The sequence below is a fragment of the Lactuca saligna genome, chromosome 9, assembly GCF_052625555.1.
Source record: "Lactuca saligna cultivar CGN05327 chromosome 9, ASM5262555v1, whole genome shotgun sequence".
Classification (NCBI taxonomy): Eukaryota; Viridiplantae; Streptophyta; class Magnoliopsida; order Asterales; family Asteraceae; genus Lactuca; species Lactuca saligna.
The window spans coordinates 176,491,294-176,561,071 of NC_136425.1; the positions used below are offsets into that span (position 1 = coordinate 176,491,294).

At 34.5% G+C, this 69,778-nt stretch overlaps 2 protein-coding genes and 1 non-coding gene across 4 annotated transcripts; 2 read left to right on the forward strand and 1 right to left on the reverse strand.

Moving 5' to 3' along the window:
- Positions 1 to 4,679: 4,679 nt before the first annotated feature.
- TRNAA-CGC (transfer RNA alanine (anticodon CGC)) lies at positions 4,680 to 4,752 on the forward strand. Its single transcript has one exon. It is a non-coding gene; the product is annotated as a tRNA-Ala (tRNA).
- A 4,256-nt stretch (positions 4,753 to 9,008) lies between these two features.
- On the forward strand, positions 9,009 to 12,630 carry LOC145016964 (protein FAR1-RELATED SEQUENCE 6-like). The gene is made up of 7 exons (XM_078975103.1): positions 9,009 to 9,165; positions 9,248 to 9,322; positions 9,434 to 9,487; positions 9,607 to 10,405; positions 10,484 to 10,742; positions 11,733 to 11,924; positions 12,025 to 12,630. The coding sequence occupies exons 1-7, from the start codon at positions 9,009 to 9,011 to the stop codon at positions 12,628 to 12,630; spliced, it is 2,142 nt and encodes a 713-aa protein (XP_078831229.1).
- Positions 12,631 to 19,730: 7,100 nt separating this feature from the next.
- LOC145013986 (uncharacterized) lies at positions 19,731 to 34,229 on the reverse strand. 2 transcript variants are annotated; one of them, XM_078972331.1, is made up of 16 exons: positions 33,865 to 34,229; positions 28,732 to 33,409; positions 28,453 to 28,641; positions 28,202 to 28,316; positions 27,149 to 28,133; positions 25,890 to 26,337; positions 25,745 to 25,798; positions 22,610 to 25,304; positions 22,412 to 22,525; positions 22,139 to 22,269; positions 21,926 to 22,018; positions 21,570 to 21,839; positions 20,927 to 21,497; positions 20,551 to 20,626; positions 20,134 to 20,458; positions 19,731 to 20,006 (listed from the first exon to the last, which is right to left on the reverse strand). In XM_078972331.1, exons 1-15 carry the CDS (start codon positions 34,122 to 34,124, stop codon positions 20,359 to 20,361), a joined length of 10,779 nt encoding a protein of 3,592 aa, XP_078828457.1. In that variant the 5' UTR covers positions 34,125 to 34,229; the 3' UTR covers positions 19,731 to 20,006; positions 20,134 to 20,358. The 2 variants fall into 2 exon arrangements, with proteins under 2 accessions (XP_078828457.1, XP_078828458.1); XM_078972332.1 differs by having other exon boundaries at positions 19,731 to 20,026.
- Between the last annotated feature and the right edge of the window lie 35,549 nt (positions 34,230 to 69,778).

A 69,778-nucleotide genomic window follows, 5' to 3' on the forward strand; every position in this document is an offset into this window, starting at 1 on the left:
GGAATCACAACACACCTAAGACAAATGATGACTTTTGAGAGGATATCTTAACACCAAATCGGCTCAATGATTCTCCAAGAATACTAGTGTGTCATTTTGGATGCTAAGGGATTCTTATATAGTATGGCAAGATTATGGTTACACCATGTTAACATTAATGGTCATGACATTTCATATTCCCTAGGCTTCATGAGTTTAAACACCCATGGATCACCCATGGGTTGTAACATTGGTTTAGTCCAACTTAAAGAATCATGAATTATTGGCCCACCATAAGAATGAATGATTTATCAATCAACTCCTTATATTTAATTAGTCTCTTTTGATCACAAAATTAATTCCAAATTAATTTTGATCAATATTAATTAAATAATATGATTTCATATTAATATATTAGAACTTATAATGTATTAATAAATCATAAATAACCTCTTCTCAAAAGTTCATCCTTTCAAATTGTCCTAGTGATATGCAACCTAAATGGATCATGCTACTTTCGGGTCAAGTACATATCAATTATAGTTATGAGCTTAGACAGATAATCCAACAGTTCCATCATTCTGAAATATTTCATTGGGTTCCAGACCACGTTCTTCGTGTTCTGGATTTACAGTACCATTCTTGAATCCCTACAAAACCAACGTCCAGACTAAAATTACCGATCTGAAACACACTACAAGATACTTGCATGACATTCATACACGTACAACAAGAAAAACATTTAAAAAAAGGATAATTTGGATTCGATCATAGTATTCTGGAGTCGTTCCTTGTATTCTGAACCATTCCAAATTACGTAAATCCGTTTATAAAATCAAATGCGAAGTAACTTAAAGAGTAGAATTTACTTGACGAATCCATGCTAAAAATTAGGTCCGAAATGCGGATAGATCGTGCTTCAGATTTGAAAACTATGGAACACGTACTCCAAATTTTTGTATACAAGACTCGTATATATATCATTGGACTACAATATTAGGTTCGGACCGGTTTTTCAGGTCCGAAATAACCCATTTCCATACCAAATGGTTACCTTTAAAAAAAAATGATTATTATTATTGAAACACGGTTAAAGTGATTAGATTACTCAATTTTCCTAAAACATAATTTGATGTCAAAATCAAAATTTTATGACAATGCAGTGATTTTCTTGCTATTTGTCCAATTAAAAAATGTTGTTAATAATAGTGAATTTTGAAAAAGAAGGCATTTTAGTTTCTATTAACTGGTCAGCGAGAGAGGTAAATAACCCTTTAAAATATTTGTCCTTGAAACAGATTTTTTGAAAATTTAATTGTGATTATGCAAAAGGCAAAAGGCCATTGTGAACTTCAAAATGATTTTGAATTCAATAGTATATTTAGAATTTTTTTTGTTAAGTTTTTTTTTTTTTTTTTTTTTTCTGATTTTTATACCAATTTTATGAATTTAATATAGATTTTGAGCTGCTTTCTTCAAATTTGATGAATCGAACACCTAAATCATGAAGGTATGTGCGAAACGATCCATCAAATAGAAACGAGATTCACATTAACAAGTTTTATACTAACATATAACACAATAAACACAAACATATAATACCATCAATATACAATTATACATTACCAAGGAGGTAGACACTAGAAAGTAATTAAGTTTCGCTAGCAAGGTGCGAAACGATCCATCAGCCAAAACACCGTCTCTTCTGATAACGAATCCTCCGTCGCCGGCGACTTCAACAACACTGAAGCAGGTTTTCCCGCCTCAACCAGAGTAAATCCTGATTCCTCTTGTTCTTCGATTCGATCATCAGATTCATTTTGAGATGTTTTAGATCTGATGAAGAAACTATGCTGCGGCTGCTGCTGCTGTTGATGATTTTTCTTCAACCGGATCTTATCGGTAAGCTTCGTCAACTCTCCCATCCATAGATTCACCGCCGTCGACATTTTTGCTTTTTCTGTCGTTTTTTTTTTCAAAAATATCTTGATTTTCTTACACGTAAGGTATGATGGATGAATAGAAAAAGGGAATCTATTTATAAAAAGATTTATGGAGAAGAGAAGATATTTCATCGGAGGGAAGGACCCTACGATCATGCCACCCGACGGTCTAGGAAGCGTGTTAGACAGGGACGGCGGAGGTGGTGGCCCATCCGCCCATGGTTACGTAGGCGGCTGTAAAATAATGAATAATTTGCAATGCTGACTCTTAAGCTAATCCTTATTTCTCCATGATTATCGCATGAATTATTTGTTTTCCTATTTTTATTTGATCTTGAAAAATTGACGATTTAGATAGGCAATCATAGTTGATAAAATGTTGTAATGTTTTTGCCTATAAAAATTTGGTGTCATATAGGTTTTACGTAAGCTTTTTACCATTTTTGTCAATATTTGCGATTTGCCTATAAATATAAATATGGTGTTGTGTCATTGTTGTCTAACAATAAAAAGAAAAATGTTAAATGAAAATATCAGTTAAATATACACCGTTCAAAATTACCGCCAGCAGCAAAAACTCTAAAAGGATGGCAATTACCGGCTGCAATACATGCCATGTGACGTTACCGGCGGCAAATCAATTGCCACACCATGCAGCCTCATGATCATAAAATTGTACAAGACAAAATTCTAAAGCAAGATATATATCAAGATCTTTTGGTTTTATTTTACTTTTTTAGTTTTTTTATTTATAAGTAATTTTTAAGTCTTTAAATCTTTAAAAAAATGGTTATTTTGGTTCAAAAATCTTATGCAAAACCTAAAAATTTATCTTTTCAGCCTAAAATTCTTGATCTATAAAGTTTTACAACTCCATCCATTTATTTTGAACTAGTTTATAATCCGTGAGAACCACGGTTATAAAATTAATTAAATTTTCATATTAAAAAATCAAAATTATTAATCATTTATTTTGTATGATTTATTATTTTAAGAGATATTTTTTTAATTATATAAAATTATAATCGTTGATTTAAATAAATACGTAAAATTATATCACCTTATAATATGTATTAATTTTATTTTATATTTTAATCTAATGTTATTAGTTTAATATAATTAGAGTGTAAAAAATTTAAAATGACAAATCAATTATTAATTTAATGTAATTAAAGTAAGAAATTTTAAATTTGAAATTTATAATTAATAGGTTAAGAGGTTGAATGATAGGTAATATATAACATTAATGAAAAGGTCTAAAGGTTTGATATTTATCACTAGAAAAATAAACATATTCATTTATTAGACTAGGTTGGTTATTTTATGATTGCGTGCCTCTGTATGTCCATCGTCACAATGATTGTTCTTTTGTTTTTCTCTTTATGTTTTAGATGGTTTCTTTTAAATTATTTTGGTTTGCATCTACAACTATGATATTGTTTAAGGCGTTAAAGTTATTCAACTATCCATGTCTTTACTGTTGAACGACAAGATCTTTTTAGTACACACTAACAAGATACTACAAAAACAAAGGATTAAAAGTTCATACAAGAGTATTTAAGCCACTAATGACTTTAATCACCATCAAGTTATAATGAGTATGTCCAACTAAGACATTGTGAGTAAATTACTAAATTTGGAGTTTAGTTCATTTTGGTGTGATATTTCTATCCCGATTTTATCTTATGATCACTATCATGCAAAACATAAAATATCATAAGCAAGATTTCAATCATAACAATCTTTTTGCAAACCACTCAAGTTTTCACTGATTAATTCAGTCTGAAGTTTCATTCATAGGACTTTGAGAATACAAGATTAGTTTGATTCATAGGATTTCGAGAATACAAGATTGAGGTCTTATCAAACTTCTCAAACCATATCTGATATGTGTATATTAATAATTTTGGGTTATGTTTTGTTATTATCGAATATAATATAGAATAAAATTATATTTAGTATTTTAGAGATGCATGAGGGTGTCACATTTTATTGAAGAGATTAATTCAAACTTTAATGGAGCCTCAGTCGATGTTTAAGAAACGGAATTAGACTCTTGGCAACAACGCTAAGCATCAAAGTGCAGCCTCACCTCCGGTGTTTACATTGCTTAACTATTCTAGATTTTGAATCTCATATTGACAATAATGTTAAGCACCAATACGATTCATTGCGACCTTTCGCATTGATTCGCATCCAGTCGCATGCAATCTGGATCCCTTTCGCACTCAAAATCTTATTCGCAACCAGTATCCTTTTCACAATCAGGACCAGACCCAGCTTGGAACTTAGACCAACTTCGGAATACGAACTCATCTCGGACCATAACTCAGATTCGTATCACCTACTATCCAAGTGAGATTTTGATTTACATTTGATCATGTATCCTATTTGTGGTTTAAAAATGGAGAACGTGTAGCATGTTATCTTTAGATGTGTCATTCACTCATTGTGGTATCTAGATGAAACATCTCTTTGTATTAGATCAACATTCTTTAGGTATGTTCAATAACACACAAATCTTTAAAAAAATATGTCCTTGTTTTTTTATAAAGTTTTCAACTATTTGGATTATCAATAAGTTTTATTGTTAAAGTCTCTTAACTTACATTTTCAACAACACCAAACACCACCATTGTTTCTTAAAAACACAGAATTGAGAATTTGAGATTCGTTTGTTTCGTGGACCAATTACCAAAGCCAGTAATTTGGAAACTTGGAGTTAATTTCTTAGTATTTATTTACGTAAACAAAAACGGGGGTGTAGCTCATATGGTAGAGCGCTCGCTTCGCATGCGAGAGGCACGGGGTTCGATTCCCCGCACCTCCATTTTTATCCGTAATTTTTCACTTTCTAGCACCAAATATATGACTCGTAATCCATAACGAGTTTATTTTTTCCTTAAATTTCCTATTGGTTTGATGATTAAATTAAAAATTTTAACAAAAGTGATTATATTTTTAAGGCCATTGACTCATTATTTTAAAAAATAATAATACAACAATTCGTCGTCATACTAAAAGTTGGTCAAAATGTACAAGTGACAAAGAAGATGGTACTACAAAGTGCAAAGAATACGTGTAAATGGTGAAAGGAAAGACCCATCGGTTAGCTTTTTGTGGTCCACTTGGGCTCGAACCACGAACCTAAACCTAAGCCTTGTTGTGGTCCACTTGGCTCGAAACGAACCTAAACCTAACCCTTGGTGTCATTATTCGTCCACTTGTCTACTGTATGCCTTAGTTTTTGTTTTTGGGTTTAATGATAATAATAATAAAAAAACGTGTTCAGTTCCAATAATTCTTTTTATTAAATTTATATTTCAAAATCATATTCGTTATATATTTATTTTCAATTTTCAATGCATAAACTATCAAAGATTAAAAGGCTAATATTGTTTTAATATATTGGTCACAAACTTATACTCTTAAGGTCTCGGACGTATCAAGTGTACATTTTATATATATATATATATATATATATATATATATATATATATATATATATATATATATATATATATATATATATATATATATATATATATTCTTATTTCATTTAATAGTATATACTTTCGATTAAAATTAAATATGTTTTGAAATAACTGATAATATTTTTAAGGATATTGTTAAAAAAAATTCATTATGTTGTCTTAGGGGGTGTTCCGAGTTACTTTTAAAATGACTTTTGGCTTCTATCTTTTCTAAAAAGTTAAAAAAAAAATAAATAAAATGTATTTGGGTAATAGAAAAATGCTTTTGAAAATGACTTTTGCATAGAGGAAAATAAGGGTTTTCTAGTCACAAAATCCTTTTGTGATTTACATGTAAAAGTTGATACAAAAGTCATTTTGTTAATCTAAACACTTTTTAAAGAACTTCTTTCACAAAAAGTTATTTTATTAAAAGTCCTATAAAAAAATTTATGATTTTGAAAAACAATCACAAACACCCCCTTAATTTATGGGAAAGTCTCAACTATTATTTTTGAACATACATGTTTTGATTATCTAATCTTACATGATAATCTATCATTTTCGATTAAAAAACAAAATATGAATTTTCCGTTAACTTAAGTAAAATATTAGATAATCAATATTTTTATGTTTAAAAAATAACACCTTGTTTCTGAGTTTTATAGAAATAATAAAAAATAAAGGGGGGAAATAAGTAGAAAAAAAAAAAAAACAAAGGAGAAAAAAAATGAAAAAAGAAATCATTATTTCTTTTCAAATCATTCCAAATTAGAAAGAAACATTTCATTTTCTTTCATGTCTTTTCATTAAAAAAATCTAATTTTCATTTTCATCCATTTTTTCCACTCCGCTTGTTGAAATACGAACAATGTAAAAGTTGAAATTTTTTTATAAACTATAACAAAATAATAAAACTTTGATATGTGTATAAAAAAATATATAATACAGTCCCATTTCCATTTTTTATATTTAAAAAGGAGTGAGATATTTCTTAAAAGGGAATATAATATAAATATATTGAGAGAGATGTCGATTCTAATTTAAATCAAAGAAAAGTATGTATGATTGTTTGGAGTGAAAAAACAAAATTAGGGTGGAAGATCTTCTATTCTAGTGTCCAAATTCGTCCAATTGTGGGTCGGAAAAATTTAAGATTTATGGGCCTACGTGGAGATAACATTTTATATAAAACTCAAAGTATGAGAACAAATGTATTTACGGTGTCTTCGAGATAGGAGAATGTTTGGAAGTGTCTAGCTTTTAACTATTTGAAAGTTTCTAGTTTCTAACGTTTGGCAAAACGTTCCATTTTGAATAGAAAATAACATTTGGCACTACAAGCTTTTAACGTTTACTTTAAACAAAACACTCTAAATCTAAAAGTTACCACACGTATCGTTTAACAAAACGTTACCCACTACCTGCTAGTTTTGCCGAACACGCTCTTAGAACCGCAAGTATTGTCCAAAAAAATAGAACCGCAAGCATTAAATAAATAAAATCATTAATTTTATCACACCGTTGTCAGTTTATTTGACATTTGTTTTTTATATGGCATGTTGATTTGTCTTAATTTGGTGACATTTATCAAAATAAATAAATAAAATGTAATAATTTTTATACAATTGGATATCATCATTAAAATAATGCCAAAACAAATCATCAATGTAATTTTAAATGGAAAACAATATACACTATAACAATCAATACACTACATATAGTGTAGGGAAGATCATAACAAAAAGATACATTGATGATGATTTGTCTTGTTGAAATTTTCATTATTATTATAATGAGACCAAATTGCACAAATGTTACTATATTTTGTATATCACAAAAGTAACTATATTTTTGTTTTTTTCGATTTTGAAATTTGGAGTATGATGTCATCAAATAGTGACACGTTAGTATGTCATGTCAACTGACAACCGAATGACCGGTAATTGGTCTAAGAGTGAAACAAATTGGAAAAATCAATGTTGTTTGAAACCGAAAAACAAATTATCAAAAAAAATAATAAATAAATAAATAAAATAAAAAAATAATTAAAAAAAAAACATAATGACTTTTATGTAATTTACCCATTGATTTAAAATATAATCTGATTAATTTAACTGATTCAACCAAGTTCGTGGATTAATTTTTTAAGAACGATAGGAGTTGTATAAAAAGGGAGAAAAAAAATGAACTCGTAAAAAGCTAATGGGTTAATACAAAACCACACATAAATCAATAAATCCACACAGTATTAAAATATGAATAAGTATTTGCTTAAAAAATATATATATATATATATAGAGAGAGAGAGAGAGTTAGGTTCAAATGTTTTCAATAACTATTGTGTGCCTAAATGCACCAATCACAATTTAGCAAATTATTAATTAATTTTTTTAATCCATAAGGGTAATTATGTAATCTTTCATTTTAATTCCTTTTTTAATCTGGGTCTTATCCCTTTATATTAGACAATTTTCTTTGATTGATTTATTTATCTTTAATGTAATTTTCTCTATATAATTGAATTTAACGTCCGATCAAAAACACAGATCACAATTCTCGCATACATACTCTGCCGATCAATTTGTGTTACTCATTCGATGGATGTTCATTCTGGAAATCAAAACCGGGTATTGATACATATTTACAAGCTTCTTTCAACGTTAATATTGATTTTGTTTCAAATTTCTCCCACACACCCTTTTCTTCAATTTGATAATATTCCAGGCAAACGATGATCAAAATCCCGGGAAGGATTTGGGTAATGTCAATGATTCCAAGAATCCGGTGAATAAAGTTGTGAAGAAAATAAGAAGATGTAAAACATGCTTTGGAGTTGGTCATGATAGCAGAAATTGTCCTTCTGGATTGAAGAAATCATAGAACTACAAGAACTTCATCAAATTGGACGTTTTTAGATATTATTTAGTTGGATTTCAGTAAAATAAAAGTAGTTTTTGAGGAATTATATGGTATTATCAAGTTTCAGTTCAGTGTAATAAAGTTGTCGTTTGATGAATTCTATGTGCTTTTCTTTAAGTATTATGGTTAAAATTAATAAGTTGTTCTTGTTCTATGATATATTTATGTGTTATATGATCATACAGGTTATCTTTCTAACAGAATATCATAGTAGAGTCGAGTTAACAAGAGTTGTTTATGCGTGCATTGATTCGAGTTAACAAAAATTGATATGTTTTATAAGTCATACTTCCGATAGCATTCTGATAGAATTATTTCATTCCGATAACATGCAGAGTTTTGTAAGGCATATTTATATATCATTCTAATCGAATACTTTCGTTAATAAAATATTCTGCAACTTTTCTTTAAAAAAATACATAATTTTATTGTTAAGTAGTTAATATAATGTAATGTTGGAATTTTTTATATTTGGAATGTGAATATAGTACCGTTTTCATGTTTTCCCTTTATCATGTTTTTAAAAAAAAATCAAATCGGAATCATTTATTTTTATCAATGATCCCTAATATCAAGGCTTTTAATTTGCATAGAATCCGTTTTAATCCCTATCTGGTTTGTATGACATTTTTAAATATTTTGATTTTTTAACTAACAAAGCATAGACAAACACTCTCGGATTTTCGTAGCAATGGGCGATCAAGAAGCAGATGTCAATAATCATATGTACGAGGAACATTATTTGGCTAGTGATGATGAAAATGGAATTGAAGATTTCGATTTTCCTGATAATGATACACTATATAATGACGGATTTCAAACAGGAGAAAGCAGTAATCCTAATTTAGGTTAGTTTTTTGATTTTTTGTTTAATTTTTCATTCTGTTTTCAGATTCTATATTGTTAATACTTCCATTGTTGAACATACAGAGGAGGCAAATAATGATGAAGACGAAAATCACTTTGTTGATGAAGATATAGAGGTTAATATTGATTATAGTGAAGGTAATAAATTCAATTCATGATACTGAAGTTGCTACAGAAAAAAGTTAATATCGATTTCATTGAAGGTACTAATTTCTTTCAGAATGATTATGTATTTTCTATTTTAAACAGGACAACCACATGTTACTCATGAAGATACAGAGTTTAATATTGATTTCATTGAAGGTACCAATTTGAATTCAGAATTTTCTATTTTTTATTTTTTACAGAAAAAATAAAATTGTGTCAGAATAAAAGTTATATAATTCTTTCATAATAATTTTGTATTTGCTATGTTTAAGCAGGACAACCACATGTTACTCATGATTATGTTTCTCCTGGTGGCACCTTGTATTGGACTCCGATTGTTTTAGACGACATCAAACCAAAAGTTTCATCAAAATTTAATTCATATGGTGAAGCAGAAACAATGTATAGAAAATATGCATTAGAATCTGGTTTTGATGTCAGGCTTGGAAGAGTCCAAAAAATGAAAAATGGGATTATTACAAATAGACATCTTGTGTGCAATCGGGAAGGTAATCCGAATAGTAGTAAACTAGATACTCTAGATATTCGGCATAAGAAGACTCAAAGAAGGAAAGATCTATTTAGGAGGAATTGTAAAGCGAAAGTTGTTTTAGAAATAATTCCCGGTACTCTTACATATGTCGTGAGTGATTTTGTAGAGCGACATAATCATGAGTTGTTTAGCAAAGGGAATATGCACTTATCTCATTCAAAAAGAAAACTTGATTATTCCCAAGAAATTTTCATTCATAATTTGTCAAAACAGAACATTGGTCCTGTAAAAGCACATAGACTGTATAGTGCTCTTCAGGTTGGTCCTTCGGTTCGAGGTGGATTGGTTACTGATTTCAAGAATGCTAGGAGGGATCTTAATTGTTACATAGGTGGGAGGGACGCGAAATTCCTTGTTGACAAGATGAATGATAGGAAGAAAAATGTCCCATCATTTACTTTTGAGTATAAAGTGTCGAACAACAGATTGAATTCTTTATTCTGGGCTGACGAAACAGCAAAGTATAATTACAATTCATTCGGAGACGTTATATCAATCGATGTCACATTCAGCATGAATAAGTATTTATAACCTTTAATATTTTTCAATAAGAATTTCATTATTTCCATTTATGTAAACTAATATTTTTTTTTAAATAGGTATGATATGGTTTTTGTACCGTTTACTGGCATTGACAATCACAAAAAATGTGTAACATTTGGTGCTGGTCTTTTAAGTAAAGAAGATGGAGTTTCTTATGAATGGTTGCTTAGAGCTTTTTTGAAAGCTTTTAGAAAACAACCTCAATTGGTTTTATCTGATCAAGATCCAGCTTTGAAAAAAGCTATAGATAAGGTTTTCCCATTGGCACATCATAGGTTATGTATGTGGTATATAACGAAGAAGTTGCCAAATAAGGTATACATAAAAAGAATACTATTCTTATTTTTTTGGTATGATTATACTATCCTTTTCTCATATTCTGTCAGAATGTTTTGTTTTAAACAAAAACATTCAATTGCATTAACTCGTAACTTTTCTTATCATTCTACAATTTCTTTTAAAATTCTGCATTCGTTATCTCATATTCTAACATAATCAATTCATGTTAACAAACCCATTGTCTTTAACTCTTACTTTTTGTTATGATTATACAATTATATCATATTCTGGAAGAATGTTTTGTTTTAACCAGAATTAATTGCATTAACTCTTAATTTTTCTTATCATTCTACAATTTCTTTTAAAATTCTGCATTCGTTATCTCATATTCTCACAGAATCAATTCATTTTAACAAACCCATTGTCTTTAACTCTTACTTTTTGTTATGATTATACAATTATATCATATTCTGGAAGAATCAATTGGTTTAACTCTTACGTTTGTTCTGATTCTACAATTAATTTTCCACATTATAACTTCATGATATCATATTCTAACAGAATGAATTTATACAGATTTTATCAATTGAGGACGCAACAACCAATCAAAAATTTCGAAAGTGTTTTCACTCTATAATTTGGAATTCTAAGCTGGAACCACATGAATTCGAAAATGTGTGGCGTCAGATGTTGGAAGAGTTTAAAATTACTGATAACACTTGGATGAATACAATGTATGGATTGCGAAAATGTTGGATCCCCGCATTTTTCAAGCACATTCCAATGTCTGGTCTTATGCGGACTACATCGCTGTCTGAAAGTCAGAATTGGTCATTTCAAACAACGACACTAACCGGTTCTTATCTTGTTATGTTTATGATGACATTTGAATCAGTTATGGAACGACAACGACATAACCAAATTCTCAATGATTTTAATACTGCCACCACTTTTCCTAAATTCATTACCCGTACTCCGTATGAACCTCATGCTTCAAATGTATATACACGAAATATTTTTTATCAGGTTCAGAAGGAGATATCAAGATCTGAAGATAATTGTTTCCAAAAGAATGTGATATCTTCCAACGGTGTTGACACGATTATTGTTATAGAGAAAAGAAAGAACATAACTATTAGGCAAACAAATGATGTCGATGTTGATGACAAAGATGAGGAATACAATTACGATTGTCTTATAAGGGATACTGAATACATGGTATGTTTTTTTTTCACATTAATTGTCATTTTATCATTTACATTTAAACACTAAAAATTTACAACTTAATTATTTTCATTAATCATCTTATATTTTCCAGGTCACACACTCAACTAAAGATGGTTCATTCAAATGTACTTGTATGCATTTTGAACATTTAGGTATCTTATGCAGACACATATTCTGTGTGTTTAAGTTTTATGGCATCGAACAAATTCCTAAAAAGTACATTTTGAAACGTTGGCGTAGGGATGTCATTCCAACAGAATTACTGAAAAGATGCTTCAATAATTCTTTCGACGATTCTACTTCCGACATGACTGCTATTGATATTTTTTCATCTGTTGACCGTTGTGTGTCTTTTTTGAGCCACGATGCAGCAAAGTTAAAGTTATACCTTGACGAACAGAATAACTTGAAAAAAAAATTCGTAGACAACTGTTCAAATAATGATCTACCGACCAGAGCAGATCATTTCAAGCAGCTTTTAGGTGTGGTTGTTCCTGATATAGAATCTGATGTTAATGACATTCAGAATCCTACAGATATTCGTAACAAAGGCTGCGGTAGTCGTGGAAAAAGATTAAAATCTACAAAAGAGATGATTGAGAAGAAAATCTCGAAACCAAAGAGAAAATGTGCTATATGTGAACAGATGGTTCATCATGACAAAAGGAATTGTCCTCTAAAGAACACCAAGAAATAATTTCCTTGTTTTTTTTTAGTTTATTAGAATGACATTTGATTTAATTCTGTCGATTCACACTTATTGTTATCTTTTATGTCGTTCAATAAAGTATTCACTTTTATTACTATTGACATCGACATTGTCAATCAACATAACAATATTCATATTATCTTATTACTTTAAAATAGTCTTAAAACGTAATACAAAAATTCATTCCATTGACTGTATAAATTCATTATTTTCAAAACTTCTAATACAAAATTTCCATCGATTGTATAATTTACAGCAACATATACAAATTCTTTCAATCATTTTAAGTTTGATTTTAATGTTAACAAAAATGTTTTATTATTCACTGTAATATACAAACGATACATGCAATTTGTATACAAGAATTCATTATATTTATATCCTATTTCATAATATCTACATAACGTATTCTACCAGAATCATAACAAATACTACCTTGCATCATCATCATATAATTTGTAAAAAAAAAAAATTTCTATTCACAATATTCACAAAACATTATTAACCACAACATTGAATTATATTAACAAAATTATTAGAAACAAAAAAAACATCAACACATGCACTAGTAATATTAAGTTGCATTATATGAAAACTACATTACTAACAAGAACCTTAGATTTTCACAATGCACAACATCATCATCCCAGAATTTAAACAACGCATCAACACACCCATTATACGAAAATTACCATTCCATTATAACATATATCGAATACTACTGATAACATTACTTCATAACGTCTGATAGACAATCTACTTTTTCAAACATCTAACATAAGGCAGAGTCATGTTTCAACATTCAAAAAAACAAGTTCAGCTCATGACATATCAAAGGTTATCTGTCAACTTATTAAATACCACGCCAAATTCTTACCTACGACCCTTTGTTTTTCTTTTTTTCTTCTTGTTTTCATCTGACTCTCTTAGAAGCATATCTTGTTCCAAAATATCAAGCTTACGAAACGCTTCAATATCTTTAACTATCATACTCTTGAACTTATTGAAATCAGATGTCAACAATCTTGCCATGTATTTTGTCCTTAGCTTAATTGTAGCACTCACATCAGCAGGCATTTTACCTGTAAGACCACACTCCCAACGCCCTTCATATTCCCCCATGTACGTTTCCATATGCCTCATGAGGTATATTCCACATTCTGTTCCAGCTTTTTCGACTAGCCAAGATATGTTCATCACACGTGCTGCTTTAAAAGTTAACGTTTTTGCCATTGGATGATGTTGTGATGTCAAGTAGTTGCAAAACAGTTTTTTCTGGCATTAATTACAACAAATACATAAAAAATAATCTTATAATATTCCTTAGAATGGAAAACTATTAATCAGAAATTTATTGATTATCTTACCACCAGGTTTGGTATCATGCCATACTTTCTTTCCAAAGTTCCTGTTCTCTTCACATGATCTACTATGTAGTACAAACTTGATCTCAGATCAAAGATGAGTAAGTAATACTTTCCATCATCAACTATTGGGAAGAAAACCTTGTACACATTAAAAGAAGAGGTTACGTTAATATTAATTGATGCCACAAATATTATATTTATAAAATAATCTTACAAGTGCAACGTCTCTAAAACTTGGCTTCACGTCAAATTTCTTAGTGTAGATTCGCAATAAAGTAGCAAAAAGCCTACATTTCATATCTTCCGACTTTAGCTCATTCAATATATCTTCTGTCTGAAAAACCCCAACTCAACATCAATATTAATTCTACAGAAATAAATTTGATTTAAAATTTTTTTTTACAACATAAATTCATACCACAATAGTTGTATCGAAAAAAAATCTTGAAAGCGATGACTCATCCTTGTAGTTTTCCATTTTATTTAAAAACGCAGCCCAACAATCAATTATTTTAGAATGCAAAAACATTCCATGATTAAATTGATATGCAAAACCCTGGTGCAGCAAATGACCTGTTCCAATGTCCCAAATCTCATCCCTGTGAAAAAAAATATGTATAACATCAATTTTAAAACATTCATTTTAAAATTATAGATAAATATAATAGGTGACACATATATAAACATATATATAAATACATACCCATCATCTCTTGTAGATGCAAAAACTGAATTGCATATACATGTTTCATCCTTAGACAGTTTTTCCCCAACCTTAACAATTCTTTCAATATAGGGCGAATTAAATACTTTTGCTTTTTTAGGAATGCGTTTTTCCCTTTTGTCATTATCATCATATCCTCCAGCATTATCAACAGCTTCTCTTATATTTCTTCCTACCAGATTATCCCTACTGATTACTGACATTTGCTTTTTCTTTTTATACACTTGTAACTCAGTTTCCTCCAACAACTTGATCATTTCGTCATTCACCCCTGGAAGTCGATGAAACTGAGTCATTGTTAAAGAAGTCGTATCAACAGGTGTGGTATAATTGTCGTCCTTTTCAGTATTTACTTCATTAAGTATCAATCCTCTAACAGGTGAACTATTTCCTTCACCGCCATCACCTACATCATTCATATTTACCTCATTAAAGCAGGCAGGCTCATGCACTTTTTGGTTACCTACCCCTTTAAATACTCCCTTAAAAAGTTCGTTCATTTTCTCCATCCACTCATTCAGCACCACACTATGAGGGAATTTTAACAACCCATCCTTCAACGCAACCTCCATAGTACTTTTCTCTGTTACAATAACCCCATAACTATGCTCTATAACAGTTGCGTATGCCTGATACACATATAATTAATAAATGATAACATTACAAAAATGTGTACTATATATTCTATTAGAATATATCATTAACTATTACTTTCATAATATTTACTTCATAATCTACCATAATATTACCTCTTCATCTCCAAAATCCCTCTTAAAGCTTAGCATTTGCTGTTCTTCAGCTCCTGTTTCATCGACCATATCGACATCATCATGCTCATCCCGAAACTGCCTCCCGAACCCTCCCAAACTGATTTCTAATTTTTGAACCTCTAACAATTTAGCACCATTTATATGCCCAATAAAAGGAAGCCTTTTGTCTATCTTGATAGAATACTTCATGTTATACACGTACACCAACTGAAAAAAAAAACATTAACTTAATCAATACATCAATAATAAATCGATACGAAATATATACATTCATATAAAAATATTTCAAACTTACAATCAGAAGTGTAATAGGACCACTGTAGTAGCTTGATTTGTCATCCCTTTTCCATAGTTTTTTTCTAGAGCCCAAACAATCAAGCATATATTTACACCAATTTAACTTTGAGAAGTCTTCTACCAACACCAACTTCCTTACCACTTTTATTTGATTTGTTCCCATCAACATTGACTCTATGAAGTTGTTAACAAATAGGGTCAAAAAATTCAGCCTAAACATCAAATTATCCTTCGTTGTAGCCTGAATCCTTCTTAAATACTCCTCACCATTGAACTTATCACCACTATATTGTCCCCTCCATTCCTCTAGAATTTGATTTCCCTTATCACACAATGGTAACTCATTGATGTCTTCTCCACCAAATGGCAACCCCATCATATCATGCACTGTTTGTTCTGTTATCTCAATAACAGAGTTTTGTAGGACAAGTCTTTTACTATCTGCGTCATAAACATCTAAAAGATAGTAGCTAAGTTGTCCCGGATAACTTGTAATATTCACTTGCAGAATTGATCCAAAACCCATCCTCAAGATTGCTTGTTTCTGTTCCGGCGACATTCCCATAACAGCTGCAGTGATGTTATCACATTTCATTCTGGTTGGAAGGTATCTTAAACCAGGTGGGTATTCCTTATTTGTTTTTCTAACATTATCTTCTTTTTCTTCTTTGACGTTTTCAGCAATTCCCTTATTTTTAAAATGTTTTACAATTGGAACTCTATCAAATTGCCTCTTCGACCTTATCTCTCTTTCCAAAATTAGTGCATTTAAAGGTTTAGGAGTTGTCTTTTGTTCAACTGCTTTATCAAGTTTTTCCTTTGACCTTCTTTCTCGGTTCAAATGTTCTTCTTCATGAATTTGATCGGCTACAACAAACAATAGATAGCATAAATTTTCATTACAGAGTTAACTAATAAAACAAGTAGGCTAACTCTACAAGAATAAAATACATTTAATTTAGAATTCTATCAGATTCATACAATCAAATTTCACACTCATATATAATATCACATTCTATTTAGGAGTGTTTAATAGTCAAACAAGTCGACTTATGCTAGCAGAATATCAACCATTTTCAGTTTCATATACACAGAACATTCTTTTAGAATATGAAACATCTAAGCTTATTTCACATACAAACACTTAGATATAGAAATTTAGATTACAATTCAGCCAGAATATGAAACATGTAACCTTATTCTACATACAGTAACTATCAATTCTTCAGTATCATTCATTAATCATCTACATACTATGTTTCCATTAGAATTAAAATTATATATAAAATGCTATTTAACTGCTTCAGTATAGAAATTTATCTTACAAATATACTTATTCTATCAGAATATCAACAATGTTCAAGTTCTTCTACACATTACATTCTAATAGAACGTGTTTTTTTGCATACTTATTCCACATACAAAAACTATGAATTTTTCACTTAAACATGCTAATTAACTATTTAAATTTAAAAAATTAGATTACAACTCTACCAGATTATTAACAATATTTAGGTTGACATACACAAAACATTCTATTAGAATATACTTATTCTATCAGAATATCAACCATGTTCAAGTTCTTCTACACATTACATTCTAATAGAACGTATTTTTTTTCATACTTATTCCACATACAACAACTATGAATTTTTCACTTAAACATGCTAATTAACTATTTAAATTTAAAAAATTAGATTACAACTCTACCAGATTATTAACAATATTTAGGATGACATACACAAAACACTTATTCTATCAGAATATCAACCATGTTCAAGTTCTTCTACACATTACATTCTAATAGAATGTGTTTTTTTGCATACTTATTCCACATACAACAACTATGAATTTTCACTTAAACATGCTAATTAACTATTTAAATTTAAAAAATTAGATTACAACTCTACCAGATTATTAACAATATTTAGGATGACATACACAAAACATTTATTCTATCAGAATATCAACAATGTTCAAGTTCTTCTACACATTCTAATAGAACGTGTTTTTTTGCATACTTATTCCACATACAACAACTATGAATTTTTCACTTAAACATGCTAATTAACTATTTAAATTTAAAAAATTAGATTACAACTCTACCAGATTATTAACAATTATTTAGGTTGACATACACAAAACATTCTATTAGAATATAAAAAATGAAACCTTATTCAACATACAATGACTACTATATAACAACTTAAAGTTCAGAACATTTTCAAGTTTCTTAATAAAATACGAAATTTAAACACATTTTTCTTCCAAATATTACAAATCTACCAGAATATCAACATTATTCTGGTTCATATACAGAACATTCTATCAGAATATCACCATGTAACATTATTCAACATACAATAACTACGATTTTTTCAGTTTTTATGTACTAAATCATATACAAATTGTGATTCCATTAGAATTTAAAACCTGTTTAAAAGCTAATTAACAACTTAAATATAACAATTTACTTTACAATTTTAACCAGTAAAACAAGCATACTTATTCTACTAGAATAACAACCACGTCCACGATCATATAAACCGAACATTCTTGAAGAATACCATACACAGTAACCATTCTTAATAAAATATGAAAAAATGACACATTTTTTCTTCCAAACCACAAATCATACATGCATATAAAAGATTTTCAAAAACACTTCCTAAATTCTACTACATTTTTCGAACTAAATAAACATTAAATAACACAATAAAATTATTACCTTCAGTTTCAGCAACGTAATCATCATTGTCGTCTTCAAGATTCAACGCCGTTTCTACTGTGTTCTTGAACTTTGACTTAAATGAACTGGATCGTGTACTCCTCATTGTTGCAGAATACCGCTAATATAACCCCCAAATGTCGATTTCGTTTTCTAGGGTTAAATGTCGATATTTATAGGGAAAACCTACAAACGATCTTCCGATTTTTGAAGACTGATTACAATAAATCGGAATGTTTTTCAACCTCCTAAGGATTTGGGTTCTTGATTATGAGAGTAAGCGAGATATTTGGGATTATCGGTTGATCATTCCATATTATCCACCGTTTCCTAATTAAATGACGGGGCAAAATACCATTCTACCCTTGTTTGACCGGTCAATTGATTAAACCTCATTTATTTGATTTTTTTATATTTAATTTAAAAAGAAAACCACTTTCTTAAATTACCATAAATGATTGGCCTACATTCATTTACATGGGCACACAATACTTATCAAAAACAAAATAACCTAACCCTATATATATATATATATATATATATATATATATATATATATATATATATATATATATATATATATACACACACACTGATTCACATGTAAATATTACTTGAATACTAAAGGTGAAGAGTTAGTACTAAATATCGCATGTATCGGTAACGAATTTGAACATATAGGATGATTCTTGAAACTCTAAAATTACGAAATTTAGGATTCGGTACAGATGCTAATACCCGAAAATTGGTACCCTTCCCAGTACCGATAATGTTAGTTCAATTCGGTACTCGTATCATTTTCATCCATTTTGGTATGTGAGATCCTCAAGTCCGGTTCCGTCTTATGTTCATCCTTAGTGAATACATAGATTCACATAATCAGATATGAAAGCATATGTATGGATAAACATATACTGATTCACATGTGAATATTATTTGTTTTGAAAATTATACTTTGGAAAAAATAAATATACATACAAGATTGGCATGTTGGGTTGCCATAGATGGCCGACACTAACAAATAAACCACGAAGATAATATATTTGTTGTTATATATTTTTAATGACTTCAACATTTTTTTTCATGTGAATGGGTTATATATACAGTTACATCTCTCTTTATTTCTTAATGGAAAGTCGATCAAACTGTAACATCGGTTCATCTTCACCATCTAACTATTGAAAAGATTACAGAGATCGATATTTGTAAATTAAAGACATGGACCGGATATATTTGATCACCTTGATATCATTTTAAAAAATGAGAAACAGTATGTTTTATGTCATGAATGCATGTGGAAATTAGAAATTGCATCTCTTTGAAGCATGCAGAAAGGTAGTTACCACATAACACAAGAAACTTGCCAACATGTACATGCAATTATAAATAAGTTGTGGGCCCCATGTTTACCAATCTTTCGCTTTCCGAGAAACCTAGAGACAGTTTGTCAAAAAGATTCTCGTCTCAAACCTCCAAAACTGCAAAACCATAACCATAACTGCCAACATGATGAAAGAATTAAAGAGCAAGATTTAATTAGAATAAAAAAGCTGATAAAGATTTTACAAAAGGGGCAAAATATTTTTCTGTAATTCTTGATTGTACCTCAAATGTGCCCGAGGGCAAGGGCAAAGGCAAGGAAGGTGATGTCCAGCCCTGAACCTGAGATCTTACTTATGAAGGTGATTCTCAAATCTCAATCAGAATGTATCGTATTTGGACGAATTTGCCCCTGTTTGAAATGGCAGGTTTTTCATGGACTATAGTTGCCCTAGTTTTGGAATCCAGGACTAGGGCACATAAGACATTGTTTGAATAGTGTTGTAGCTTTCAAATCCATGGTGTCCAACCTTCGTACATATTGCAGAGGTTATCCACATTTGTTGCTTGCCTAACCAAATAATCAACTTGCTCTGCAATACTTATATCTCTGCACCCATGAAATTTTAAATTCTTTTTATATTTATTTGTGATAAATAAATTTCAGGTAGAAGTACAACACATATATACATATGTATGTACCTGTTATCAGTGATATCTCGACCTTCTATTTTCATTTCTACTCGCCTTAAAACTGACACGGCATATGCATTTTTACCTACTCAAACATCAAAAACCAATAACCAGATGAGTTTCAAGTCTCAACAGATTACATGCAAAGTAATGGAATGAATGATTACATTCAACGATCATGTTTGGTTCGCCTGCAGGAATGAATGATTTTTCTTTAAATTTTATGTCTTATGTAAATGTTTTAGTTTTCATTCAACTGAAATAATGAAGTCATAAACCATTCATTTCCTTAGCCAATTCCATTATACCAAACACTAACTAAAAGAATTAAACTTGACAAGATTTGAGGAGGAATGGGAGCTTTTTTATTTTTTTTTAAAATTACCTTTTACCCTGCTGGCTTGGCCTGTAACATGTACATTTTGCATAGGTGATTTATGGGTTTCCTCTTGATCCAATAAAGATTCTTGATGTTGGGCACCAATTTTTATATTTTCAACTCCTACATTCATTTCAGAGAGACTTGATACAGAAGTACCAGAACGCACTGATGCCACATCTTTCAAATCATCATCTTTTTCTCTAGATTCTGATTCCACAGAATCAGAACCAGATACATTGTTGTTTTGTTTGGAATCATGTCCATCTGGATGCGGTTCGGTTAGTTCTGAACCAGTGAAACTATTGGAAGTGGATATAGGACCAGAGACAGAGTCTGCTGAGCTGGCATCATAAATAGTGTCTGGTGGAGATATCCACCCTTTATCTTGCAAACTGAATCCAGTGGTTTGAGGCAAGTCTTCATCACATTCTGTATCGGATCTTGACAAAGTGTCGTTATCTTTGTTGGTGGTGGTGTTGTTGTATTCAGTGTCATCAGCTACAAGATCTGGCCTTGATGATAAGTTTAAGTCTTGTGACCTTATTTCTTGGCTTTCACCTAATCCTTCAAGAGCCTAGTACAGACATAGTCATATAAAAAATGTACAAGTATTTGGCATGAAAAAAGATTTATGACAGAGACATACCTTGTGAAGATTTCCAGCATGGATATTTGCAGTTCGTGCCAATCTTGTAAGCATGGAATGGAGTCCTTTGACTGAAAATGTAAGTGATGGAACCAAAGGTTTAATCACATGACATGCATCCTTAATTTTTGCATGGTAAGAATGGTAAATGGCCTGTCCATGAATAGGAGATATTTCCATTTTTGTCTCTCTCTCTTTGTTCATAGCTTCAGTCATTGCATCAACATCTTTAGTCAACACTGATTCCAGTGGAAGTACAATGCTATTTGCCTATCAAAAACACAAATCTCAGGAAAACTCAAAGTAAATGGATATCTTGTCTCAAGAGAGAGAGAGAGAGAGAGAGTTAAAAAAACCTTTGAAAGGTCTCCCATAAGAGAAGAGTGTAATGCAGAAGCCTCTTTTCCCAGAGTGTGAACATCGTGTAGACCTTCTGTTATTGCCAAAACCTACAACAAAGAAAATAAAGATTCAATTTATGAAATGATGTTTCCTATATACAAAGAGCATACTAAGATGTAATGTAACCCTGTTCTACTTATATCTTAACAATATGTAATGTATCACACCTCTTCAAGCATGGAACCACACTCAGAAGTGAGAGCAGTGTGACCCCTGGTAATGGATCCAAAAGCAGACAATGCAATGCTGGCTTCATAAGCACAGTCTCTCATAGCAACAAAAGTCTCCTGTAAATCACCTGATGCAAACAACAACCAAAATCAGCATGACATTTGTAAGTAAAACGGTCTTCTGTTTGGTTGGATGGAATGGATTGAGACATTACATTCCATAATGATGTCTCTAGGAAAGGATTGATTTCATATGCAATAAGAACATACCAGATGAAGACTTTGCTTTAGCAGAAGCAACACGCAGTTCATTGCTTGCCACAAGCAAACCATTTGAAGCAGCTTCCATATCACTCTGTGCTAACTCCCACTCATGCTCTGTACCTGATCAACTCACAAGTCACAACCACCAACACTTTATCAGACTTACAAATTATCAACCATAGTACTCAATAAATTAAACCTTACGTGTGAAGGAATGATATGTGGCATCCAAATTTGTTAACGCATTAAAGTAAGCTTGTTGCCATGCCCTCCCACTGCCATCTGCCCCTAGTACCCCATCTCTAGATGCTTCAAAATCCAATATTGACATACAGATTTTGATAATGTCTGATGCCTTTTCTCGAGCACCCCATAACAGTTGTCGCCTCTTTGCTAAATGATCATGAAACTCAGGTGGAATACCAGAGGAGGTCCTTCCAGAGTTTGAGTTTGAGTTTGACCCGGTCAAACCTGAATTAGGACCACCACAAGCCCACCCCATGGCTCTCTCAAGCTGCCCTTCTGCTGTAATTGAAGTCTGTTCACAAGCTTGTAGGCAGTCTAGTGATCGAACTACTTTACCTACTGAAGACCGTATAGTTTCCAATAATCTAGGTCTGCTTAGGTTTAGAATAACTGGAAGCGTGTTGTCCTCACTTGAAAGAAACTTGTGACATATGAGTCTGCAGTTATGTAATGGACTCAAGGTGACATCATGCATCCATTCCAGCTGGACAATATCTAGACACGTTTTATATAAACCATCTTTAAGTTCTTTCACTTGTCTTTTCATGAGTGATGCAGCTGACATTCCTGCTCTTACTGTTTCGTGTGCGTTGCAGTATTCTTCAAGCATTTGTTTCACTCTTTCAACACCACCCGTATCTCGTATCTCTTCAAATTCGTTTTGAGTCATAGTTGGTTGCTTTAAAAGTTCGATTTCTGAATTCAGCATGGTCAACAAAAGAGGGGCGATTTTGTCCTTTAGATATTGACCGATATGTTCTTGGAGTTGGATTGATAACTTTTTCTTGACAGCATTTAGAATCTGGTCAAATCCCAAATTTTGATCCCGGGATGAAGCTGCTACACGTATGCAAGAATCAAGAAAGGAATCCATAACAGCCACTTTCCACATAAAAAACAAATGGTTTTCCAGTATACCCGAGAATTTCCAAATAAACCCTGGTACTGCACTACCATAGGTAATCATATCAGTAACTTGGGTGATCATTCCATTTGAAGAATCTGATGAATATGATGATAATGTCTTATCAACTGATTCCAATTCAAAGAACGGCTGGACTAATGCTAAAAGGAGAGCTTTGCTTCTTGAATATTGTGGTTCCTTTTCTTGTTCTTGACTAATTAAAGACTGAAAATGATTTTCAGCAGAGATTAAACCGTTTCGAATACTTGCTTCCCTTTTCATTAAAGAAGAAGTTCGAATGTCTTTCTGATTCCATGTTTGATGTAGTTCTTCAAGCTGTGCTCTACAAGCTTCTTCTTGAGATGCCAACTCTTCAGCTTCCTCCCATGAAAGATGATCTCTACCTTTAACAGCAGCCTCTTCAAGAGCCAACTGTTGTTCAGTAATGAAACCCACTTTCACAAAATAGCTCTGTTCTAACTCCATTAAAGACCCTCTCTCTATTTGAACCTCAATTAATTGTTCCAATGCTGTATCGATCGAACCCCTGATTTGTGAAAGAGATCCAAATGCATCCATGATTTCTGAATCGTATGAAATCACAGATCTTACGATGTTTGGTAGAACATTTTCAATCATTTGAGCAACCAAGTTTTTACATGAAAGTAAATTGGTTTTGAAAATTGAAGCCCAGTTTGTCTCAAAAGAATCTTCTTCTCTATTGAAAGTAGACTGCTTTATTTCATTCACCCAACCTGCTACAAGAACACATTTCTCTATCTTCTCTTCAAACTCGCATAAAAGGGTTGCCAGATCAGCTCTTGTCCCACTTGAATGATTCAATACCTCAAGTAACCTAACCTTAACCTCATTATAAACAGAACTTACAGCTAACCCAACCATGGTTAAAATTTCCTCATTCTTGTTGAAATCACTTTGTAAAAACTTTGTGAAAGCAGCCATGAGACGATCTTTAGCTCGTGACTCGGTTTCTGAACCAATCGAATTCACCAATTCTTGATACTCTTTTTCAACTCTCTCAATCTCATCCGCATACTTTTCCACTTGAACACAAAGATCATTATGAAGGCTCTTCACTGTGTCAAAACCATCTTCACGAACATTTGCAACAAGTTCAGCACCTTGTCTTCTGGTAATGGACAGAACATCTGATGAAATTGTACTGACAGAAAGTTTCAGAATTTGTGCCCAACTGTTGACTGGACTGGTTGTAAGGTAATTTAATGGAAGAATTCTTTGTAAAGCTAAAGAATATGTTTGGAGAGATGTAACAGAAGATGTAATCCCATGATCTAAATCAGAAATTAACTGAGAAACTTCTCTGTCTATATCATGGCATTGGACTTGTGTAGGCTCTGGGACAACAGTAAATGGAACCCCTGCTACTAGGACAGCAGATGTAAGAGATAAAGATTTTTCGTTTCCAATTAAATTTATGTGGGATTTTATCTCTGGGATTGAACTGCTTCTTAGAGCTTCAATGATTCTTCCATGTTGTTCGATCCAGGCAGCTGCCTCTAAGGCTTTTTCAGCTACAGAAGCTTTAGTTTGAGAAAATTCACGACCCTGTAACTCGTACAATGTGCGTGTTTTTTCAAGATTATTAGTTGCTTCAGCAACAATGGTTTTAGCTGATGTTTCGTGGATAATAAGGTTAGATCTTTCTTGTTCTGTGCGATTGTAGATGGAAGATACAATCTCATATTGGCTTAGGATGTCTGCAAAACGCTGTTACAACATTCTTGAAGTCAGATAAAGATCCGGATAAAAACAAGAATGCCCCCTCTGGTTTTGTCACTTTTGCTAGGTTCAGTGCATAAAAGAATCTTTATCCTTATTAGAGGATTTCGTTTTATATTTGGTCACTCCCCTTAACACCGTTTTTGATCAGCCAAGTCCTTGTAAAATGGCTATTTTGCCCCGACTCATCAAATAGGGGCAAAATTGTAATTTGGCAGTGAGTTAACAGACCTAAACTAACGGTGTTAAGCCGAGGGACCAACATGGAATGAAACTAGCGAATAAGGACCGTTTTAGAAAGAAAAAAAAAAAAAAAAATACTTTTTGCTCCGAACCTAGCAGAAGTGACAATCAACAGGGACCATTCTTGACGTTTACTCTAAAAACAATCATAAGTTGCAAAAGGAATTGTAACGCCTTAAACCTACCTGAAGAGCAGATTCCACAGCTGGTAGTGTAGCCAATAAGAGATCATGATGTTCCTGAAAATTTTGAAAAAAAAAAATGATTAAAAATAGTACACTAAAACTAAAAGAACACGTTCATCTGAAGAAGAAGAAAATGTGTGAGTACCTGCAAAGGTACACGAATTTCTTGCACACGAGAAGCAAAGAGACTCAAACTAACTGCAAGTTCCATTCCTTTTCTTTCTTCACCAACAATGGCAGCATCATCATGAAAATCGCCACGTGTCCACTCCACAAGAGGGTCCCACACAAAAACCTCTAACAACATCAAGACTACATCTTTATTCTTTTTCAAGATACCAAGAACTGCTTCACAGTTTTTCTTGAAGGAGCCCTCAGTGCCCATTAATCCTAAAGCTGCCTCAAGTGTTTGAGTCAGACGGAAGGGGACAATTTCTGGAACTTTTAACCTTTGCCCTTTGTCAAAGCACACGTTATAATCAATGTGAACAATATCACCACTATGGAAGTCCAAAAGAATATTATCCAAATGCCTGTCCCCAAGACCCAATATGTGCCCTACCATGCTCATGGCTGCTACACTTCCAGAATACCTGAAAGCAAATAAAATTATCAAGTGGACATCATAAAAAATGCAAAAAGTAAATTACATTTTTGGTCCTAAAAGTTTTATCTTGCAAATTTTGATTTTTATTTTGTAGTGTCCTAACTATTTTGGTCCATGTGTCATCTATGTTAAGAGCCTAGCGGCTAATTTTTTTTAAATGACCATTTTGCCATTCACCAAAACTGAAAGACGGTATCAATTCAAAAATGCCGCAATAAATAAAAGTACGAAATCAAAAAAGTTACAAAATTAATATATGAACATAAATTTTTGTAAAAGAAAATATCGGCCCTAATATATTAGATCTTTGAAGTATAAAAAATTCAGAACAATGATTGTATCAACTTATACATTTCCACGTAGTATGGTGGAAGATCAGAATGTACAGGATAAATAAAAGAATAGTATAGGAAGCTATACTAATATATAAATAATGTAAAATTAACATATTAAGAAATAATTCAACTTACAATACACACTAAAGTATTATATATTTAAAAAATCATATGCACATATAAAATGTTAGACCTTAATTATAAATTTGTTCCCTGTTGAATACTGTTTTCATTCAGTTTTGGTCCAAGGGGAAAATGGTCATTTAAAAAAATAACAAGTGTTAACTTAGATGACATAGGGATAAAAACTGTTAGGAAAACTCATAATATAGACCAAATTCACAAAGGGAACTTTTTGGGACCAAATTTGCAAATATCAGCTATACTCTGGGACCAAAAATGTAATTTAATCTAATCCAAATCCGAAAATTATTAGCATGCTTTTTTAGCTATATAAATAACCTTTTCAATTTTGAGCGGAAGGCTTTGAAACCTTCACTTGCACACCATATTTCTTGATGAAGAAGCTGTTTAGGAGTCTCCTGCATAAGGTCCAAAAGAACTTTTCTCTTAACTTCATGAGGCCAATCTTTTCTAGAAATCACTCTTCGTATGCCTTTTTCCTTTAACGCTGGTATAATTTTACCATAAAACATATCAGTAGGCCGAGGTACATGCGATTGCACTGAGTTCTTTGTATTGGTAGAAGCAACCCCTGAAAGCTGTGCCACCTGGACGCGATTCTGCCAAGACTTGTACACACTATAAATACTTGTTACATTTTCCACCCATTGAATTAAACCAGCTCGACCACTAATAGGTGTCACTGAATAATGGCGAATGCCAATAGGAGACGAATGCAGAAAACCATTTATGGCTTGCAAAAGTTGCATTATTCTAGCATCAAGTCGAAGGTCTTCCCTGCCTTTTAACAGATAAGGGTATTTCTGACCATCTGAGCCCATTATAACAAGCTTTTTCGGTTTCGTCTTTGTTGGCAAGATAACTACTTGTTCAGAGAAAGATGTGATTGTGACAATATTACCCTGACCTGGCATTGGGACATCGGATGATGAAAGTAGAGCCAATTGAGGTGCGACTTCTGACAATGATATTGATGATTTTCTTTGATAGGATGCTAAAGATGCAACAATGGTGTCAAATGGTCTCCAAACTTCCCCTAGTGTGACAGCAGATGGTGGAGTTTTGAAGTTTGAAATGGCTGACTTGATTTGTCCCATGTACTCATTGTGGAACCATATTTCATGAGGTGTTTCAGGTTTACGTGAGGTGGAAGCTAAACGACGCTCCAGGGTAACAACAATTGGTGCCATCATAGCAGAGTATTTTGCTGCATTTATCTTGCTTTTTTCAGTATGACTAAGAGTCACATTCTCTGCAATACGTGATGCCTCCTCTTTCAGCAAATTTATCCGTCCGATTACATCTAAAAGTGTATAAAAATGATATTAGGTAAGTGTAGGACAATAAAACCATTTTCTAAATTCAAGATACCTGAGTGAAGATCTTGCAGTGTGCTGAGCCACAATTCTTCCCAAAGAATGGTTACATTTTCTAGCTCTTTAATCATGAGTTGAACATCCTGGACTAATCTTGGATATTGCTTGTTCTACATATACAATGGTTAATATTGGGTTAGTCATCATCACATTCTAACAAATAGATTGTCAGAGAGCACATAATATATATATATATATATATATATATATATATATATATATATATATATAATATGGCACACATACCAAACATGCCAATATTCGTGTAAGCTCCATCGAAGGATCCTCTTCACTTGTGTTAATATCAACGAGGGTTGGATAAATTATCGACCATGGAGATTGTTTTGCCAGCATGACCAAAATGCCCTCGAGCTGTTTCCTAACATCTTCTTCAGGGTGAGAGCTTAACCGAGCAAATAGTTGAGGAGTTACTTCCTGCAGAAAGGGAAAAAAAAAAAAATACTAGTTAGAACAGAACTGGTTAGGTTACTGTGATATAAAACTGGCAAAAGGGGTCCCACCCACCTGCCATGCCAACAAAGGAACTGTTGAAAGTGCAGGTTCAAGAGTAACTTTTAACTCCACCCCATAGTTAAGGAGAATATGCAGGACATGAAGTGTAGCTTTCAAGGTATAACTAGAATTCTTTTGACCTTCTGTTTGACTACCCCATAACTTGGAAGATGAATGTGAGAGGTAATTTATATAAGCTTGAGCTGCATGCCCAAATAGAGATACCCTTCTCTTTCTCAAACACCACCAAACATCAACCAACTCGTTAAAAAACGAACTTCCCTCAACATCAATATTGGCAAAAAGAAAGAATTTCTGCAACTTGGAGGCAACAACAACAGAAAGGCATTCAAGTTCTCCAGCTGCAGCTTCTATTATATTCACTACTTGCTGCACCACCGCATGAACATTGTTGCTATCTAAGTCTTTAACATCTCTTGCTTTCTGAAGAAGCTCTGAAACAACATGTTTGACTCTTGAGACCTCTTCTTCAGTTAACCTAAACCTGTCTGGTACAAGTTCTGAATCAAGAATTGGAGAAAACGAGCAGGATTGAAGGGTGGTGTCACTTGTCTCCTTAGCTTGAGCATAACACCAAGAAGCATAAGAGATCCATGACTTTCCCATAGTGGGACAAAGTCGTGAAGAGAGCTTAGTAGCTGTCCCTACAAGCTCCTCAACAATGAGATCCATCCTAGGTCGATAGTTGGTAGTATCATCACTGTATTCTGATCGTATCTTTAGAATAATGTTCTCCAAATTGGCATCCAAGTGGTCCTTTTTTAACCATTTTGAAAGTTTTAAGCAGGCTTTCGCCTTTAAAACACCATCAGGGATAACCGAAACAATAGGTGATGAGTGAAGCATGAAAGGACTAACAAATGACCATAGACCTGTGTATGCCTCTTCAAGCCTGTTCTCAGCACGCATCAAGAGTATGCCTTCATATTGTAAACTTGAGAGGATGGATTTATGAAAACTTTCTTCACCTAAACGACACTTCAAATAGTCATTGAGACGATTTGCCAAAATCAGGTTCTTTTGTTTTCGAGCTAAACGCAGTAAATTTAAGCTGAGATTTAGAGTCACTGGAGAGTTGGAATGAATGGTTTGATAAACACGGAGAGTTTTCATCCATGGTTTGCAATCTTGATAAATGTGATTGCTTGGGAACTGCACTTCTCGAATATATGAACTTAAAATGTCTTGGGTGCCTGAAATCTTGCAACTCTCTTCAAATGCAGATATGCAATGCAACTGATGAACATGTTCTGCTGCTTCTGTTAACCCATCAAGTGGCAAAGTGGTAAATGTTTCATTAAGCATTAATTTCGCCTTCTGTAGTTCATGCTGCACTTTATCCAAATTTCCTTCAATATTGTAAAGCATTGCTTGTAAAAGCATCTGCTCACTCCTTTGCAAAGCTACTTTCGGGTCTAGTGCAAGTTCATTGCTACTTTTAGGCGTCAAGTCAAGGCAACCCCATGCTGACTTGTAATCACCATCATCAAAATGAGCAAGGGCATGAATGGCATTTAACTCGTTTCCTGCCATTGTTAGAACACCAGAATAGCTTTTACCAGCATGCTTAGCACGAAGAAGTTGCAACTCTGATAGCCAAGATTCAAGGGATTTCCAATCCGAAACTGCACTGTAACTTTCAATTATACGAGTTATGGCAAATTGTACACCTTCAGAGCCCATTGAGCCAAGTGACTCTTCAGTTTGTAACAAATGAGTGAAGTGAGCAGCAGCCTTTTCGTATTGACCTTGTGCTTGATAGACAAGCCCTGTGATCCAGGACAAAGGTCCAATCATACTTTGGTTTTCTTCCATAAACAAAGGAAAAAATGCAGCCGATACCCATTTTTGCAACCCGATTAAAGCCTCTGGCTCATGATTCTTACATAAAGACAAGGTCATATGCCGTAAGACCCTCAAGATATCTCCCAAGAACCTAGATTTCATATTTTGAAGATTTTCAATGACTTGGGTCCTTGACTTGTCCTTCATAGATGAACCCAATAAACTTTTGAGCTCTTGCAGACGCAAACTACAGTAATGAATTGTAGCATCATGACACTGAAGTGCAAGACCTGCATTCATCATTGGCTCACATATACGAGAAAACCATTCTTCACAGACTTTTTTATTTGCTTTAAAGAAAACAAAACTCTGGCGAGATGGAGATGGTAAAACAGTTGATCCATCATAAGCATTGTACACGTTTTTCTTCAAAGACTCGACAAAATCAAGTAATAACCTCAGTGGTAACAAGTGAGCATGAGAATAAGAAGAACCTAAAATATTTAGGTTTGCATCACTTTGGTCAGTATTCGCCTGTAATACATGTGCAACATCCACAAGCATTCGCTCCAAAGCAGCAAAAGTTTGTGAGGGCCCACCAAGATTGGTCCGAAGGCGTGTAGTAATACAGTATCTAGCTGCTTCATGTATGGCCCACCATGCTCCAGCAAGGAGGTTGACTGAACATGTTCTTTCTAGAAGATCTTCCTCCATGTTCATGTCCAAAAACAAGCTAATCACATGCAGGTTTCCTGTGTCTTCTTGTTGGGCTAAAGCAAAATCTTTTGAATTGTGACAAGCATGGACAAGCCGCTGGATCCAAGAAGAAAGAGGCACCTTCCATCTTTGTGAAATGTAACTTAGGATGGAAACAAGCTGCTTTGAGTGAAGCTGATGTGGCAGTTGCTTCAAGGCGAAAATTTGCTTCCACTGCATGATTGGTCGCCTGTATTTTGTAACTGTCACGTCATCATGTATGCCACATACAAGTACTGTGATGGGCAATGCATGAGAAAGCAACTTCAAAAATAATTCTTTGATATCTTCATCTGGGTCTCCAAGCTTTTCAAGAATAACTTCGGTTAATGCGTACATTTGTGAGGGGTGTATAAGTTTTGAGTGCAGAAACATTTCCAATACCAATGCAACCTGACACCTCACTTTTGGTTCCCTATCAGATGCAGCATCAAGAACAGAGAACACAATCTCACCAAAAAACTCAAGATACCCAATAGCCTCAGAATCATAATCTGCACACTTTGACTTGTCATGCATACGTTTAACAGTCTGACAGTATGTATGTATCCATTGTAATGCTTCTAACTTCACTGCTAAAGGAGATGAAACATTAAGAGCTTTTGTGAGGAGCTGACTGTACTTCCTGAAATGCTCCAACATCAACATTGAAGGTCCAACCCCATTGTTATGTTTCCTCAATGAGAACTTACTGAGAAATTCCACTATACTTAGCCTATTTAGCATCTTGAAAATGGTTACTTGTAACTCCATATATCCTTGAATAGGTGATTCAAAAGGATTCAGATTGTCAAGGACATGATATATCATTTTCTTTGATCTATTAACATATAAAGTATCGATCTCTGGTTGGCCTATCAAACTACTACCACCACCCAAAGAAACACAACTCAGGAGAACTTTCATATCAAACTTAAAGAGTGCAAAAAGCTCGGTTTTGGAAAATACTTTAGGAGCCACAACGCCCCCAAGCATGCTTTTTAACATGTTTAGCTCTTCAAGTAATGAATTCATTGCACATTCAACAACTTCATTGTTTCCATGTTGAAGTAAGAAGACATATGTAGCAGCAGAACTTGAGGTCACCAGGTGATTTGGATGCAGACGAAGCTGGGAAACAGGTGAATCAAACTGTAATATTTTATTTACTGATGAAGATAGAAGACCAAGCTTCTGAAGTGAAAGTAACTGAAGATTGGTCTTGAGAACCCCATGAACCTGAAAAGAAGTCAGTTTCTCAGCATTCAAAGTTTTAGCAGTGTTCCTCATATCCAGGCTTTGAAACAGGATATCAACTGCAATACTGTAGAACGATGAAAACCTCTCACTCAGAATTTCAGCCAAAAGAGTCAGACACTTCCAGGAGTCCACTATCCATTTTGACCAACCGTATTTCCTTCCAACCATTAACAAACATTGTAACAACTGAGGAAGCATTCTAGTGAGGGGGTCTTTAATTTCTTCCAGTAAATTTATCTCCAGCAACCCAGAAGCTGTAGATTGTAAAACTGTAGAAAAACAAGACAACAAAGCAAGCAATCTTTGACGTTGTTGTGGGGTCCCAGGGCTTCCATCTTGAAGTAGTACATCCATGTCACCCAAAAACTTTGAAAGCAATCCCAAGGAGAATTGTAAGTTGTTGACCCAGTGTTTTTGAAATTGCAAAAAGCTATCCATAATGACACTCCTATCAGATTCAGCAAGGTCAGGTATCATTGCCCACCCAAGAAGCAAATCAACTATGTCAACAAAATGGGCCTGGAAACAGATAAAGAACTTCAAAGAAATCAAAGTCAACACAGTCAAAAGGCGATGCAGTAAGCTTAAGGAGGTTCTTTCATCCTCAAGAAGCTCTTGACATGCTTTGAGAATTGGTAATGCGTATCTCTCAGTAGCTCCAATGTCTGCAACATTGAGGAATTCATGAAGACCTTCTGCTGCAATTTCCACTGTCCCATCACCAGCATTAATATTGCTAAACAATGGCAATGCCCATCCTATAAATCTATCCACTAAATTTCCAAGAATTACATGGTTTTGTCTTCCATTTGACCCAATAGGGAGTGAACATAAGACTGCACACAAGGCACCATAGGCTGTTGCAGCAGCTTGACGTACCGTATATGATCTACATAAAGTAAACACAATAAGTACAATGATTACCCAAAAAAAAGGAAATATAAGTGTACATCTTGCCCAATAAGTTCCTATACAGATCAGAAAACATTCCAGAAAGTGAAAATCAGATCTATAGCATAGGGAAAATAAAAGTATACAGCATAACATGTCTTTCACTGATGATGTACTATGAGTTCACAGATCACAATTACATATATCCTTGAACCTCATGGATATGGCATACTTAACACCAAGCGATTAGGTTTAGCACAAAGCATGGTTGATTCGATCACACACATAATAGCGATTGTTTACCCACTAGCAACACCTAAATGAACTCATAACCTAAAAATTTAATCAAACTTAACACATACGAATTTAATTAGCAATCATAAAAGGTTTATCGGTCACTATATCCAGCAACAAAGATAAATAAGCACGCGTATATAATTAAGAGTTACTTACTTGTCTGCAATGAGTTGCGAAAACCCCTGAGCGAGAAACGAGGCAGAGTGAGTGACAAGGAGTGAGTTATGAGGATAAACAATGGCGCGGTGAAGTGAGTTAATGGCTGCCAATCGAGAAGCGTCGTCTTCTCCACCTTCAGACGATGGATTGTTGTGTTGCGATGAGGATGAAGATGAAGAATCCTTGTCTTTGGGGAGAGCAACGGAGAGCAGAGCTGCCAACTGTTGTTGTTGATGATGAAGGCCTTGCATATTCATGGCTCCTTTCAATTCGCATCTCCCCTCTTGAATTCTCTGGTTTGTTTCTTTGAGTTTGGCAATGAGAATGACGAACTCATGGCTGAAGAACAGCAGGGTGAAGAAGTTTCAAAAATTGCAATTGTCTCCCATGTCTTTTCACAGTTTGCAACCAACATCTAAAAATAAGATAATAATCAAAGTAAAGTGAATAGATAAATTTTTGGAGAGAAAACAAATCAATTTAAATTTTTGGAGAGAAAACAAATCAATTTAGGGGGTGTTTGGTTAAGATTACGATTTTTCATAAGTTCTTTTCAACTTATAACTTATAACTTATAAGCTGATAACTTGGGAATTAGGATGGACTTACTTATAAATTTTGACTTATTTCTCATATGGCATCTTGATAAGCTATTCCTATCCAAACACTCTTTTTAACGTATACCGGTGTGGAACCGGTAATAAGCTAAAAAGGAGCTTAAATAGGCTTAGCCAAACACCCTATTAAACCCATTAGCCATTAGTGTATATGACTAGGATTATATAGCCTTAGAATGACTGATTTTGCATTATTTCATGTTCCTTGTTTGATTGTGGTCTTAGGGTAGAGTCTTTTATTCGACAGTCTATTTGATCATGTATTATGTATAGTTTGCATGTATAAGGCAACTGACAGTGAGAGTGGAAGTTCCTAGCATGGGTTGTAGTAAGTAAGCTCGAGGAGTCCTTTGATTGATTTGTGTCTTGGAGTGTTACTGCACAAATGTTGCTTGCTTTGTGCTTTGTGCTTTGTGCTTTGTGCTTCGTGGGACTCTTGATGATGTAGGTTAACTATTAAGTGAATATGTTAAGCAACACGTTGCATAGGTTAAATAATCTCATAGTGGTGAATTTGATCCTACTGCACAACTCTCGTTTGAGTCTAACAGTTGTAAGGGTGAGTCTTTTACTCGGATGATTATCTAAGCTTTGTTTCATGTGATTGTATTCATGAAGTAGTTAACTGACATTATTGAGAGTTGTTCAGCAGCTGATGGCAGGGTGAGGTCCGAACCTAGGAGAGCCTAGGATATGTTGTAGTGAGTTGTTTGTGTTGTTTAGCAGGTACTTGGAGTACCAGTTTGAGAAGGTGACTTAGGGGATTCGGGATAACTCTTAAGGAAAGTATGGATAGGTGTTGAAGGTAGTATTGGGCCCATACTACTGAAAGCACAAGACATATACTCGAATCTAGGGAAGTCACGGATAATCTAGGAAGCATGTTGGATGAGGATTCTTTGAGTATGTTCTGGTTATTGCTTGGTTTCTTTTTGATTTTTCCTTTTCATTATTTCGCTATGGTTACAGTTTACAATGCTAACTCTCAAAATAAACACACACTAACAAAATAAACACACACAGCCACCCTATGGTGGCCGGTGGTGGGTTTTCTCATAATTTCGGGCCAAATAAAGTCACACACTACAATCAGAACACACACACCCACGCGTTCCTGCTTGCAAAGTGAATCCAACACCTACCTGTGGTGGGTGGCGATGGCAGCAGTGGCGTGACAGCGACGGTGGTAGGAAGCATATCACGATAACAGCCACCACCTTACGGTGGTGGCGAGTTGTAACGACCCGTTTCCGGTATGTTTATTTCTTGGTATTTATTTTGAAGTTTTGCAAGAGGGACTCGGCGAGTTCATAGCCTGACTCGCCGAGTAGGGTCGGGATTTCGAGCACGTGTTAGCTAGAGACTCGGCGAGTCCATATTCCGGACTCGGCGAGTCTGTCCGCCTGGGAGAAACCCTAAATCCCCGGGTTGCCCACTATTTAAGCCACCTTATGGCCCTCATTCTCGCGTCCTTCACCCTCAGAAGCTGTGAGAAAACCCTAATTCGTTCTTGAGTGATTGTAAGTGATTTTTGTGTGCTTTTGTGAAGGCTTGAAGAAGGAGAAGAAGAAAGGAGCAAGGAGAAGGAGTGTGGAACAGAGATTCAAGGGAAAACAAGAGCTCTTTGAGCCGAGGAGATACCGGAGCAGCAGCAGTTAGCTTCCAGAGTCATACACTCAGCAGCCAGTTTACGAGGTGAGTTTCCTTCCCGTAGTTAGGGGGCTTGATGTCTTTGTGATACAAGCATGTTTGTGTTATGTGTTCCGGACTCTGTTTCGATGCAGTATGCAGTATATGTAGGGATGTCAACGGGACCAAACGGGAGCGGGAATAGCTGCCCCCGCTCCCGCCCCCGAAATCAATTGTTGCCCCCGCTCCCGGTCCTGCCCCCGGCTCCCCCGTTTACATAGCCCCCGGTCCCGCTCCCGGTTACCTCCATCACCCCCGGTCCCGCCCCCGTTCCCCCGGTTCCCCCGCTTAAAATTCGTTTTTTTTGCTAAACGACTATTTTGTGTTAGGCTAAAAAGCTTGTTTTTAATAACTTTAAAAGTTTAAAACATAATCTTTTAGAAACTAAACAATTAAAAATTCAACATTACGAATTCAATATTACAAAACGACAATTCCATCAATCTTAAAAATATAAAATATGACAAATCCAATATTACAAATATAAAATACTTACATATCCAAAAATATATGATCAATTCACTACCTCTTCAATATCTATTAATTGAAAACGGGAAAGTGAAACCTAACCTACACTTAAAATTAGAAAATCTATTTTGTATATGTATTTTATATTAAATATATATTTTTTACATAAATGCACAACCGGGGCCCCGCGGGAGTACGGGACGGGAATACCAACTCCCGCTCCCGGTCCCGAAAATAAGCGGGGTTTAATTTTGCCCCCGCTCCCGGTTTTTTTAAAAATTTAGTCCCATACGGGATCGGGGTTCCACGGGGGTTTTTGACATTCCTAAGTATATGTGATTAGGATAGTGTTATGTTTTATGCTATGCCATGATCGGTCAGTTCCGGACTTCGGTCTGACGCAGTCAGTTCCGGATTTCGGTCCGATGCAGTCAGTTCCGGACTTCGATCCGATGCAGTTAGTTCCGGACTCTGGTCCGATGCAGGGGACAAGGTCCCAGTCAGTTCCGGACTTCGGTCCGATGCAGCTAGTTCCAGACTTCGGTCTGATGCAGTGGACAAGGCCCAGTATGTTCTTATTTACATATTGTATGGTATGTGGTAGTTTGGGGGAGCTCACTAAGCTTCGTGCTTACAGTTTCAGTTTTGGTTTCAGGTACTTCCGCAAGCAGTGGGAAGAGCTCGGGGTGATAGCATCGCACACACCACAATTTTAGTTTTTATCCTGGGGATTGATTTAGTTTGTTTTGATTTGACATAGTATGATACAGTTTTCCGCACAGTGTTTTTATTATGTTTGGGATATATCACGTATGGTTTTATGATATGACACTCAGATTATGATTTTGGTTATATTGGAAAACGAAATTTTTGGGTCGTATTTTTGGGTCATTACAAGTTGGTATCAGAGCCCTGGTTTGAGGGATTCAGATACACTTCCGGATGTATCTGAACTCAAACTAAGGGGAAATAAAAAGATTTTTTTTATTTTAAGAAAACATCTTCTAAAAAGAATTTTGAAAGCACTTAGAAAGAAAGAAATTTTTAACGAGATAGAGGTGTGTGCATGCGATCAGCCGAGCTCAAGTAAGTACTCCCAAATTACCCATACAAGTTAATTGTTCAGTTTCAGTTTCAGTCGAACAGCATGCTAGTATAGGACTAAGGATCTAGGAGAATGCCTTATGTGCCTGCTTTATGTGTTACAGTTTTATGAGTATTGCATGCTAGTATTGAGTAGACAGCAGTAGGATAGCCTGTTTAGGTTATGCCTGATAGTATGAGCTTAGCATCCTATGCTAGTACAGTTTCTCGTTATGAGAATAGTTTTGCCTGAGTGAGTGTAATTTGAGTGTAAGGGACATTGAAGTGACATAGGTAAGGTGGGGAGGTATGGCTGGTCATAGAGTGGGTATGGGGTGGTTGCTTGTGTCATAAGTTAAGACAAAGTCAACACTCCACCTTAAATAAATCCCCCATTAGATCTTTATTATTTAGATAATGATTTTCATAAAAATATGTTTAAATTATGAATATTTAGAGTTTATTATGTTAAAATATAATTTCTGGAGAAAATCCCGCTTTAAAATCACGAAAAACGGGCTCAAAATGTTAAAAATATCAAAAATGGGCTAAAAGTGACAAATTTCCGAAATCTGGCCGAGGTTCGGCCTTCTGATGCTGAAACCGAGAGGAGGAAGGGTAGAAACCGAGAGGGGAGAAGAGAGAGGGTAGGAACCGAGAGGAGGGAAGAGACAGAGAGGCGGAGCAGAGACCGAGCGACCAGAAGAGACCGAGAGAGGCAGAGACCGAGCGACCAGAAGAGACCGAGAGAGGCAGAGCGTGAGAAGGCAGAGACCGAGCGACCAGAAGAGAGACCAAGAGAGGCAGAGACCGAGGCTCGGTCTCGCATGCCTCAGCCACCAGACGCTCGGTTCTGGTCCTAAGAGGCCTCTCTTCCCGGTTTCGGTTCCTAAAGCCTATTTTTCTCGTTTTCGCCCCGTTTTAAGCCGTTTTTGACCCGGTTAAGGGTCAGTATGACCCGAATGATTCCAAAAAGTTACGGGAACTTTTGAGAGAGATTTGGGAGAGATTTCACCTACTTGGAGAGATTTGGGAGAGATTTGACATTCTTGGAGAGATTTCTCATACAAAGAGATATTTGAGAGAGATTTCACATACCTGGAGAGATTTGGGAGAGATTTGACATTCTTGGAGAGATTTCTCATACAAAGAGATATTTGAGAGAGATTTCACATACTTGGAGAGATTTGGGAGAGATTTGACATTCTTGGAGAGATTTCTCATACAAAGAGATATTTGAGAGAGATTTCACATACTTGGAGAGATTTGGGAGAGATTTGACATTCTTGAAGAGATTTCTCATACAAAGAGATATTTGAGAGAGATTTCAAGTGTGGCATTTGTGAGTGTTTGGCTCCACAATGCAAGTTTCTTGAGCCCCGATAAGTTGTGATTAAGGATCCCACACACTCCCAATGAGTATGCAACATGGTTTTTATCCGTTTAGTTCATTGATTAGCACTAGGGCTTAGGAAATTTTAACACAAGACTTTTCTCAAGTGATGTTTTCCTATTAATATAGCAAGTTATACAGTATGAACATAACACAAACCCTAATGCACAAGGTTTAATCGAGCTGACCGGCTTGACTTGATGACTTGACTTGACTCAAGATTGAAGATTGTCACATATGGTCTTCTCAAATCCCGTGGAACAAACATTCCACATGAAGATGATATTCCACGATTCGATCGAGGAACAAGAAATCATGCTTCACTTCCTCCTCCTCCTCTAATTATTCTCCCTAACCCACAAGATTGTAAAATTGAAAGGTTCAATATCACTCAAGCCCTTTTGGCAAGTAAACATAAAGAGGGCAAGTCGGTGTGTGCACACGTCTTAGGGATGAAGTCACACATTGATAGGTTAAGAATGTTAGGATCCGTTGTCGGTGAAGCGATGGCTGTTGATTGGGTTCTTCAGTCACTTCCTAACTCATATAGTGAGTTCGTAAGAGAGTACTATATGATGAACCGCGATGTGACCCTTATAGATCTCACCTATATGCTTATTGCTGCTGAATCAGCAATGGTTTGGCGCAATAGAAAAGCAAAGTTGATTGGTGAATCTGCCTTCAAGACCTCTATGGATATAGACAATGGCAATGAAAGACATGCAATGATCGAAAAAGTTTGATCATAAGAGAAAGGCGATGTCTAAAGTAGTTCCATGTGTTGTTCCAAAGGAGTCAGTTTGCTTTTATTGCCAAGAGAAGGGGCATTGGAGACGAAGTTGCCCTATTTACCTAAGAGATCTAAGAGATGGGAGAGTCAAAAGGATGACTACGCTTTAGGTAAGAAATCACTATCTAACTCCATTAAGTTCCTATTCATTGATTCTTAATACATGATGTGATAAGATTGCATTTGAATGTTTTGAAGGATCGGTGAAAAGAAAGGAAGCTTGATAAGAGAGCAAGATGAATCTAATCACAAGAGATGGATCTTGATCGCATGGACTTGAAGATTGGATTTTGAGCTTAGATAGTTATGATAGAGTTGTTAGAAATTTTCCTTTTACGTAGTTTTCAATAGATTTTGCATTGTAAGGATAAATGTTTTTTCCGCTGCTTTTATAAACAAGATAAATTTTGTTTGACTAATTTATTTATTTGTTTACTTCCTTACAATGAAATCGTTATGAAAATTGATGTTTGTATATTTCTACAACGAATGGATATGATTCTTAGTTATGTTATTTATGGAAATGTCGAGAATTTACCAAATAGGGAGAGTTTCTCATCGCCCAAAATTCAATTGGACTGAAATTTGGAATCACGCAACTTGGTTGCATGATGAATGAGAAATTTCATATTTGGAAATTAGACAAATTCGTTGACAAAGTGTCAAGTGAAGGACTAGGAGATCGAGTACACAAAGTTGTGTGTTGATCAAGTTCACCATAAGAGTAACAAAGATATTCGTCATGATTTACTAAAGGCTTAGTAAATATGATTACACTTACAAGATTAAGTGTAATTCTGAATTGATTAAAGGGTTTAGATCAATAGTAGAGCGAATAAGAAGAATCAAGTAGGCAGAAAGATAAAAGTTTCTCCATTCTAAGAAGAAGGGAGAGTACCTTTTATGCTTTATGATAGGTCTTTATGATTAAGAACCATATCTCAATTGATCCTCTAAGTGAGTCTTAGTACAATTGTATGTTTAAGAAGAGGAATCAAGAATTGAAGAAATTGTTAAATCAAAAGGTCAATCATACTTCGTTCCAATAACAAGTCTTAAAGTTAAGATTGTGACAATGAGTAAAAAGTATTAAACGTTTATAACATTCATCAAATGTAGAGAGTTGTGATGTCTTTGATAAGACAAAGACCAACTAGGACCAATTTATGAAGTGTTTTGATAAAAGCTACACTAACTCTTGAATATTTAGTTGTCAACAAATGTTTATTGACAAGAGAATCTTATATGTCAAGGAGTCAGTGGGAGTCTTAATGGTCTTGAAAAGTTTCAAGAACAAATCAAATAAACCTTATCGATCATCAGTAGCACACAAGTTGAGTTTTACAACCTATCGTGTTGACGATATTTTGATTCTGTGCTGTTCCAATTGAGTTAATTATGCATGTGAGTCCTATGAGTACTCATTTTGAACGCATAAAAGGAAAAGCACCTTGATCAATGAAAGGTACATTGATAGGAAAAAGGTGAGATGCTTAACTACTTGGAAGACGTGGTGGGCAGCTGTGCTACCATAAGGCAAGAAATCAAGATTAAAAAAAGGCTCGGTCCATATGAGTTTGAATTTGTCGTAAACTTTGGTTTTAACAAATTCACATGGATAGGAACAAATACACCATTTAAATCTAAGTGTCATAAGATTTCCTCCTTCATGAAAATGATTGTGAGGAAATGCTTTCACTAAGAAAGATTTTAAAAAGATAGTGATTGTAAAATTGCATTCTCGAATTCGATCATGGTTACGGTATCCCTTTCCATGATTTGAATTGTGAGGTTTGGCAATTAGTCTTAAATGTTTAGACGCACATATAAACTATCTAAGACAAAGGTGTATAAGTTCAAGAAGCCTTGATAAAAGATTATCAAAGCACCAAGTATTAGAAACATGGACTTAAGAAATTCAATAAGTATTGTTTTTCTTAAAGTTAAGATGTTTTGAATACATGTCGAAGCTAGTGGGAGCATAAGTGTTATGTTTTATAGTAATCATCATGATAGTGGGAGCATAAAAGTTATGATTGTATGATTATTATGGAAAGTATTGCAAATTGGCAATATTAATTATAGAAAACAAGAGTCATTCTTTGCAAAGTCGTAAGGATGGAATAGTTGTTTTGCTATAATTAAGGGAGAGAATATTATGCTTCATTTCAAATCTTAAGGATTAGGTTGAGAAATGTTGATAAATTTAGTCAAAGGTACATAGTGTGTTCTTAAAATTTCGATTATGATTACGGCATTCCTCTTCACAATTCGAATTTTGAGAACATAGCAAATAAACATTATGCGTCATGTCCCATACGCTTCGGGTATAGGATCGATTGCAAATGCTTTAATGTTTGACCATTCTAAAATTTTCCAAATGTCTAGCGCATTTAGAGGGAAAAAGGGACTAGAATTGGTTTTGACTAAAATAATTAAACAACTATCAAAGGACAATCCAAAGTTCGACGAGGATTGGTCGCTTGTGAGTAGTTGGAAGTATAGTATTGGAAATTATGGAAATGTTTCCATATTGGATGGACAATATCGACCTAATTACGAATAGATAATATTCTATTAAGAATGAGTTGTCATATGGAAAATATGGAAGCGTGTCCATATTGGGAAGTAAATATTGAAAATCTATGTCTAGATTAGAAACTTTTATGCAAAAGGATGTTCAAAGGAATGTACTTTGAGTGAGAGACATCATATCTAAGGAATTGTCTTGTAACAATCTACGTTAGAGGACTTTGTAATATCATTGGAAATAGTCTTTGAGACTTTGGTGCAGTGACATTACAAAAGGATCATTGCATAAAGTGTTAGAATCTAGTATATTCTATAAGTAACAAGAATTTGATATTCTTACACTTAAGAAAATGGATTTGGAGTTGTAAAATGAGAATGATTGGAAATGTGTTTAATTTGTCTATTTCACAAAAGTAAGAACCATAGGTAAACATTGTGTGCATGTTAGGAGCATGGGACAGATGTTGGAATTCAAGTAAGAAGTTGATTACGCGAAATGAAAAATAATGAGTAATCGGTATGGTGATAAATAAAATGTGTTTTGTTTATACTCAAAGGTTTGAGGCCATATGGGATTAGTATTATTCTTGTGTTTCACCGTGCATGTTTTGACTTCTAGAATAATTGAGTTTATTAAGAATAATCGAATTATTCAAACGGGCCACAGTCGTTCATATGTTGGAAGTAGATATGAATGAAGACTGTCATGAATTGGTGTGTGGATTGTCTAGAAAAGTATTAGACATAAGCAAATGTTTGCTGCAACGTTCATGAGTGCTTATAAATATGATTTGAGCATTGGATTAAACCCACGCTCACTTGGATCGCTCCATGAATTGTATCACGAGTGATTTGTGAGATGATAACATCTTATATTCTTGAAACCGAGATGTGTGAGTTGTGTCTTACTAATCGGTTGCACATTGATAATATGTAAACGCACTAGTAACTTGGTGTTATAAAACATATTGTTGTGTGTGATTTGGTTAGTGAGTGCAAGCAAGCATTGTATCAAAGTTTATCCGTTCCTTTTATCCAAGGTAGGATAAAAGCGATATCTTTGGGCCCCTCGATGGTTTAGTGATGACATACGTAAATGCTCGGCCGGGCTAGGGCTAATTTGATTTGTTCAATTAGTCTGTCGTCATAAATCGGAAATCGAGATATAGTACAAAGAGAATGATTAGAAATCATATCTCATACGATATCTAGAATGAAGGAATATATGATCCCTTATCTAAGGACACGCGTATCTGATATGATCAGAGTTGACAGCGGCTTTGGAAAGCTACGATTGCAGATCGGGATCTGAAGTCATATGCAGAATAGTTATTAGACTTATCCAAGTGGGAGACTGTTGGATTAGTGTCTAAGTCCATAACTATTTTGGTATGTACTTGACGAGATGGTGCATGGTCCTTTTGGGTTGCCTTCACCAAAGCAACTTGATCGGAGAAATAAATAAAGAGAGAGAGGTTATTATGATTTATTAATATGTTATAAGAGTAATATATTAAAGGAGAAATCATATTTGCTTAATTAATATTGGTCAATAATTAATTAGGAATTAATTTTGTGATCAAGTGTAATTAATTAAACTAGAGGGGCTGAATTGTAATTATGTGATAATTACAAAATATGGTAATGGTTATCCTAAATATAGGTTGAACGAATTCAAGGAGATAAGTGTTGGATTAGTGTCTAAGTCCATAACTATTTTGGTATGTACTTGACCCGATGGTGCATGGTCCTTTTGGGTTGCCTTCACCAAAGCAACTTGATTGGAGAAATGAATAAAGAGAGAGAGGATAATATGATTTATTAATATGTTATAAGAATAATATATTAAAGGAGAAATCATATTTGTTTAGTTAATATTGGTCAATAATTAATTAAGAATTAGTTTTGTGATCAAATGTAATTAATTAAACTAGAGGGGCTGGTTTGTAATTATGTGATAGTTACAAAATAAGGTAAGGATTATCTTATTTATATGGTGGACGAATTTAAGGTTGGAAAGCCTTAGAATTCAAGTATGATAAGGATTCAAGGATTATCTTATTGGTTGCTTAATGGATAATCAACTAGATAAGGATAATGACTGAAACCCTATCTCTACACCTATATAAACACCCCTAGGGTCATGAATTCGTGTATCCCTTCCCAAGAGGTCCTAGATACGAATTCTAACCTCTCACCTCTCTCTTTATACCTTCTCCATTTACTTATGGTGTTTGTGAGCCATTAGAGGAGTGACACTTGTTACTCTAAGCATTCCAAAGTCAATCCAAGGTGGAGTTGTGATTGTTATTGCTATATAACAATCAAGGTATGTTCTTAAACCTAATTATATGTTAATGTCAATTTCCATATGTTAGAATTAGGGTGTATAGTATTGGATTCAAAGCATGTACAATAGAGAAACCTAGATCCAAGCATTAGGGTTTGTATGAGCACATAGGATGTCTTATGACCAAAACCCATCAGTGGTATCAGAGCCTAGCTTGGTTTCAATTGTATTGATGCATTGTATAACTGGAAAATCGTTTTTTTGGGCTTTATAGCTGAGGAACTCGGCGAGTACCACAGTGTACTCGGCGAGTAGACCTCAACTCGGCGAGTACAGTGCGGTACTCGGCGAGTTCGAGCGTCAGATAATGCTTATCTCGGGATTTCTTGCTGTTTTGGCATATGGATAGTTACCTTATCATGTTAGATCAATATAAATCCGATTTTATGATATATATGACTATATTCTTGATCTAATTAAAGATAATTATCAATTAACAAGATAATTGTTTCCTTATAAGATAATTGATTAATTATTTTGAGTAATTGATAAATTGTTTTGCAAGAAATCATTAAACAAATCAAATATGGATAATTATGTAACTAAATGCTAGTTTAGATTATTTGTTATTTGATCCTTGTTGTTATGAAAAGTTTCATATTTTCCCCTTTAGGTTTTATAGTTTAAATTTGAACCCAAAAGTTTTAAAGTTTTGAAATTTAAATAGTTAAAACCCTAATGTTTTGAAATGTTTCAAAACTTGCCATCAAGTTTTGGAATTTAAAAGTTGATTAAAAGTTTAATTAGAAATGTTAAATTCTAAAACCCTACTAATGTTTTGAAAAGTTCAAATCACACCCTTATGGTTTTATTAATTAATTAAGGAGTATAATTAAAAGAGATTAAATAAATCCATAAAGGTTTAGGTTAACCTTTTAATTGAATTAAAAGTGTAATTGTTAAAGTTAACCATATAATATTTTAAAAGTATAAAATACACCCTTATACTATGTATAACATTAAAAGACTAATATTATATATATATATATATATATATATATATATATATATATATATATATATAACTTAAACTGCTAGTCTTACCGTTAGTAGGCCTCATTCACGAAGCTAGTCTATAAGGGGTGTTTAAGGAAATCGCCTATAAAATGGCGATTGAATGGGTATCCACTCTTACCCACCGCACTCTTGACTAGTGGAGGGTCGTTAGCCGAACGGGTAGGATAGGACGAAACCTTCCATTATAAGTATAATGAAAATACAAAGTAACTAAATGTTTTGCAAATTCCCAATCTTAGTTACTTAGGCAAAAGTGAATCGATGCAATTCCATGAAATTACACTTTGTGCCCTTGCGAAGACGTTAGTGGAGCGTGTGTGGTTTACCGGCACACTAAATGGTTCTAAGCAAAGGTAGCAACGGGTGACTCAATGTTTGTCATAGTTCGGTGGAGCGTGTGAGGTTTACCGGCACATCGAATAGGTGATTGTAACATGTGAGGGCACTATGTAGTTTGCATGGTTATTCACACCCGCTTTGTGATCCTCGGCATCCCAGTCACAAACTAGAGGGGCATATCGAGATTTAAACATGCCATTGAAATGTTCAATGAATCTCAAAGGATCTAGGAGTTTTCATAGATTTAAAACTTAAATTTCTTTTTCGTTTTTCATGGTGGAAACTAGTGAATCGTCATTCACTTACCTTCAAATGTTCTGCAATTTGGGTTACGGCATCCCTCTCCCGAGTTGTAGGATATTGTGTTGGGTCCTAACCTTGGAATTTCATTTGGGTGATTTACCAACGACTCAATCAATCAACTAACTTGAATTCGTTTTTCTCCCGATGTCAAAGTTTGACAACTATGGTCTTCTCAAGTCCCGTGGAACAAGCATTCCACATGAAGATGATATTCCACGATTCGATCGAGGAACAAGAAATCATGCTTCACTTCCTCCTCCTCCTCCAATTATTCTCCCTAACCCACAAGATTGTAAAATTGAAAGGTTCAATATCACTCAAGCCCTTTTGGCAAGTAAACATAAAGAGGGCAAGTCGGTGTGTGCACACGTCTTAGGGATGAAGTCACACATTGATAGGTTAAGAATGTTAGGATCCGTTGTCGGTGAAGCGATGGCTGTTGATTGGGTTCTTCAGTCACTTCCTAACTCATATAGTGAGTTCGTAAGAGAGTACTATATGATGAACCGCGATGTGACCCTTATAGATCTCACCTATATGCTTATTGCTACTGAATCAACAATGGTTTGGCGCAATAGAAAAGCAAAGTTGATTGGTGAATCTGCCTTCAAGACATCAATGGATATAGACAATGGCAATGAAAGACATGCAATGATCGAAAAAGTTTGATCATAAGAGAAAGGCGATGTATGAAGTAGTTCCATGTGTTGTTCCAAAGGAGTCAGTTTGCTTTTACTGCCAAGAGAAGGGGCATTGGAGACGAAGTTGCCCTATTTACCTAAGAGATCTAAGAGATGGGAGAGTCAAAAGGATGACTACGCTTTAGGTAAGAAACCACTATCTAACTCCATTAAGTTCCTATTCATTGATTCTTAATACATGATGTGATAAGATTGCATTTGAATGTTTTGAAGGATCGGTGAAAAGAAAGGAAGCTTGATAAGAGAGCAAGATGAATCTAATCACAAGAGATGGATCTTGATCGCATGGACTTGAAGATTGGATTTTGAGCTTAGATAGTTATGATAGAGTTGTTAGAAATTTTCTTTTTACATAGTTTTCAATAGATTTTGCATTGTAAGGACAAATGTTTTTCCGCTGCTTTTATAAATAAAATAAATTTTGTTTGACTTATTTATTTATTTGTTTACTTCCTTGCAATGAAATCGTTATGTGAAAATTGATGTTTGCATATTTCTACAACGAATGGATATGATTCGTAGTTATCTTATTTATGGAAATGTCGAGAATTTACCAAATAGGGAGAGTTTCTCATCGCCCAAGTTTCAATTGGATAGAAACTTGGAATCATGCAACGTGGATGCACGATGAATGAGAAATTTCGTTTTTGGAAATTAGACTAATTCATTGACAAAGTGTCAAGTGAAGGACTAGGAGATCGAGTACACAAAGTTGTGTGTTGATCAAGTTCACCATAAGAGTAACAAAGATATTCGTCATGATTTACTAAAGGCTTAGTAAATATGATTACACTTACAAGATTAAGTGTAATTTTGAAATGATTAAAGGGTTTAGATCAATAGCAAAACGAATAAGAAGAATCAAGTAGGCAGAAAGATAAGAGTTTCTCCATTCTAAGAAGAAGGGAGAGTAGCTTTTATGCTTTATGATAGGTTTTAATGATTAAGAACCATATCTCAATTGATCCTCTAATGAGTCTTGGTACAATTGTATGTCCAAGAAGAGGAATCAAAGATTGAAGAAATGGTCAAATCAAGAAGTCAATCATACTTCGTTCCAAAACAAGTCTTAAAATCAAGATTGTGACATTGAGTGAATAGTATTAAGAAGGTTTATAACATTCATCAATTGTGGAAAGTTGTGATGTCTTGGATAAGACAAAGACCAACTAAGACCAAAATTATGAAGTGTTTTGTTTTGATATAAGCTACACTAACTCTTGAATATTTTTTTGTCAAGAAATGTTTTGATAAGAGAATCGTATATGTCAAGGAGTCAGTGGGAGTCTTAATAGTCTTGAAAAGTTTCAAGAACAAATCAAATAAACCTTATTGATCATCACTAGCACACGAGTTGAGGTTTACAACCTATCGTGAAGACATTATTTTGTTTATGTGCCAATCCAATCGAGTTAATTATGCATGTGAGTCCTATGAGTTCTCATTTGAATGCATAAAAGGCAAGGACCTTGATCAATGGAAAGTACATTGATAGGAAAAGGTGAGCTGCTTAACTACTTGGAAGACGTGGCGGGCAGCTGTGCTACCATAAGGCAAGAAATCAAGATTAAGGAAGTTTGATCCATATGAGTTTGAATTTGTCGTAAACTTTAGTTTTAACAAATTCACATTGATAGGAACACATACACCGTTTAAATCTAAGTGTCATAAGATTTCCTCCTTCATGAAAATGATTGTGAGGAAATGCTTTCACTAAGAAAGATTTTAAAAGATAGTGACTGTAAAATTGCATTCTCGAATTCAATCATGGTTACGGTATCCCTTTCCATAATTTGAATTGTGAGGTTTGGCAATTAGTCTGAATTGTTTAGACACACATATCAAATATCAAAGGCAAAGGTGTACAAGTTCAAGAAGCCTTGATAAAAGATTATCAAAGCACTAAGTATTAGAAACATGAACTTAAGAAATTCAATAAGTATTGTTTTTCTGAAAGTTAAGATGTTTATAAATACATGTCGAAGCTAGTGGGAGCATAAGTGTTATATTTTATAATAATCATCATGATAATGGGAGCATAAATCTTATGATTGTATGATTATTAAGGCACGTATTGCATAGTTGGCAATATTAATTATAGAAAACAAGAGTCATACTTTGCAAAGTTGTAAGAGTTGAAAGGTTGTTTTGCTATAATTAAGGGAGAGAATATTATGCTTCATTTCAAATCTAAAGGATTAGGTTGAGAAATGTTGATAAATTTAGTCAAAGGTACATAGTGTGTTCTTAAAATTTCGATTATGATTACGACATTCCTCTTCACAATTCGAATTTTGAGAACATAGCAAATAAAACATTGTGCGTCGTGTCCCATACACTTCGGGTATAGGATCGATTGCAAATGATTTAATGTTTTACCATTCTAAAATTTTCCAAATGTCTAGTGCATTTAGAGGGAAAAGGGACTAGAATTGGTTTTGACTAAAATAATTAAACAACTATCAAAGGACAATCCAAAGTTCGACGAGGATTGGTCGCTTGTGAGTAGTTGGAAGTATAGTATTGGAAATTATGGAAATGTTTCCATATTGGATGGACAATATCGACCTAATTACGAATAGATAAGATTCTATTAAGAATGAGTTGTCATATGGAAAATATGGAAGCGTGTCCATATTGGGAAGTAAATATTGAAAATCTATGTCTAGATTAGAAACTTTTATGCAAAAGGATGTTCAAAGGAATGTACTTTGAGAGAGAGACATCATATCTAAGGAATTGTCTTGTAATAATCTACGTTAGAGGAATTTGTAATATCATTGGCAATAGTCTTTGATACTTTGGTGCAGTGACATTACAAAAGGATCATTGCATAAAGTGTTAGAATCTAGTATATTCTATAAGTAACAGGAATTTGATATTCTTACACTTAAGAAAATGGATTTGGAGTTGTGAAATGAGAATGATTGTAGTGTGTTCAATTTGTCTATTTCAAAAAAGTAAGAACCATAGGTAAACATTGTGTGCATGCTAGGAGCATGGGACAAGTGTAATGATTCAAGTAAAAAGTTGATTATGCGAAATGACAAATAATGAGTAATCGATATGGTGATAAATAAAACGTGTTTTGTTTATACTCAAAGGGTTGAGGCCATATGGGATTAGTATTATTCTTGTGTTTCACCTTGCATCTTTTGACTTCCAGAATAATTGAGTTTATTAAGAATAATCGAATTATTCAAACGGGCCACAGTCGTTCATATGTTGGAAGTAGATATGAATGAAGACTGTCATGAATTGGTGTGTGGATTGTCTAGAAAAGTATTAGACATAAGCAAATGTTTGCTGCAACGTTCATGAGTGCTTATGAATATGATTTGAGCATTGGATTAAACCCACGCTCACTTGGATCACTATCTCGAGTGATTAGTGAGACGATAACATCTTATATTCTTGAAATCGAGATGTGTGAGTTGTATCTTGCGAATCGGTTGCACATTGATAATATGAAAACGCACTAGTAACTTGGTGTTATAAAACATATTGTTGTGTGTGATTTGGTTAGTGAGTGCAAGCAAGCATTGTATCAAAGTTTATCCGTTCCTTTTATCCAAGGTAGGATAGAAGCGATATCTTTGGGCCCCTCGATGGTTTAGTGATGACATACGTAAATGCTCGGCCGGGCTAGGGCTAATTTGATTTGTTCAATTAGTTTGTCGTCATAAATCGAAAATCGAGATATAGTACAAAGAGAATGATTAGAAATCATATCTCATACGATATCTAGAATGGAGGAATATATGATCCCTTATCTAAGGACACGCGTATCTGATATGATCAGAGTTGACAGCGGCTTTGGAAAGCTACGATTGCAGATCAGGATCTGAAGTCATACGCATAATAGTTGTTAGACTTATCCAAGTGGGAGACTGTTGGATTAGTGTCTAAGTCCATAACTATTTTGGTATGTACTTGACTAGATGGTGCATGGTCCTTTTGGGTTGCCTTCACCAAAGCAACTTGATTGGAGAAATGAATAAAGAGAGAGAGAGGATAATATGATTTATTAATATGTTATAAGAATAATATATTAAAGGATAAATCATATTTGCTTAGTTAATATTGGTCAATAATTAATTAAGAATTAGTTTTGTGATCAAATGTAATTAATTAAACTAGAGGGGCTGATTTGTAATTATGTGATAGTTACAAAATAAGGTAAGGATTATCTTATTTATATGGTGGACGAATTTAAGGTTGGAAAGCCTTAGAATTCGAGTATGATAAGGATTAAAGGATTATCTTATTGGTTGCTTAATGGATAATCAACTAGATAAGGATAATGACTGAAACCCTATCTCTACACCTATATAAACACCCCTAGGGTCATGAATTCGTGTATCCCTTCCCAAGAGGTCCTAGATACGAATTCTAACCTCTCACCTCTCTCTTTATACCTTCTCCATTTGCTTATGGTGTTTGTGAGCCATTAGAGGAGTGACACTTGTGACTCTAAGCATTCCAAAGTCAATCCAAGGTGGAGTTGTGATTGTTATTGCTATATAACAATCAAGGTATGTTCTTAAACCTAATTATATGTTAATGTCAATTTCCATATGTTAGAATTAGGGTTTATAGTCTTGGATTCAAAGCATGTACAATTGAGAAACCTAGATCCAAGCATTAGGGTTTGTATGAGCACATAGGATGTGTTATGACCAAAAGCCATCAATAAGGATCCTTGAAATCGTCCAAAGGATAAAGGATAAGGTTTTTCAAGGCTTATCTTATGGTTGCTTTGTGGATAAGCAACTAGATAAGGATAATGACTGAAACCCTATCTCTACACCTATATAAAGACCCTAAGGCCTTAGAATTCGTGTACTTGTTCCCAAGGAGTCCTAAGGACGAATTCTAACCTCTTTCTTCTCTCTTTATACCTTCTTTATTTGCTCTTGGTGTTTGTAAGCCGTTAGAGGAGTGACACTTGTGACTCTAAGCATTCCAATGTCAATTCAAGGAGGATTTAGGATTGTTATTACTCTATAACAATCAAGGTATGTTCTTAAACCCATTCATATGTTAATATCGATTTCATATACTAGAATTAGGGTTTATAGTCTTGGATTCAAAGCATGTACAATAGAGAAACCTAGATCCAAGCATTAGGGTTTGTATGAGCACATAGGATGTCTTATGACCAAAACCCATCACCTACATCCACAGATCACCAACTCGTCGCGAGCTCGACCTGGTAACGCACTCCAATCTCAGCCACTTCTCGTGGTGACGCAAGTCAGTCAGGAAAGAAACCAATTGCAACAGTGGCATTCGCGACGTCAAACACCTCGAGGAGCATAGATAAGCGAGACGAGGTGGTCTAACCGAGACGTTATGGTTATTTGCGACCTGCCCCTCTTCGTTCACATTCACACTCCGATCTCGGGGGGGGGGGGGGGTTTCTCCGACCATTTTTTACTGAACCACGCTCCTTCGCCGGTCTACTTCTCCAGCAACAACAGGAACAACGACAACGACGCTTGACATGATGGGTTGCATCCTCCACATGGTGGTGCACGACGACTATGAGAGAGATGGTGACAGCTGAAGTTTCAAGGGCAATGGCGGTTGCAACACTTGAGGCTAGGGTTACTTGTGTCTCAACGGGAGGGAATGAGTGACGGGTTTTTAAGTCCCGTGCTCCTTTCAAACTTATATCCCCTTATTCCACTTTTGATCCGTCCTCCATAAAGATTTTTCAAAACAAGTCCAATATTTACCAAATAATCATTATCTTAAATCGTTCCTTACTATTCAAGTCCTAATAGTTACCATGCAGCCCCCGCCTTCATAAATTTTGTGACAATTAGCTCTTCGAGACCATCCTTTCATATATAATTATTTGTTTTAGGGCTATGAGTCATTAATTAATTAATTTATTTATTTAATAAATAAACGGGGGTTTACACCCCAAGACTTAGGATTCGCGGTTGGGAGGCCATCATGGTCGGGGCCATTGTGTCAAGTGTGGGAGGACCCATAATGGTGGTTGTCGGGAGATAGAAAGGGGAGGTTTTAGTTGTGGTCAGATGGGTCATTTCAGCAGGGATTGCCCCCATGGATCGGTTCCGATGTGTTTTCACTGCAACCAGGTGGGCCACAAGAAGGCCGACTATCTGATGTTGAGAGGTGGAGCAGTGAGTACACCTGCTCCAGTTACTTTGAGGATCATTGACGGTCGTGCAGGAAGGGAGAAAGTCCTAGCAATGAGGGGGCTTGTAACACCGTAAAATTTCAAACAAAATTTTCATTTAGAATCACATTAATCTCATCGACAAAATCACAATATTCCCAAAATATCGAGTTATGAAAACACGTGTTCATAAATTGTTTAAAACACAATCCAGGATCCTCCACAACATATCTCCAACTCGTGTGTGTACAATCAAGCTGGTGTCTTCCCGTGATCCTAAGAAGTACGTGAACCACATAACTCATAACACGGTAAGCACGAAGCTTAGTGAGTTCTCCAAAATACCACACACATCTCATTAGCCTCTCATGGCTATGCTCAAATAAGACTCTCCGATCAATGTGTCTTAGTGGAACCCTCTGGTCCTAACTCAGTAAGCTCAGAATAATACACAACACATATCACAAAGATATAATGAAGGATATCACAATACTCAATATAAGCACATAAGATCCTCCGGTCACATAAAAATTACCACTCTAGGTAAGTATAGTGAGAAGACTCACCTCGTAAGCAAGCAAGCAAATAACCTCGTACACGAATCTCGAACTAGCCTCCGCCTAACACATAGGATAATTATCTCTAATTAACACTTAAATCATGATTCTAAATAAACTAAGTTATTTTATCTGGCAAACTCTTGGTATGGGTAAAAGACCATTTTACCCCTCCATGGTCCCCATAATCCCTGTCTTGACCAACCCTAAAGTCAACAGGAGTCAACACTCGAGTCAACAGTCCATGTTGAGCCAACTCGTGCGAGTGCATCTATGTGACTCGCCGAGTCCCCTTGTTCCTTCAGAAATGTCGCGAAAACCCAACTTAACTCGTCGAGTTGTCTCACCAACTTGCCAAGTTACCCATGTCCAGACTCATCGGGGGAAAAAATTAGCTGACTCGTCGAGTCATCTCATTGACTCGGCGAGTCCACTTAGTCTAAGTTCTCATTCAGACGTTTTAAGTCAGGTATATAGCCCCAAACTCTAGATTTAGCCTCCCAAGGATAAGACACCATGTAAAGCCATAATCTTTACGTTCATGCATGGCACTTTGGGCTCAAATATACCAAAATAAATTCCAACAAGGGTTAGATGCACGAAAGCTTGTCTCTAGATCAATAAAGCTCATATCTTTGGGCTCACACGTCCTTCTACAATCCAAATATGAGGTTTCAACCTCATGATGTACTCAAATAACTCATGGTCACAAAATAGATGGGAGAAAACCCTGAAACCTCCCCAAGCTAAGATCTCACAAATGAAAGGTCAATATAGAAGCTTTTTACCTTTGCACTGAAGCTAATCACTAAAGAACTCTACATCTACATCCCCTCTTTGATCAAACACGCCAAGCTCTCCAATCTCCTTTCAAAGATGCACAAAACCACTCAATTTAACATCCCCCCCTCTCTCTCATATCAATTTAATCTATTAGGGTTTTATACAGGGGAGTTGGGTGGCTGGTGAGGCGGAAATGAGGGTTAAGGACCTTTAAATAGGACACAGACCCATAAGATTAGGGTTTCCACTCACAGCACCAACTCGCCGAGTTGGTCTCTCCGCCTCTCCGAGTTGGTTGTAAAACCCACGTGGTCAATTCGACTATACTCGACGAGTTGGGGCACCCACTCGTCGATTTGCTCACTTAACTCGTTGGGTTGGGGCACATATTTCAAATAATGACATAGTCGTTTCCCCATGTGATTTTTCATAATTGTGCTAAAAATGAATTGCTTGATGTGGCGTTCTTTAGGCGTCGAAGTGTTTGTGATATTTGTCACCCATAACCTGCCAGTCTAACTGTAGCTAACAATTAGGGTGCGAGATCATCCGTACCTTATATATCTATACACAAGTATCACGCTCTCTTACGGAAGATTCAGGTTATGAAACATGACTTTCGTGTATACCTTAGTTAGGTACGATGAAGACATTGTCTTACAATTTTATTCAACGATAGTACATGTTTTTTTGTAACGAAAAACGTTTGTAGATGTAATTATCCCATTTTTCTAAGATTATTATAGAAAATGACGTAAAACAATTATATATGTACTTTATACAATTACACCATTTGCTCAACATGTTACAAATGTGATAAAATTTCGTAAACTATACTTTATATAGTTTATTGTAGTAAGAAATTTGTATCCAAAATATATATGTTTTTATATATTTTTCTAAGAATAATGCGGGGTGTTTCGAACTCATTTTTCATATCTTTACGTTTTTATCAAAAACTTTGCATGTAAGAATATACGAGTTTGGTAGTAAAGTCGTTCCACGTATTTATCGCTTTTCATAAAAATAGTAAATAGACGTATTTAAATGTTTGCGTTTTAACATAAATTTTCTTGTGTGTTACTTGTATTCCCCCATCTAAGACATATGAAAAATGTTGAAAAATGTAGGGGTATGAACTCACCTTATGTGTGGTTTGATGGGTTTTGGTCATAAGACATCCTATGTGCTCATACAAACCCTAATGCTTGGATCTAGGTTTCTCTATTGTACATGCTTTGAATCCAAGACTATAAACCCTAATTCTAACATATGGAAATCGACATTAACATATAATTAGGTTTAAGATCATACCTTGATTGTTATGTAGCAATAACAATCCCAATTCCACCTTGGATTGACTTTGGAATGCTTAGAGTCACAAGTGTCACTCCTCTAATGGCTCACAAACACCATAAGCAAATGGAGAAGGTATAAAGAGAGAGGAGAGATGTTAGAATTCGTCCTTAGATGCTCTAGGGATCAAGTGCACGAATTCTAAGGCCTTAGGGGTCTTTATATAGGGTTGGGATTAAGGTTTTAGTCCTTATCCTTATCTAGTTGCTTGTCCACCAAGCAACCATAAGATAAGTCCTAGAAACCCTTATCCTAGTCGAATTCTAAGGGATTTACACCTCTAATTCGTTCACCATATATATAAGATAATCCTTACCTTATTTTGTAACTATCACATAATTACAATTCAGCCCCTCTAGTTTAATTAATTACACTTGATCACAAAATTAATTCTTAATTAATTATTGACCAACAATAATTAAAAAAAATATGATTTCTCCTTTAATATATTATTCTTATAACATATTAATAAATCATATATTCCTCCATTCTAGATATCGTATGAGATATGATTTCTAATCATTCTCTTTGTACTATATCTCGATTTCCGATTTATGACGACAGACTAATTGAACAAATCAAATTAGCCCTAGCCCGGCCGAGCATTTACGTATGTCATCACTAAACCATCGAGGGGCCCAAAGATATCGCTTTTATCCTACCTTGGATAAAAGGAACGGATAAACTTTGATACAATGCTTGCTTGCACTCACTAACCAAATCACACACAACGATATGTTTTATAACACCAAGTTACTAGTGCGTTTACATATTATCAATGTGCAACCGATTAGTAAGATACAACTCACACATCTCGGTTTCAAGAATATAAGATGTTATCGTCTCACAAATCACTCGTGATACAATTCATGGAGCGATCCAAGTGAGCATGGGTTTAATCCAATGCTCAAATCATATTCATAAGCACTCATGAACGTTGCAGCAAACATTTGCTTATGTCTAATACTTTTCTAGACAATCCACACACCAATTCATGACAGTCTTCATTCATATCTACTTCCAACATATGAACGACTGTGGCCCGTTTGAATAATTCGATTATTCTTAATAAACTCAATTATTCTGGAAGTCAAAAGATGCAAGGTGAAACACAAGAATAATACTAATCCCATATGGCCTCAACCCTTTGAGTATAAACAAAACACGTTTTATTTATCACCATATCGATTACTCATTATTTGTCATTTCGCATAATCAACTTTTTACTTGAATCATTACACTTGTCCCATGCTCCTAGCATGCACACAATGTTTACCTATGGTTCTTACTTTTGTGAAATAGACAAATTGAACACATTACAATCATTCTCATTTCACAACTCCAAATCCATTTTCTTAAGTGTAAGAATATCAAATTCCTGTTACTTATAGAATATACTAGATTCTAACACTTTATGCAATGATCCTTTTGTAATGTCACTGCACCAAAGTCTCAAAGACTATTTCCAATGATATTACAAATTCCTCTAACGTAGATTATTACAAGACAATTCCTTAGATATGATGTCTCTCTCTCTCAAAGTACATTCCTTTGAACATCCTTTTGCATAAAAGTTTCTAATCTAGACATAGATTTTCAATATTTACTTCCCAATATGGACACGCTTCCATATTTTCCATATGACAACTCATTCTTAATAGAATATTATCTATTCGTAATTAGGTCGATATTGTCCATCCAATATGGAAACATTTCCATAATTTCCAATACTATACTTCCAACTACTCACAAGCGACCAATCCTCGTCGAACTTTGGATTGTCCTTTGATAGTTGTTTAATTATTTTAGTCAAAACCAATTCTAGTCCCTTTTCCCTCTAAATGCACTAGACATTTGGAAAATTTTAGAATGGTAAAACATTAAATCATTTTCAATCGATCCTATACCCGAAGTGTATGGGACACGACGCACAATGTTTTATTTGCTATGTTCTCAAAATTCGAATTGTGAAGAGGAATGTCGTAATCATAATCGAAATTTTAAGAACACACTATGTACCTTTGACTAAATTTATCAACATTTCTCAACCTAATCCTTTAGATTTGAAATGAAGCATAATATTCTCTCCCTTAATTATAGCAAAACAACCTTTCAACTCTTACAACTTTGCAAAGTATGACTCTTGTTTTCTATAATTAATATTGCCAACTATGCAATACGTGCCTTAATAATCATACAATCATAAGATTTATGCTCCCATTATCATGATGATTATTATAAAATATAACACTTATGCTCCCACTAGCTTCGACATGTATTTATAAACATCTTAACTTTCAGAAAAACAATACTTATTGAATTTCTTAAGTTCATGTTTCTAATACTTAGTGCTTTGATAATCTTTTATCAAGGCTTCTTGAACTTGTACACCTTTGCCTTTGATATTTGATATGTGTGTCTAAACAATTAAGACTAATTGCCAAACCTCACAATTCAAATTATGGAAAGGGATACCGTAACCATGATTGAATTCGAGAATGCAATTTTACAGTCACTATCTTTTAAAATCTTTCTTAGTGAAAGCATTTCCTCACAATCATTTTCATGAAGGAGGAAATCTTATAACACTTAGATTTAAACGGTGTATGTGTTCCTATCCATGTGAATTTGTTAAAACTAAAGTTTACGACAAATTCAAACTCATATGGATCGAACTTCCTTAATCTTGATTTCTTGCCTTATGGTAGCACAGCTGTCAGCCACGTCTTCCAAGTAGTTAAGCAGCTCACCTTTTCCTATCAATGTACTTTCCATTGATCAAGGTCCTTGCCTTTTATGCATTCAAATGAGAACTCATAGGACTCACATGCATAATTAACTCGATTGGATTGGCACATAAACAAAATAATGTCTTCACGATAGGTTGTAAACCTCAACTCGTGTGCTAGTGATGATCAATAAGGTTTATTTGATTTGTTCTTGAAACTTTTCAAGACTATTAAGACTCCCACTGACTCCTTGACATATACGATTCTCTTATCAAAACATTTCTTGACAAAAAAATATTCAAGAGTTAGTGTAGCTTATATCAAAACAAAACACTTCATAATTTTGGTCTTAGTTGGTCTTTGTCTTATCCAAGACATCACAACTTTCCACAATTGATGAATGTTATAATCCTTCTTAATACTATTCACTCAATGTCACAATCTTGACTTTAAGACTTGTTTTGGAACGAAGTATGATTGACTTCTTGATTTGACCATTTCTTCAATCTTTGATTCCTCTTCTTGGACATACAATTGTACCAAGACTCATTAGAGGATCAATTGAGATATGGTTCTTAATCATTAAGACCTATCATAAAGCATAAAAGCTACTCTCCCTTCTTCTTAGAATGGAGAAACTCTTATCTTTCTGCCTACTTGATTCTTCTTATTCGTTTTGCTATTGATCTAAACCCTTTAATCATTTCAAAATTACACTTAATCTTGTAAGTGTAATCATATTTACTAAGCCTTTAGTAAATCATGACGAATATCTTTGTTACTCTTATGGTGAACTTGATCAACACACAACTTTGTGTACTCGATCTCCTAGTCCTTCACTTGACACTTTGTCAATGAATTAGTCTAATTTCCAAAAACGAAATTTCTCATTCATCGTGCATCCACGTTGCATGATTCCAAGTTTCTATCCAATTGAAACTTGGGCGATGAGAAACTCTCCCTATTTGGTAAATTCTCGACATTTCCATAAATAACATAACTAAGAATCATATCCATTCGTTGTAGAAATATGCAAACATTAATTTTATTGCAAGGAAGTAAACAAATAAATAAATAAGTCAAACAAAATTTATTTTATTTATAAAAGCAGCGGAAAAACATTTGTCCTTACAATGCAAAATCTATTGAAAACTATGTAAAAGAAAATTTCTAACAACTCTATCATAACTATCTAAGCTCAAAATCCAATCTTCAAGTCCATGAGATCGAGATCCATCTCTTGTGATTAGATTCATCTTGCTCTCTTATCAAGCTTCCTTTCTTTTCACCGATCCTTCAAAACATTCAAATGCAATCTTATCACATCATGTATTAAGAATCAATGAATAGGAACTTAATGGAGTTAGATAGTGGATTCTTACCTAAAGCGTAGTCATACTTTTAACTCTCCCATCTCTTAGATCTCTTAGGTAAGTAGGGCAACTTCGTCTCCAATGCCCCTTCTCTTGGCAATAAAAGCGAATTGACTCTTTTGGAACAACACATGGAACTACTTCAGACATCGCCTTTCTCTTATGATCAAACTTTTCGATCATTGCATGTCTTTCATTGCCATTGTCTATATCCATAAAGGTCTTGAAGGCAGATTCACCAATCAACTTTGCTTTTCTATTGCGCCAAACCATTGTTGATTCAGCAGCAATAAGCATGTAGGTGAGATCTATAAGGGTCACGTCGCGGTTCATCATATAGTACTCTCTTACGAACTCACTATATGAGTTAGGAAGTGATTGAAGAACCCAATCAATAGCCATCTCTTCACCGACAATGGATCCCATCATTCTTAACCTATCAATGTGTGACTTCATCCCTAAGACATGTACACACACCGACTTGCCCTCTTTATGTTTACTTGCCAAAAGGGCTTGAGTGATATTGAACTTTTCAATTTTACAATCTTGTGGGTTAGGGAGAATAATTGGAGGAGGAGGAGGAAGTGAAGCATGATTACTTGTTCCTCGATCGAATCGTGGAATATCATCTTCATGTGGAATGCTTGTTCCACGGGATTTGAGAAGACCATAGTTGTAGAACTTTGACATCGGGAGAAAAAAAACGAATTCAAGTTAGTTGATTGATTGAGTCCTTGGTAAATCACGCAAATAAAATTCCAAGGCTAGGACCCAACACAATATCCTACAACTCGGGAAAGGGATGCCGTAACCCAAATTGCAGAACATTTGAAGGTAAGTGAATGACGATTCACTAGTTTCCACCATGAAAAACGAAAAAGAAATTTGAGTTTTAAATCTATGAAAACTCCTAGATCCTTTGAGATTCATTGAACATTTCAATGGCATGTTTAAATCTCGATATGCCCCTCTAGTTTGTGACTGGGATGCCGAGGATCACAAAGCGGGTGTGAATAACCATGCAAACTACATGGTGCCCTCACATGTTACAATCACCTATTCGATGTGCCGGTAAACCACACACGCTCCACCGAACTATGACAAACATTGAGTCACCCTTTGCTACCTTTTCTTAGAACCATTTAGTGTGCCGGTAAACCACACACGCTCCACTAACGTCTTCGCAAGGGCACAAAGTGTAATTTCATGGAATTGCATCAATTCACTTTTGCCTAAGTAACCAAGATTGGGAATTAGAAAAACATTTAGTTACTTTGTATTTCATTATACTTATAATGGAAGGTTTCGTCCTATCTTACCCGTTCGGCTAACGACCCTCCACTAGTCAAGAGTGCGGTGGGTAAGAGTGGATACCCATTCAATCGCCATTTTATAGGCGATTTCCTTAAACACCCCTTATAGACTAGCTTCGTGAATGAGGCCTACTAACGGTAAGACTGACTTTTACTCATACATATATATAATATTAGACTTTTAATGTTATATATAGTATATGGTGTATTTTATACTTTTAAAATACTATATGGTTAACTTTAACAATTACACTTTTAATTCAATTAAATGGTTAACCTAAACTTTTATGGATTTATTAAACCTCTTTTAATTATGCTCCTTAATTAATTAATAAAACCATAAGGGTGTGATTTGAACTTTTCAAAACATTACTAGGGTTTTAGAATTTAACATTTCTAATTAAACCTTTAATCAACTTTTAAATTCCAAAACTTGAGGGCAAGTTTTTTTAAAACCCTTTTCAAAACATTAGGGTTTTAACTATTTAAATTTCAAAACTCCAAAACTTTTGGGTTCAAATTTAAACTATAAAACCTAAAGGGGAAAATATGAAACCTTTCATAACAACAAGGATCAAATAACAAATAATTTTAAATTAACATTTAATCACATAATTATCCATATTTGATTTATTTAATGATTTCTTGCAAAACAATTTATCAATTTACTCAAAATAATTAATCAATTATCTTATAAGGAAACAATTATCTTATTAATTGATAATTATCTTTAATTAGATCAAGAATATAGTCATATATATCATAAAATCGGATTTATATTGATCTAACATGATAAGGTAACTATCCATATGCAAAAACAGCAAGAAATCCCGAGATAAGCATTATCTGACGCTCGAACTCGCCGAGTACCACACTGTACTCGCCGAGTTCCTCAGCCATAAAGCCCAAAAAACGATTTTTCAGTTATACAATGCATCAATACAATTGAAACCAAGCTAGGCTCAGATACCACTGATGGGTTTTGGTCATAAGACATCCTATGTGCTCATACAAACCCTAATGCTTGGATCTAGGTTTCTCTATTGTACATGCTTTGAATCCAAGACTATAAACCCTAATTCTAACATATGGAAATCGACATTAACATATAATTAGGTTTAAGATCATACCTTGATTGTTATGTAGCAATAACAATCCCAATTCCACCTTGGATTGACTTTGGAATGCTTAGAGTCACAAGTGTCACTCCTCTAATGGCTCACAAACACCATAAGCAAATGGAGAAGGTATAAAGAGAGAGGAGAGAGGTTAGAATTCGTCCTTAGATGCTCTAGGGATCAAGTGCACGAATTCTAAGGCCTTAGGGGTCTTTATATAGGGTTAGGATTAAGGTTTTAGTCCTTATCCTTATCTAGTTGCTTGTCCACCAAGCAACCATAAGATAAGTCCTAGAAACCCTTATCCTAGTCGAATTCTAAGGGATTTACACCTCTAATTCGTTCACCATATATATAAGATAATCCTTACCTTATTTTGTAACTATCACATAATTACAATTCAGCCCCTCTAGTTTAATTAATTACACTTGATCACAAAATTAATTCTTAATTAATTATTGACCAATAATAATTAAACAAATATGATTTCTCCTTTAATATATTATTCTTATAATATATTAATAAATCATATTATCCTCTCTCTCTTTATTCATTTCTCCAATCAAGTTGCTTTGGTGAAAGCAACCCAAAAGGACCATGCACCATCTGGTCAAGTACATACCAAAATAGTTATGGACTTAGACACTAATCCAACAGTTGTGGTTTGATAATGGAGTGAGGGTGATGATCTTCAAGTTATATTACTTGAAAGTAGTCGTATCCTAATCGTTTTTAACACATAATAGTGTGTATAAATTAAATATACTAACATGGAAATGTTGTATAAATACTAAATAAATTAAAGAAACTTACAAAGGCTCTTAAGAACTATCTTTGTAGAATGTTTTCCTGGGATAGTTTGAAGATGAACTTGGAGAAAAAGGACTTGATCTTTTGAGAGAATATATGATGAAATTTTGATTAACTGAAAAGTGTTTTGAAGATGTTCTAAACCGTGTTTATATAGGAGTATAGGAGATAATGAAGTGACATGTGCATTGGGTTGTGTAATTATCTCATTGGGAAAACGATTATGCCAATCAAGTGGCACAGTTTGGCCACCTTTTTAGTGATTTCGGCCAAGGTATGACCGAAATCACATTGATTTCGGTTTGGTATCACCCAATAAAGGGTGATTTCAGTCCTAGTGGTCCCATAATATGTGTTTTCGGTCTTGATGTTGCTTCTTGAAGGGTGATATAGGTCCATCTGCTTTAAATCCATGAAGATTTCGGCCATAATATGAGATTTTGGTCCTACAAAATTGAAAACCCTTTTTTTTTTCTAGATTCCCAAAACCGAAATCTCTCAAGTAATTTATTATTTTATACTTTTAGACTTATCATTTTAACTTGTGTTGACTTGTTTTAACGTGTGTTGATTGTGTTGACTTTCAAATGTTCATTACCACATGGCTTTCAACTTATATATACTTATACAATTGATGCTTTTTGGTTATAAATGATTTATTGCAACAAGGTTATGATGTGAATTCACTTGTACATGGTTAAAATTTAGACATTTGCTTGTTCTAAAATTTTCCAGTTGTCACACACACTCGAAAATGGAAGAGAAGACACGAGGCTAGGGTTTCTAGACATAGGGGACGATTAGGGAGGCCAACAGTGGGACTTAAGGCCTTTAAATAAGATGCAACACCCTAAAAATTAGAGTTTCATATCCAGCCACCAACTCATCGAGTTGGTCCAAAAAGATCCGCGACCCATTTACTTTCAAAACATCGAGTTAAAGCTATCAACTCGATGAGTTCCAAGGAAAATTTTTTCTTTTTTGATAAAATTTTCATACATGGGAATCGGGATGTTACAATCAAATTTTCACCCTCCATCCGCACATCCACAAGCTTGTAATAGATAACCAATGAACATTCAAATCAATATTTCTTTAAAAAGCATTTAACCCACCGTTATATACACTTTCAATAAACTGGAAAATAGAAATTTATGAAAATATAAACAAAGAAGATGAAGAAAGAACATTCAAACCATCACCTTTCTTATAAAAAAATCCCAGAACATATTATGATCATTTATAATATAAACATGAATAAGATATATAAATTAATAATGAAGTGGGTTTTCAATTGAATCTAAAATCTGGGATCCGATAAAATGATGCCTAAACCCATATTTTCCAGTGAAAAAAGACATTCAAATCATCTTAAAAAAGGCCTGCAGAACTAAGCTTTTTTTGAACAAAAAAAGCTCGAACTGCATTATGAAATCGAACTTTTCTGTTTCATAACTCCAATCTGAATAGACAGAACATGAAAGCATATATGAATCTCCTCTTTGATCTTGATTTAGAAAAAATTGCAACAAAATCTCGATTTTCCAAAAACCCTAGATCCGACGATGAAGATTTGGTGGTATTGATGAAATATGAAGGTAGATGTGAAGATTCGATCTGTCATCATCAATCTACCATCTTCGTCTTCAAATTCCTAGATACAATAACACATAAACCATCTCCGATCTACTACATGAGATGAAGATTCAAAAAAATCCAAATACAAAATCGATGTGAAAGTGGAGATAAAAAAAACTGTAATGCCCAAAAATTTCAAACAAATTTTCACATTTTCAAAACATACTTTCATTATTAAATATTATAAAAATGTCATTGTATCACATATCAATCCATAGAAAAACAACCCAAGATCATAATGTATAAAAACTCCTCATGTGTGTACTGATCATGTCGGCGCCTTCCCGCGATCCTCGCTGGTACCGGAAACACATAACATAACACTGTAAGCATAAATGCTTAGTGAGTTCCTCAAAATACCATGTATAACACATAATAGCCACTCAAGTATATAACTCTTTGGACCCTCCGGTCCTAACTCTGTGTACCCTCTGGCCCTAACTTTGTGAACCTTTCGGTTCTAACTCTGTAAACTCTAGAACATACACGGCTTGAATCGCATAGAAATAATGCAGTGCATCACAAACACATAAATAACATACAAGATACTCTGTCATATAACTTTAATTACCACTCTAGGTAAAGTATAGTGAGAAGACTCACCTCGGGTAACTCGGTAATCTCGAACTCGGTAAAATCTGGTCTAGCCTCCGCCTAATCACATGGAATAAGCACTCTAATCAATAGAACTCTCAAGGCTAGACTATTCCCTCTCTTAGCACTCTCAGAAGGGTAAACGACCATTTTACCCTTCTCATGGCTCTAAGACCCTAACATTGACAAACCCTAAAAGTCAACAAAAGTCAACTCTCTGGGTTACGCTCCGCATACCAAACCTGTACGTTGGGCGTACCCGACGACCTCACAGAAACGGGGAACGCGACCCCTTACGCCGCGCGTACTGGGATTACGCCCCGCGTAACTCCCAGTTTCAAACTCCTTAGCTTTTGGGGTCTTAAACAGTTAAGACACACATCCAACTTTCAAATCTGACCATCCCTAAGCATCTTAATCCATAAAGTTGGTGACTTTAAGCCTTTGCATGGCTATAAAAGTCACCAACACCCATAACATTCGATTTTCAACCCTATAAAAGCTCATAACTCAAGCATGACCCCATAACAACGACTAAGTTGGGATTTTTATGGATCTACAACACATATATCACTGAAATGGGACAGATCTAGGTCCATAGAGTCCCTTATGCTCATAAAGTCTCCTCCTTTGGGACTTTAACCCTAGAAATGGTCCATGCAACACCAAACCAAAATAAAGATGAAAGTTCTGAGCTTTTTACCTCTAAATGAAGCTCCCCCCTCTTAAGAACTCAGACCCAAACTTGCACTTCAAACCCAAGCCTCCATAAGCTCCTCTCCTTCTTCTTCACTAACACACCAAGGCACTTTTAGCTCAAAACACTCACACACAAGCTTTAGGATGAAGGAAATGCTCTCTTAGGGTTTTCACTCTCTGATATGGTGGCTGAGGATAAAGCCTTAACATTCTTTATATAGTGCACAAGCCAAAAATTAGGGTTTGCATCTGGTCCCGTTACGCCCAGCGTAACCCGGGGTTCGCCGTCTGCATCCAAATTAAGCGCATGAATACGCGCAACGTACTCTTCGGTACGCCCAACGTACTCATTTGCTACAATTTCCACTAAAGGGCTAATCTTGACAACTTGACAAAAGAGAAAGGTTAAATAGCTGTACCTGAATTTCGGGATGTTACAAAAACGTTAAATTTACAGCAAGTGTTGTTCCTGGGAAATAGTGATATTCGTATGGAAATAGATGTGACGATTCAAATCAATAGTCGAGCTCAAGTATTCACCTTTTCCCCCAGATTCCTAACTAAACTAAACTAAGTAAAGGATTAAACTAAAGATTTCTCTTTTAAATCTTGGGATTGTACATTTGTGTGTAAAAGATTTTCTCCTTTATCTCTCACCGAGAACAATTTCAAAGTCATATTGTGTTTATAGATGGAAGTCAGATTGATAAGGTCAAAGAAATTAGGAGAATGAATGAATTGGACGCAACATTATCGCTTTTTTTCATGTTCAGAAGATGCATTTCCAAAGAAATGCAACACATATTATTCTTTTAATTTTAGTTTTTCAAAGAAATATAAAAAAACCAAATAAACTTACTCAAACCAGTAAAACCGGAATCAAATGTGTTTTTTTCCCTTATTTAGCATGTAAAACATAAGTTTATGCCATTGGAATACAAAAAACATAATATAAGCGACCTTTTAAAACAAAAAGTGATAATTCATTGGCTTACGTCCAGTGACATTTACCATTGTGATAATAACCCAATAACTTTTTATAACTTTGAATAGACAAAATATTTTGTAAATTTGTAATACCACTTTTTGAAACACCTTAGGCCGGACGAATTCGGGCACAAGATGAGCCGCGGGAAGCTTCCCGCTCTGATGAACATCGCACCGCCAGAGGAGGTTGGGGTTGCCGCGTTCTCTCTCCAATGGGGATTGGATTTTTTTTGAAACTAACCGTTTAAAAACGGTAAAATGTGAAAAAAAAATTGTTTTTTTTTTTTTTTTTTTTTTAAATTCCAACTGCTAAATGGTTATTTTTTTTTTCACCCTCTAGAAGATACATAAATATGTTGGATTAGTGTCTAAGTCCATAACTATTTTGGTATGTACTTGACCCGATGGTGCATGGTCCTTTTGGGTTGCCTTCACCAAAGCAACTTGATAGGATGAATTATGGAGAGTAAGGATTAAATATGATTTGTTAATGTATTATGAGAATAATATATTAAAGGATAAATCATATTGGTTAATTAATATTAGTCAATAATTAATTGGTAATTAGTTTTGTGACTAAAAGAGATTAATTAAACTTAAGGGACTGGAATTGTAATTATAAGATAATTATGATTTGGGCCATGGATTGCCTTGTATTAAGGGATGGACGAATTCTAATGGGAAACCCATAAGGAAATCGTCCATGGGCTTAATAAAAGGAGTCTATGGGTTGCTTAGGGCTTAAGCATCCAAATTAGGGTTTCCTTGTTAGATAACCCTAATAGCCCAACTATATAAAGACCCCTTAAGGCTCAAAAACGGGGCTAATGTTCTTGTAAGGGTTTACACACGTTTTTGGCAGCCTCCATCCTCTCTCCTCTTCATCCTCTTGCTTATGGTGTTTGTGAACCATTAGAGGAGTGACACTTGTGACTCTAAGCCTTCCAAAGTCAATTCAAGGAGGAATTATGATTGTTATTGCTACATAACAATCAAGGTACGATCTTAAACCTAATTACATATTAATATGATTACTTGTATGTTAGAATTAGGGTTTATAGTCTCGGATTCAAAGCATGTACAATAGAGAAACCTAGATCCAAGCATTAGGGTTTGTATGAGCACATAGGATGTCTTATGACCAAAACCCATCAGTGGTATCAGAGCCTAGCTTGGTTTCAATTGTATTGATGCATTGTATAACTGGAAAATCGTTTTTTTTGGACTTTATGGCTGAAGTACTCGGCGAGTAGACCTCAACTCGGCGAGTACAGTGTGGTACTCGGCGAGTTCGAGCGTCAGATAATGCTTATCTCGAGATTTCTTGCTGTTTTTGCATATGGATAGTTACCTTATCATGTTAGATCAATATAAATCCGATTTTATGATATATATGACTATATTCTTGATCTAATTAAAGATAATTATCAATTAACAAGATAATTGTTTCCTTATAAGATAATTGATTGATTATTTTGAGTAAATTGATAAATTGTTTTGCAAGAAATCATTAAACAAATCAAATATGGATAATTATGTGATTAAATGTTAATTTAAAATTATTTGTTATTTGATCATTGTTGTTATGAAAAGTTTCACATTTTCCCCTTTAGGTTTTATAGTTTAAATTTGAACCTAAAAGTTTTGGAGTTTTAAAATTTAAATAGTTAAAACCCTAATGTTTTGAAAAAGGTTTCAAAACTTGCCCTCAAGTTTTGGAATTTAAAAGTTGATTAAAGGTTTAATTAGAAATGTTAAATTCTAAAACCCTAGTAATGTTTTGAAAAGTTCAAATCACACCCTTATGGTTTTATTAATTAATTAAGGAGCATAATTAAAAGAGGTTTAATAAATCCATAAAAGTTTAGGTTAACCATTTAATTGAATTAAAAGTGTAATTGTTAAAGTTAACCATATAGTATTTTAAAAGTATAAAATACACCATATACTATATATAACATTAAAAGTCTAACATTATATATATGTATGAGTAAAAGTCAGTCTTACCGTTAGTAGGCCTCATTCACGAAGCTGGTCTATAAGGGGTGTTTAAGGAAATTGCCTATAAAATGGCGATTGAATGGGTATCCACTCTTACCCACCGCACTCTTGACTAGTGGAGGGTCGTTAGCCGAACGGGTAAGATAGGACGAAACCTTCCATTATAAGTATAATGAAATACAAAGTAACTAAATGTTTTTCAAATTCCCAATCTTAGTTACTTAGGCAAAAGTGAATTGATGCAATTCCATGAAATTACACTTTGTGCCCTTGCGAAGACGTTAGTGGAGCGTGTGAGGTTTACTGACACACTAAATGGTTCTAAGCAAAGGTAGCAAAGGGTGACTCAATGTTTGTCATAGTTCGGTGGAGCGTGTGTGGTTTACCGGCACATCGAATAGGTGATTGTAACATGTGAGGGAACCATGTAGTTTGCATGGTTATTCACACCCGCTTTGTGATCCTCGGCATCCCAGTCACAAACTAGAGGGGCATATCGAGATTTAAACATGCCATT

Excerpts from the sequence above, each read along its gene's own strand:
- LOC145016964 (XM_078975103.1), top strand. The coding sequence starts at position 9,009 with ATGGGCGATCAAGAAGCAGATGTCAATAATCATATGTACGAGGAACAT. Across the intron at positions 9,323-9,433 it reads TAATATTGATTATAGTGAAG|GACAACCACATGTTACTCAT; the intron begins GTAATAAATTCA and ends TATTTTAAACAG. Across the intron at positions 9,488-9,606 it reads TAATATTGATTTCATTGAAG|GACAACCACATGTTACTCAT; the intron begins GTACCAATTTGA and ends ATGTTTAAGCAG.
- LOC145013986 (XM_078972331.1), bottom strand. The coding sequence starts at position 34,124 with ATGAATATGCAAGGCCTTCATCATCAACAACAACAGTTGGCAGCTCTG. Across the intron at positions 28,642-28,731 it reads TTCCTTTGTTGGCATGGCAG|GAAGTAACTCCTCAACTATT; the intron begins GTGGGTGGGACC and ends CCCTTTCTGCAG. Across the intron at positions 28,317-28,452 it reads CACGAATATTGGCATGTTTG|AACAAGCAATATCCAAGATT; the intron begins GTATGTGTGCCA and ends TTGTATATGTAG.